The 69,342-nt window shown below is 39.2% G+C and overlaps 1 protein-coding gene across 1 annotated transcript; it reads right to left on the bottom strand.

The window, feature by feature from the left end:
• Nucleotides 1–8,661: 8,661 nt before the first annotated feature.
• Nucleotides 8,662–28,960, bottom strand: MIER3 (MIER family member 3). Its single transcript, XM_068990636.1, has 11 exons — nt 28,847–28,960; nt 20,076–20,210; nt 18,760–18,880; nt 17,797–17,882; nt 17,535–17,607; nt 15,358–15,509; nt 12,995–13,076; nt 11,515–11,609; nt 9,459–9,586; nt 9,233–9,375; nt 8,662–9,119 (listed from the first exon to the last, which is right to left on the bottom strand). The coding sequence occupies exons 1-11, from the start codon at nt 28,943–28,945 to the stop codon at nt 8,662–8,664; spliced, it is 1,572 nt and encodes a 523-aa protein (XP_068846737.1). The 5' UTR covers nt 28,946–28,960.
• Between the last annotated feature and the right edge of the window lie 40,382 nt (nt 28,961–69,342).

Below are 69,342 nucleotides of genomic sequence, written 5' to 3'. Positions count from 1 at the left end.
TCAAGATTGTTTTAGCTGGTTAAGGGGGCAATGGGGAGCCATTATACTATTTTCTCTATTTGAACATTTACACACACATGCACACCTACAAAGCTTAAGAGACTGTAAGAGATTGTTTTGGCATGGAAATATAGTTAAAAGATGGTGGTGGGAGGAATGCCTATTCCCCATTTCTCATGTTTAGTGGGCTTCCATTAGTAATTCTGCCTCTCTTTCTCCACCTTTTGGAGGAAGAATGGTTCTCTGAGATTGTTTTTAGAGAACTAGACACCATGGCCCCAACCCCACTGGTTCCTTCTCTGTGGAGTCTCCCAGTAGTCTGTTCTGGGTGGTTCTCAGCCCTGGGTGGGGAGTAGCCTGTAGTCAGCCCAGCCAGGAAAGCAGTGAGTCTAGTTCAGAGGTGGAGTATCAAGTGAGCTGGCCTGGCATCAGCTCTGAAGCCACATTCTCCAGTTCTACTAGTAGGAGTTACTTTGATCTCCATCGACCCGACTCCTGCATCCAACCCTCAGCTCCATACTTGGGTAGGGTGGGTGTTATTTATGGGCCTCTCCATGGCACCTGTACAACCAGATTCTGACCCTCTTTACTGCTACACCAACAGCTTTTCTCACTTGTTTATTGTAATTTCAGTAGCCTCCTGATTGCTTTCCATGTTTCCATTCCTGCCCCATTTTCAGAATAGATAGCCAAGAGTGATTCTTTTAAGCACAAATCAGATCCTGCTGGCATCTGCTCAGAACTCTGATTACTCCTACTTTAGAATAAATGCCAAGTCCTTCACTACCTCTGATCTCACATCCTGCTCTCTCCACACAGCCTCAGCTGTCTCCTTGCCACTCCTGAGACTGCGCAATGCACTCCCACCTCAGGGTTTTTGTACTAGTTCTGCCTCCAGAAACCTCCCCACAAATAGCCATATAGCTCATTCCATCACCTTGCCTAACTAAGCTACTGAAATTTACAATCCTCAACCGCCAATCCCTAATACTCCCCATTCATTTCTTTTATGTAGCATTTATGATGTATATGCACCTAAGTCCATGGGAGCATCTTTTTCTCAGCCTCATTTGTCTTTTATTTGTGCCACCAGGGGAACTCACTTTGTTAAAAAGCCAAGGGCTTCCCTGGTGGCTCAGTAAAGAATCCACCTGCCAGTACAACAGACACGGGTTCAATCCCTGATCCCACATGCCTCGGAGCAGCTAAGCCTGTGCAACACACAGGCTATCGGACCTGTGCTCCAGAGCCCAGGAGCCTCAACTACTGAAGCCTGAGCACCCTAGAGCCTGTGCTCCACACAAGAAGCCACTGCAATGAAAAGCCCAAGAACAGCAACCAGAGTAGCCCCCACTTGCCGCAACCAGAGAAAAGCCCCCGTGCAGCAACAAAGACCCAGTACAGCCAAAAATAAAAGTATACATTCTATATATATATATAAGCCAAGCTAGTTGATCAAGAAGATCCTATTCTCCAGAACTTTATGTTAAATACAGAAATGAAACTCCCGTGGTAGTGTTCGGTAGACTGATGTATTTAGGAGTGAAGTGTCAGACTTTTTAAAAACAATTCATTAAAAAATGCATATAACATAGAGTACAAATATAGTACAATATTAATTGTTCAATCAGGATTGTTCTTTATACTCTTATTTTAACTTTTGTCTTAAAAGTTTTACTATCTTAAGTTGGGGGTACAGTTACCATCAGCTTAAGTGTAATATAGTAGGAACAAACATCAAATTCATCAAACATTTACTGAATGCCTACTATGTGAAGGGTCCTAGAGGATTCAAATAAAACAGTTCCCGCTGATAAAATGCTCACAATGGGAGAATAAAGCTTGCCCAGTATGGTGACTTGGTCTGGACTAGAGGGATGAAGTTATTTTTTTAAAAAGAAAACACTGCTTTTTTTTTAAAAATCATTTTTTCCTTACTGGAATAACTTTTCAAGATTTATAAATGACTTATTTCATTTCTGACATGTTTATGAAATGCTTTTATTAATTCTACACCAGGAAACAACTTCATGGCAGTATTAGCTTTACTTGTGTAAAAACAATCTCATCAAAATCTAGGTATACTATGAAGCATGTCTCTCACTGAAGTGAATGCCAGCTATAGTATATTAAGCCTGGAAAAATGTGAGCATTTCTGATCTAGGACTAGGATTTCAGTGACCCTGTTCAGTTTTGTTCAGAGAACCCAGCCAGCCACAGAAAAGAGAATATGGACTAGAGACTTACCTGGGTGGGAAATCTTAAACAGTGCTATACACCAAGACTATTTTAAATTAAAAATGGAAGCGTGTATAACAAACTACCCAATTTACAGATACCATGCAACCTTTGAAAAAGGAAGAGAAGCAGCATGCTGGAAAAGCAAACAATGGATAGATGGAATGGGTTAAGGTCTACAAGTGTCTAGATTACTCTGCCCTCACTAGGCTCTCTTCCCTCCCCTAAAAGCCTAAAGGGCTGTGCTCCCGTATGGCACTCAGCTGCACACTTCACTGTATTTAGCCAAGAATCACTGGCGTTTCTCCCCACTTTGAAGGCACTTCTGTGTATGTGTCCACCAGGGAGGCGTGCTCATCAAGGCTGTTTGGTGTCTGTGAATGAAGAAATGTGATTTTAGATGAGCAACTGAAGCAAAGATGTCCTCTTGTCCTTGTACAAAATCTGGACATTACGTGCCATCTGATCACTAGACAGGAGGCGAAGAACTAGACAGGAAAAGCTCTGGTCAGAACAAGTGAAATATGGGACCAAACTTGTGAAATTAGGCCAAAGTGAGATATTTACCTTGGGAAGATGAAGAGTTGGGGAAGTTATTTCTGGAGTCTACCAAACAGGAGACAGGGATCAAGACCATCCCCAAGAAAAAGAAATGCAAAAAAGCAAAATGGCTGGCTAAGAAGGCCTTACAAAACTGTGAAAAGAAAAGCAAAACGCAAAGGAGAAAAGGAAAGATATACCCATTTGGATGCAGAGTTCCAAAAAGCAAGGAGAGATAAGAAAGCCTTCCTCAATGATCAATGCAAAGACATAGAGGAAAACAATAGAATGGGAAGGACTGGAGATCTCTTCAAGAAAATTAGAGATACCAATGGAACATTTCATGCAAAGATGTGCTTGATAAAGGACAGAAATGATATGGACCTAACAGAAGCAGGAGATATTAAGAAGAGGTGGCAAGAATACACAGAAATTGTAAAAAAAAGATCTTCACAACCCGGATAATCACAATGGTGTGATCACTCACCTAGAGCCAGACATCCTGGAATGTGAAGTCAAGTCGGCCTTAGAAAGCATCACTACGAACAAAGCTAGTGGAGGTGATGGAATTCCAGTGAAGCTATTTCAAATCCTGAAAGATGATGCTGTGAAAGTGCTGCACTCAATATGCCAGCAAATTTGGAAAACGCAGCAGTGGCCACAGGACTGGAAAAGGTCAGTTTTCATTCCAGTCCCAAAGAAAGGCAATGCCAAAGAATGCTCAATCTACTGCACAATTGCACTCATCTCACACCCTAGTAAAGTAATGCTCAAAATTCTCCAAGCCAGGCTTCAACTATATGTGAACTGTGAACTTCCTGATGTCAAGCTGGTTTTAGAAAAGGCAGAGGAACCAGAGATCAAATTTCCAACATCCGCTGGATCATGGAAAAAGCAAGAGAGTTCCAGAAAAACATCTACTTCTGCTTTATTGACTATGCCAAACCCTTTGACTGTGTGGATCACATAAACTGTGGAAAATTCTTGAAGAGATGGGAATACCAGACCACCTGACCTGCCTCTTGAGAAATCCATATGCAGGTCAGGAAGCAACAGTTAGAACTGGACATGGAACAACAGACTGGTTCCAAATAAAAAAAGGAGTACGTCAAAGCTGTATATTGTCACCCTGCTTATTTAATTTATATGCAGAGTACATCATGAGAAATGCTGGACTGGATGAAGCACAAGCTGTAATCAAGATTGCCAGGAAAAATACCAAGAACCTGAGATATGCAGATGACACCACCCTTATGGCAGAAAGTGAACAGGAACTAAAAAGCCTTGATGAAAGTGAAAAAGAAGAGAGTGAAAAAGTTGGCTTAAAGCTCAACATTCAGAAAACGAAGATCATGGCATCCAGTCCCATCACTTCATGGGAAATAGATGGGGAAGCAGTGCAAAGAGTCACAGACTTTATTTTCTTGGGGTCCAAAATCACTGCAGATGGTGACTGCTGCCATGAAATTAAAAGATGCTGGCTCCTTGGAAGAAAAGTTATGACCAACCCAGACAGCATATTAAAAAGCAGAAACATTACTTTGCCTACAAAGGTCCGTCTAGTCAAGGCTATGGTTTTTCCAGTAGTCATGTATGGATGTGAGAGTTGGGACTATAAAGAAAGCTGAGTGCAGAACTGATGCTTCTGAACTGTGGTGTTGGAGAAGACTCAAGAGTGTCTTGGACTGCAAGGAGATCTAACCAGTCCATCCTAAAGGAAATCAGTCCTGAATAGTCATTGGAAGGACTGATGTTGAAGCTGAAACTCCAATATTTTGGCCACCTGATGCAAAAAGCTGACTCATTTGAAAAGACCCTGATGCTGGGAAAGATTGAAGACAGGGAGAAGGGGATGACAGAGGATGAGATGACTGGATGGCATCACCGAGCTCCAGTCCATGGGGACGCAAAGAGTCAGAGTGAGTGACTGAACTGAACTGAACCAAACTGTAAACATTATAATAAGGAAGACTAGTTTACTATAAATATACTATGAAATAATAACATCTAATCAAATTTCAGATTTCAGGTTTCCCTAAATGACAACAGTTACTGAGAACAGTGTATGAAACGTAACAGACATTCAATAAGTATTTCCTGAATGAAACTGAAAGTACATATAATCCTCACTTTGGAATAGCTAGAATTTTATTGTACTGATAGATGGACATTTATTTTAGAGGATTTAAGGAAAACTATTTTACCTATCAATTGTATTTACCTATCAAATATCTTATTTACTACATCTAAAACCTACTTAACAGTGGTTAAATATCTGCCCATGTGTTACAGCTTAAGAGTCATTGGATAAAAATCTATTTGTGGCAAATACTCACACGAACCAAGAAAAAAAAAGATTTCCAGATTTTTATTTCTGGAACTGTACACCAGGTATTAAAGTACAACAAATACAAAATAATGCTCAAAAAAATCAGTGTTTATGTACAAATATTAAAATCAATGCAACAATAGCAACTTCCTCTTGAACATCTGATACTAAAACTTGTTCTGATTGTCACTAATCAATCTCATACTCACGGCGTACTTATTTCAAACCGGGACAACTGGAATCACTGGTCATCTAAGAGGAGTTTTAATATCTACCATATTTAACAATAAAACTAACAGTTTCCTCCTTTCAGTGAAAAAATTAAGAACTTTTTAAAAAACATAGTACTGTCAATATTTTTATAAATTATTTCAATTTCCATTTGTAGACAATGTGCTTTGAAACTCTGGGCAAACAATCTCCTTGGTGGTCAGGTTTATTCATTAGTTTACATTCAAAGTTGAAATATTTACTAGAGACTTTGGTTAAATTAAACAGTTTCACTATGCTCTATTAGATTTGATGTTCTCAAATATTATGACCCTCAATTGTAAAAATTAAAAAGGAAACAATTGCACAGTTCTTTGACCTAATTGTACAGACTTTAGTATTGTTTAAACAGTATTCTACATCCTTCAAGTAAATTCAGCAGTTGACCATAACAAGAGGAAAACTAAACACTGAAAAAGCTAGCATGAAAAAGTGGAGTACAACTAACAAAAGTAAAGTATTGCTATAATCACAGCACCAGTTTCACTTCTAAATGAATCCGCTGTCCTCTTCAAACCCCCTGTACATAAAAAGACACATCAGCCAACACTGCAACTGCTCACCGTGGATTTTTGGTTTGTTCATATGAAAATAATATGGCAAAGAAAAAAAGAATTTATCACAGTTTGTTATAAGAATTGTGCTTAACACTTAATAATAAAGGCATTATTGTTTCTTCATAAGACTGCAGATCAGTTATTTTCACGCTCTCAAACGCAATTCTTCTAAGAAACAGTAACAAATTCTCTGTTAAGATGCTTAAACGGAGAGGAAAAAAAACCCAGTAAATCCAGATTTAAAAGGAAATTCAATAAATAGTTATTTTACATGAATAAAGTCATAGTGGTACAATTTATGAATGTCACATCAAGCATGCACAAAAATGGTATTATACATGGAGGAAGCAGTCAGAAAATATTGAATTAGATCTAAAAAGATATGAAGAATTTACATATATATACAAAACTCTTGCAAATTATTGCCTCATTTTAACAAGGAATTAAAAGTAAACGTTACCAGCTAGTTAGCACTCTCTAAGAGGCTAAAATCAGATTGGTGTTTAAAAATCTATTAAACTAGCTGGAATTTATTTTTCTCTCATATCATTTCTGGATTTTGGTCAAAAATCTTTATTTAAATAACTAAAGTGTCCATTCAACTTGCTGATAATCAAAACTTTAGATAAGAAACACTGTTTCCATCTTATATCAAGATCCCAGCAATGCATAGATAAACTGAATATATTACTGCATCAGCTACTGAGAATGGGCATGTTCATTTAAGTGCAACTGGTATTAGCATTCAGTCATCTTTGTGTAAATTATTTTATACAGACCAGCCACTGTAAACCCAGAGTAAAAATTAAAGTTATAACAATGGAAGATTACGGCCAGTATCTTACTAAATTATAGATGTATTCATTTTTAACAAAAGAAATTAGGTTCAAAGTTTAGCACACCACCACAGCAATATGAAGCTGACAACTTGGATAAAAATATCTGAAAGCAACAAAAGGCCCAGGCTACCCATTATTTACTGTGTGCATACAGGAATGCTGACTTTAGATGTATAAATTAGAGACTGACTTTAAGTTATTAATTTAACTACTTTCGTCCACTGTGCTAAACTAACTTTTTTAGTAAATGTGCTAATGTGTAAACACTTCAAAGCAATCTTCATTAAAATGCTGCAAAGAAAAACAAGAATACAAATCATCCAAAACTAAGGATGTCATTGCAGTTCACAGTTTGTATAATAAATACCCTCCCTTTCCATCACTAAGGTCACTACATTCTATCTATTCATCAGTACAACCTTGAAGCGACTTATACTTAAAAATATCAGCAATTATGCCAAATATTTAAGTTTTGGCAAAGCAAAACAACTAGTAGAAATTGAAAATTTTAATTAAGACGGTGCAAAAAAAAGGAAAATTCTGTGTTTTAACTGAACTATAAAAGCAAAGCTTATCACATCCTAACACTGCATTACATATTGCGTGAATTCACCTTATAACTTAAAGATGCATGTCTACAGAGCAAAAATGGCCAGAGTTTATGACAATGGTTTCTCATTCACAATGTTTAGAATAAAAATAAAAGTGAGTTTTGAGACGCATCTGAACGTCAATCACTTTTTAGAACTTAAAAGTGGTAACGTACCATTGTATTTCAGATAGAAACTCACATTTTTTCTTCCCAACTGGTCCAAGCTAAACAGAAAAGTTTAAATATACTTCAAGGTTCTACTGCATGATGTGCAGGATCTGGAAATCTCACCTAAATATTAATATCTGAACTGCAGCACTACTAAACAATTGAAAAAGTGTCCCAAAATGTAAACCAGTCTAAGAGGCAACATCCTCGGCTTTGTAGACTGTGCCCTGCAAGTCAACTGCCTCAGGAAAAACTAAGTTATCAATGACCAGTATGATTTTTATGATTACAATCTTGATAATGGTGGACAAAACCCCATCTAAATACCATATCTTCAAATGCCAATTTTTCAGCCAATAAATGAAGTTACACAGAAGTCTTCCGGCAGTAAAATGACCAATTCTGTGTAAGGTAGCCCTGGTCTAGAATTTTGAAACAGGATCCAAGCAAGCGTCTTCATAATTTGCACGCAGTTCCTCGTGCTGGCTTCTATAAAGATGGACTTGCTGTTTTGTAAACTGAAGTGCTCTAGTTGAATAACATGAGAGAAGTTTCCATTTTTAAAAAAATCCTTGCATGTTTGTGCAGTTTAAAGAAACCTACCCCTGCTTTTATTTAATTAAGAAAATAAAACCAAAAAATGCTACATTGAGCAGGGATCAGGATCGGTACCTGTAAACATTGTTATTCCACTGCATCCATTACGGCAAAAGGAATTTACACGAATAGAAGCCACTCCATTCAGTTCAGAACATCTGTGCTGGTTTTGAGCTGGTGGCCTCTGTCTACAGGTTTTAAAATTGGGAGTGAGGGCAGTGGGGAACAGAAAAGAATAGAAAAAGAAGGGAGTGGGGAAGAGGTATTGGGGATGAGGAAGAGATAAGCAGAGCTTAAAGCTGCACCACAGAGTTCAATCTTAGTTCCCAACTCTGCTGATCATAGTTCATTTCCACATTTATGGATTGAAAATGAAAATACTCTTGATAAATCAAGATATAGTTCTATACATACTGACATCACTGATGTCATAGTGAAAAAAGTTCAAACTTCCAGTGAAAGACTAAGCAAACCTGATACTTTCCTGGTACTGGTACTGCACACCCACTGTTTCTGGGCCCTTCACTCATTTCACTCAGAATGCAGGGCGGCATGCTGATGCAGAGCGTGGGCACTGATGAAACCATTGGTCTCGTTGGCAGACAGACTGCCAAAGTCAGCCACAGACACAGCCATTTTGGCACTGGTGATATGATGTGTGTGATTTTCAAAGTCTACACCCAAATTATTTACAGAAACCTCATTCATAAAGGTTTCAGGAACAGCAATGCCCATTTTCAATCTCTTTGCTGGTCTTTCTGACTCTTCACTGCACATGTTCATGGGGTTCAGCTCTGAGTGATAAAATCCAGTCTCAAATAAATTAAAACAATCACTTTCCCCATTGCTGGGCAGGGTGAGTAACTCCTCTGTTACAACAGGCACATGATTGACTTGTCCACGGGGTGTGTTGCCCAGTGGAGGAAAGCTATCATCCAAACAATTCACATCCGTTGGATTGCAGACGGTCGCTACACTGCTGGTCAAAGCTAAAAAGAAATGAGAAATAGTTTCAGTAAGTGGTCCTACATCATGCAACAAAGAGGAAATAATTCTGTCCCACATTACACTAAAAAATGCAAAAAGATGCTCATGTTCTTACCTGTCAAATCACTGGCAGTGAAAGAGTTGAGAATGTTTAGCTGTTGATCAGGTACAGGCTCAGGTCTGTTAGAAGTTAAGGCTGAAGAATTTACTGTCCCACCCAGAGCTTCTGTTTCATCCACCAAACGATCCATGTAGTCCCTAAAACACACACCCAAATAATGCTGTGATTGCATATCACAGTTAAAAACAAAAATCCCTGAAGTCAAGCCCATGGTACTTACGTAACTCCAGGGTGATGGTTGTATCGTTTCTTTCCAAATTTTGTCTGTTGAGCAAAGTAATCATAACGCTCAGATTTCTTCCACATATAGTAGAATGCTACACATTCAGCAACTGTTCTAGTTCTCACCTAATAAAAAAAAGTTGAATTTTTTTTAAAAACCAAAACATTCATTTTTAGTAACTTTTTAACACCCATGGGTCTTATTTTCTATCTTCCTAATTATGAAATTCTGAATATGTTACTAGTAAACTGTTTTTATTTTCACACTATTTAATAATGAGGCTACCTTCCAAAGCCCAAGGCTTTTTATTTAAATTAGAATGTAATAATAATAATAAATGTGCATTCGGAAATTATCTTACACCTTTACTGAAAATCTTAAAACACTGACATACTTTACTTTTCTTCACTGAACTTTCACCATGATTCTGGCTGTACCAAGGGTACTTGTTAACCCTAAGTGATCCATGAATGAGCCTCAGTGGGATATAGTAATTCACAAAATGTCATTCAAGTACACTTTTCTGGGGAGAAGGGTGCAGCTTCATGAGATTATCGAAGGGCTCCATGACCCAAAAGAGATGCTGTTTGTAAAGGGATCAGTACTCAACCGCATCTGGAATTTAAGATGATCGCCAGCTAAAGGCAAGATTTTTCCTCTATCATGCATTTGGCTCTTAGCTGCAACAAAGCCTGGTAGAAAATCAAAAATGATAATAAAATTTGAGCCTTACTCAACTTGGCTCCACATCCAGACTAGGGTTTCTCTAACTATATACAACTAAAGGTATGAATTCAGATGTACAGAAAAAAATTCCGTATCTTTACCCAATAAACAGTTTCTCCCCTGCTTAATTACCCAATAAGGAAGTTTCAGAACCTCTATTGTGATTAGTGGCTTTGTTATAAGATCATAATATAGGAACAAGCATTTTAAACCAAGAAATAAAGTACACCTTTCAATAAACACATTAACTGTAAGTCTCCAAAACTTGAAAGCAATCAAGATGTCCTTCAAATGGTAAATGGATAAACAAACTGGTACATCCATACAATGGATATTATTCAGTGATAAAAAGAAATGAGCCACAAAAAAACATGGGGGAACCTTAAATGCATATTACTTAAGTCCAGAAGCCAATCTGCAAAGGCTACATACTGTATGATTCCAATTATATGACACAATTTTTAGATCACTGAAACTATTCTGTAGGATACTACAGTGGTGGGTAGGTATCGACATATATTTTTCAAAATCCATAGAATATATAACACAAAGAGTGAATCCCAATGTAAACGATAAACTTTGGGGGATAAAAATATGGCAGTGTAGACTTATCAGCTGTAACAAATATACCACTCCGGTGTGGGATGCTGATGGAGGAAGAAGCCATGTGTGTGCAGGAGCAGGAAATACATGGGACTTCACTCTACCTTCTCAATTTGGCTATGAACTTAAAACTCCTCCAAAAAATAAAGTCAATTTTTTTAAAAGTGTGTATATATTCTAAAAAGCTTGAGATAATTATATCTCATTAAAATATGATTTGTTTCTTCTTTCTTTTTGTCCTAAGGAAGCTAGAATTCTGAAATATTTAACTGGATATTCAATGTCTATTGCTATTCAATATTCTAGGCCTACTGCTTTTTAAACTAGATTTTGTATTTCAGAGCAGTTATTGGGTTTGTGGCTCAGATGATAAAGAATCTGCCTGCAATGTAGGAGACATCGGTTCAATTCCTGTCTCGAGAAGATCCCCTGGAGAGGGAAGTGGCAACCCACTCCAGTATTCTTGCCTGGAGAATCCCATAGACAGAGGAGCCTGACAGACCATGGGGTCACAAACAGTCGGACACAACTGAGCAACTAGATGACATGACATTGAGTTTACAGAAACACTGATCAGAAAGTAACCAATATGTTAATAGCATGGGAGCATTAACAAGTTATAGCTTTTTTCCCCCACCCAAGTGACTTACTTATAAATTATTTGCTTATATTCATTGTAATCACTAAGCAATTTTTCTGTTTATGTCTAATTTGCCTAACTTACCTTATTCTTCTGTATAAGATGAAAATCTTTTCCAAAAAGCATGAGTGCATGTTCAAAGCTCCGGCATTCTTCTTCTGTCCATGCAGTCATTCCTTCTAAAGAAATTTTAAAACAAAATAAATCGGCCTCAAAACTCATATATACAAATCACTGATTTACTTACAGTATGGTTTCCTAATAAAAGACTATAAACTTCTACACACACACACACACAAGTCCTTACTAAAAGTATGCTTTTAGTAATCCTAACCAAAAAAATTTAGAATACCAAAATATAAACATTGGGTTTTTTTTCTCTGTACAATGAGACAAGAATTTATTTTTTTTCCTACAATTTATGTTCATTGTTTTTCTAATTTTTTTAAAAGAATGAGCATTTTTAATTAGAAAAAAATAAAATGTTATTTCCTTTACAGAAAAAAAAACGCCTTACTTTGGTCTTATATCAAAATCATTTATGGTCTCTTTAATTACAGACTATAAATAATCAACACATATTTATTTAAAGTCAGTTTGCAGAGTGTTATACTGCAGAAATATAAAAGGAATAAAAAACAGCTTATGCTCTCAAAAGACTAAATCCCATTCAACTTCCCAGCAGATATTAATACTGATGAATTAAATCTATTTGAAGCAGAGGAGACCTGAAGTGCCTCACTCACAATGGAGAACTGGTCCCCAAAGCCATTCACAGTAGTCCACCACAAAGGTGAAAAACAGTTTGACTGAAAAAGAAAATCTTAGAAACCTTGAACTAAAGAAAAAGTAAATGCACTTAGCTTTTCAGAGTTTTGAGAGCTTAAAATAATTTTTTTCAAAAAAGCAGCTACTACAAGGAAACCTTTCAATAGACTATTTCATCCACAAGTTTCGATGCACTGTTTTGAGCGTTTACATTTTTCCAAGTTTATTTACATTATTAAGCATTATTTCACTCTACATATACTTAATGACAGCTGTGGTGCATGCAATCCATTTGTCTGACAAAAATATTGAAATTACAGTTAACCATTTTCCTTGACACACACAAATCAAAACCTAAGCACTATAAAAGTATTGTTACATGATTACTAAAAATATACTTCTTGCATGTTTATTATACATGTTTGGAATATATTTTATGTTTCTTTTTTAATTTTTAATCTCCTTTTCATTTCCTGTCTGGTTTGAGAAAGAAAAGACAACTTTTTTCCCCCAATGAAATCATAAAATCATTCTTGTTAATTACTCTGGATATACTGTCATCTCTGGGGTCTGCTTTGTTCTGGAGGTGACAGGGGGGTAACTAATTTGTATTTGAACAATCTCTGGTATGTCTAAAAGTAGAAGGCAAGAAAAGGAAAAAATTATTTGCTATGAAGATGAACACAGATCTTACACAAAAGTGTGACAGGACTACTCCGTCCTTTATACTCTGCTTATTCTGATCCCAAAGACCAGCCCCTGTCCTTCCCCTCTCTCGACTCCAAGTGCTTCTTACCTTGAGAGGCCTTTCCGTTGCAACAGTATCTTTCGATTGCTTCCTTTATGTTATGGTTACACTTGAGAAGTTCATATAATGCCTAGGGGAAAGAGGAAAAAACTATTCAATAAAACTAACCAAAAGTTCATACTTAGCAGCATTAAAAACAAACACACACACAAACAAAAACATGTGCCTTGTAAGAATCCTGACAAATGCCAGCTGAAATGCTAATTTCAGGACATCTGAAGCGTATGTTCGCCTAGACATTTAATTTATCCTATCCACTGACTCTGGCATCCCAGGAGTGTTTTCATTCTCACTCTACTGCTCAGAAGTCATCTACCAAAATCATTCCTCGCTTTTTTATTTTTTTAATTGCTAGATCTTCTGAGCTGGGAGACTTCTTCTATTTTAGCTGTTTATTTCCAGTTGGGAAAAGTAAGAATCATGGTCTTGTCTCTTGTTACCACCTACTCCCTAACTTTTAGAGTTGTAATAAAAGACAACAGCAGCAGGCCTAGAGTAGAAGGATAGATATTTTAATGACTGGAGTTTATAATGGTCTTAGTTATTTCCATCTACTATGGAAGATAGCATTTTTTAAAAATTAGAATTTCCTCCCATTAAATCTGTTTAGAATTATGAATATGCTAAATAGCAGCAGACAGAACTCAATTGAAAGTTAATTAATAATCTATTTTGTCAAGTAAATTTCAAGAAAGGCAATTATATGAGTAAACCTATTAACACATTAATAGGTTGATAATCAATACATCAATAATCAACCATTAAAAACAATCTCAACAGTTGCTAAAAAAGCTTCAGATAAATCAGTACCCATTTTTATTTTTAAAAAGACAAAAAAGTGTAACAGTTGTAAGTAGCTGGATATTATCTTATTCTAAGAAAACAGCCGGCATCAAACCATGGCTGGTATTAGGCTTAATGTAAAAACCTGAGGTGTACTCTGTGGTCACTCAGCTGTGTCCAGCTCTTTGAGACCCCTGGGACTATAGCCCACCAGGCTCATCTGTCCAAAGGATTTTCCAGCCAATACTAGAGTGGGTTGTCATTCTCTTCTCCAGGGGATCTTCCCAACCCAGGGATTGAACCTGAGTCTCTTGTGTCTCCTGCATTGGCAGGAGGATTCTTTACCATTGGGCCACCTGGGAAGCTCTTTCAACCAAAGCAGGCCTCAAACCACTATTACTACCAAAAGTCTCTGAGAGTTATGGCTAATGTAGTAGGACATATAATAAGAATAAGAGATATAAAAATGGTGAGGAAGGAATAAAAGTCTAATTTAATAATAATTTTAAGACTAGAAAACCTAAGAGAAACAACTGAAAAATCATTATACTAAATTAGTTTCAATAGCTTGAGAAAAAAATTTTAATCTATATATTTCTCTAAATCAATAATATACAAATACAAATATACTAGAGATCCCATTTAAAAAGCTAAATACACACATACATTTCAAGACAATGAGGAATCAATTAGATACATGCGATATTTAAACAAAAACATTCAAGTGATTAAAAAAATCAGAGAATCAGATCATGCTCTTCAAGTAGAAGGTTTAATGTTTTAAAGGTACTAATTCTTCCAAAATTAATTTACAGTTTTAACAAAATATCAGTAGAAAAATCCAACAGGATTTCCTGTTGACAGCTGACGAAACTGCTCGGAAGTTCAGCTAGTATGGCTTCTCTGTTATTTGGAAATTCAAGTTTGAGTCCACCTATCTCTGGGCACCCATCAGTCAGGATTAACTAGACCAGCAATAACAAGTGAAAAGGTATATGAGAGGGGCAAAACAATGCCAGGGAGAAAAAACCCTGAGAGGCCCTGCTCCTGCGCTTACCCCATGCACCATCAGGAGACTGCTCTGCATCTACAAGTACACAATACTTAACAGATCCCCTAAAGCAAATTTATACACACTTAATAGACATTAACTTCAACCACTTCCTTAATAAAGTTCAAGAATAATCCAAGAAGTAACTTCAGTAAAATCTCAAAGTCCAATCATAGAGAATGTCTAAATATACGATGGAATATACAGTCACCAAGTCACCAAGAATGAACTATTAAAGAAATCTCAATAGCAAAGAAAATGAGATTAAGGGATTAAAAGGATACAAAATGGTATCTAAAGTGGAACATATGTGTGTATAAAGGAAAAAAAGCTAGAAGATATGAAATAATACAGAACGGTGATCATTAGGTCCTCAGGTTTTTTTAAACCAGTATCTTCCAAGTTTTAGAATCAGAAAGACACAGCCAGTTCATACATTAAAAATGTTTTAATCAAAGACAAGAATATCAAGATACTACATTAGTTAGCTGCTACTTCAACAAAAATTGATGTATACCTGTTCATTGTCCCTTGTATGTGTTCCTGCAGAAATTCGATCCATTATTTTTTCATTTCCAGTTCTTAATGAGGTCTCAACAAGGTACTCCTTAACTTTGCTCTCCAAAACCACACCAGGACGCCAAAGTAACTGGTCTTCATTTTCATACACTGATAAAGAAAATCCCATTAACACATTAAATGCATCAACACACTACAAGATGTACACAAACTGTTCTCCCTCTTCCTATACAAGTAACTAACTTTGAAGACCCTGGTCATCTGATTGTCTGGTAAGCTGAGTCTGGTAAGCTGAGTCTTTCATCAATAAAGGTTTAAAACAATTTTTTTTTAAATTTTATTAAGGACCAAGTATTTCAGTGACTAAAGCAAGCAAGTTTTTTTGGTGGCTGGATTTACCAAATTAGAGGCTTTCTATGTAGTCTAATAGAGACTTTTCTAAGTAGTCTAATATAAAACCCAGCAGTGGTATCTTACATTCTTCTAATGAGGGGGTAAAAGTAACTTGTGTAAATTCAGTAATAACTTTACTGAAAATTTCTTTAACTCCCTAAATGACTCTATGAAATGTCTAGAGGTTAAAAATTGCCAACAAATTAAAACAAACCAACAGAAATAAAAATATCAGCCAGTAATGAAATAACTAGGAAAGATCTATTTTTACTTTAATATACTGGTGAAAAATGGAAAAGAATGGTAAACAGTAAGAGAAGCAAAGTTTCCACCTTTTAGAGAAGCTCATACTTTATAAGCAAACGTCACTAAAACAAACTGTATATTTTATTAATGCAAACACTGCTGCCATTCTCAGAGCTTCCACTCCACACTATAAAGTCACACAGATGGCCCAAGTATTTATCCCATTGCTCCAACTTCAATCCATTCTTAAGTGTATAATAATTACTAAATATAGCTAATGAAAGTAATTTACTGAGAGCTCACTATATAGCAGAGACCATAATAAGTGCTTTACACTCACCAGTGTATAAGGCAGGTACTACTACTCCCAATGAGCAGGAAATTAAAAAAATAAAGTGTGCCTATGAAGCAATCGGACTGAACTTTTGAGGTAAGCTTCTGGAACCAGTTTTTTTATTCTTTGGTCAAAACTTACATAGGCAAAATAGTTTGAGTTTATCTCTTCTTAAGAGAGAGAAGGTATACGCTCCTTTCTGAAGGTGCAGAACTGAGCGAATACCACCTCCATCATGTCTCATCTAAGGACTGGCTGCTGCTGAACATGTACTCTGCCCAGGGCCAAATCTATGTGGTTCCCAAGTGGAGCTAGGAAAGTGTACCTGGATTTTTACTTCCCACCACCTCATCCATCCACATTCTCAGAACTAGCTATAGTTACAATCTACCAAAAATGTGAGGAAAACTGATTATACTTAAGTAGGAGTTTGTAACAAAAGCAGCAGAATCCTTGAAGTGAAGTCAAAGTCGCTCAGTCATGTCTGACTCTTTGTGACCCCATGGACCATACAGTCCATGGAATTCTCTAGGCCAGAATACTGGAGTGGGTAGCCTTTCCCTTCTCCAGGGGTCTTACCAACCCAGGGGTCAAACCCAGGTCTCTCGCATTGCAGCCGGATCCTCTACCAGCTGAGCCACAAGGGAAGCCTGAGAACACTGGAGTGGGTAGCTTATCCGTTCTCCAGCGGATCTTCCTGACCCAGGAATCAAACGGGGTCTCCTGCATTGCAGGCGGATTCTTTACCAGTTGAGCTATCAGGGAAGCCCTGAATCCTTACATTCTATCTTTTCAGGGCTGAGGCAAGGGAACTTCTTCCAGCTTCACTTTTCTTAAGCATTTCTTCCGCAAAAGATTTTATCCCTACTGTTTTCATTATCTCAGGTGATACAGTGCTACCAGCTCCCACTGGAGTGGGGTGTAGGCCAAAGAGCTGTACATTAAGGGCAGCTCCACTATTTTAACAGGTGCTTAGCATACTAAGAAGCACCACAAGAGCTGGGGGGATGGAGGGGGTGGGCAGTGGTTCTCTGAGTCTCAAGGTTAATTTTGATACATTATTCCTAAGTCAGGCTAACTCTTCCCCTACTCCAAATCTATCTTTACATTCACAGGATGAGTATACAATCAGATACTGAAATAAACATATTTAGAGATAACTTGGCTTACCAAATATTATCAAAATTAAAGGCCTTTCTTACCTTTCTCATTACCAGCATACTCTCCGAGATAAGGTGGAATCTCTGCTTGATATTGTAAACCAATCATTATTTCCTTCAGAAAAATTTAGAAGTAGAAACAACTTATTATAAAAATAAATACTGAGAAAAAAGTTCCAATTCATTCATCAATTACTACAAGTCTAAAGTCATCTTGCAAAATTACCTTTAAATTATTTCAGAAATGTTTTTAAAAGCTACTTTAAGCCAAATGATCTAAAGTTGCAATGGTAACTTAACATACCTTCCTCAGATCTTCAGGTGAATTACCGCTGTCTGTTTCAACATCTTCAACCTCTGATTCTTTATCTCCATCACACGTAGTATTTGCTTAAAAGAAGAAAATTAAATTTTAAAAAAGGGTTTTGTTGCCTTTCTTTGCAGCACCTGAAAGAGCGGCTGATATTTTGTGATAAAAATTTGCAGAATAAATGAGATCAGCACAAATACACTAAACTGCTTGTACTATTCTCACTTTTACACAAGTCAAGATGTTGAAAACATGAAGAAAACGCATGTTATCATTATAATTATTTGGTGTACGACCATACAGTTTGGAAAGGCGAGAGGAGAAAGCAGAGCACTGGACTACATTAATCCAGAGAGAGTGAGTCTGCCCAGGCACAATGAGTTCATAAAAATAGTCTTTTTGCACACGTATGTGTATTGTATTGGAACTTGTTAACTGAACAGTTCTTCAACCATAAAAATACCTGAGAAATAAGCAAAACTGCATGTAAGAAATTATTTCAGCCCAAAGACCTTTTAAATATTGCTGATATACATTAAAAGATAACACCAAGGAATTAAAAAGAAAGCATTAAATCAATCACTAAAACTACAAAAATACTGTTGGCAACTGATGGCAGTTTTCAAAACCAGGAAAATAGGAGCTTTTTAACAGAAACCTAAAAAATGTCTATAAAATTTCATGGCTGAACCAAGACTGGTTGCCTTAGCAACAGATGAGTCTTGAGAAAGAAAACAGCTTTGCAAAACCAAACAAATGCTTTCATTTTTAAACAGCGTATTAGTTTACATCTCTCCCAATAAAAAAATGTTATAATCTTATTCAGATTATAGTAGTATTTTATTTCAATTAAGTAAAACACTTAAAATATTCTGATAAAAACTACATTACGTAACAAAATGTACTCAGGCCAGAGTATCAGTGCTACTACTACTCAGTAATGATTGGATTTCTTACATCGTAAAGGTCTAGGGAAGAAGTCAGAAGTTTCATGGGAAGTCACAGATGGAGTCAGATCATCTGCGGAAGACTGAGTTTCCTCATCATCACCTGACAATAGGTCTTTTGCTATTTCCTCCTATAAGAAGAGGAATGCAATGCTAGGGTTAGAAATAAATATATCCCATCAATATTGAAAAAAAACTTTATAACATTATTCATAAACCTGATGGTATTACAATACAGTTAAGAACTATTAATAGTTGAAGCCTCAGTTTTGAGAAAAGTAAATATGAAATTCTATAATTTTCTTCATGTACAAAATTACTTAATAACATTTACTACTTAAGTATATGTAATATCTAATGATCCATACTATTACACATTTATGATATAACAATCTGCCCGATTTGTGGGTATTCAGAGAACTTATCTGAAGTGACAGACTGATTTTTAGTGAATTTACAACATAATCTTACTTCTAAGCAGTTAAAAGTTAAAATTCACTTTCTGCCAACTTAAATAACTAAAACAAAACAGTCTCCAAACTCCACTCTTTCAGTAACTTTAAAAAGTTCAACTAATGTACCACTCAGACTAGTGATATAATTTTGAAAGAAATAGTTCTGAATTAATTTTATGTAAGTATACAGTCATCCTTGTGCCTAGCACACAGTAGGCACTCAATATCTGCTGAATGCCTATGGCCATTAAGGTCTTTGGTACATTAACATCACTTTTGAAAAGTGGAGACAACACAACTCCCAGGAAGAGGTTCCAAGATGTGGACTCCTCTCCCTGCTTGAGACCTGAAAGTCGAGGAAAGCTTCCCAGGGGTCCAGCAGCAGAGACCATGCCTCTGAACTCTCCTCGCCAGGGACTGGCCACCCTACAACCAGCCTGTGCTAAAGACGCACCCCTGAGGTCTTGGCTGCTATGGCCGCTGTCACTCCCAGAGCCCAAGAAAACAGAACTTCTCTCCAACCACTCCATGCTTAAGCCAGCTTGTTTGAAAACGTCTGGGGATCTATTAATCAATGCATTCATGTGTCCACAGGATCAAAAGAAGTTAGGGCAAAATCTAAGTGTAGATATAATATAGCTACACAGGAAAGATAAAAAGTTATGGAAGAAAACTCTAATATTCAAATTATCATGAAGTTATTACTACTTTTAAAGTAGTGAGATCAAAGCCAAACAATATTCAAATCAGTCACCAAAATGACAACAGTCCACAAGAAGTTTACAATTCAGAATTACGAAGTACTTTAAAGAAACTAATAAAAGCAGTCAACGGTAATAGATCTGGAATTCTTCCCCATGCTCGTACTTACTTTGTCTAGTGTCATATCTGGTAGTTCATCTGCAAGTTCACTTGGGGAGCTATTTGCACTGGAATTTGCAACAGCTGGAATTGTAGGTTCATAGCCATAGAATGCCAATAAATCTTCTAGAGGCATGTTTCCTTCCTATTCAAGCCAGAGCACAGACATGAACTCAGTAGATGCCACAATGCTGAACGGTAGATAAACCGTGATGCCATTCATGTTCATAAAGCATACATATCAGAAGAGCAGTACCAAATCAAAAACCAAGTTTTAGTTTTGCTTTCTGTACAATACCCAGAAAACAGGATCAAATACTAAGAGCTGTAATTAATATATGAACAAAAATCTAGCAAGTTAACACCTTAGTTTTCATTTTCCAGCATCATTTTACTTTTTCAAAACTTTGTCAAATATTTGCTTTAGGGCATACTTTTTCTTCCACTTTTCATTACTATATTCACCTTGAAGAATGACTTCATATAATTTTTAGCTTGTTTTCCTGCAATTAACAGTTGACCATTTGATTTATTCTTTGTGTTAATAGGAAGATACCTAATAAGACACCTTGGCTGAACATTTATGAACACTATTATGTTTATATATTAATGTTCAAAACACAGATATCCTTTGATATTCCTACTACTGTATCTACATTCTCTACCAGCTATTTTTTCCCCTGCAACTTTCTGATGAAGTTTGCATTACCACCAGCTTACAGATGAGAAAACTGGGGCTTAATTCTGCATCTGCATTCCAGGCGCTCTAGCTCTCTTACTGGCAATGCTGCTTTGATAAAATTACAAACTCGCTGCAGTGCTGCCTGTGTTATGAATGCTTATGCGATGCCACACAGTGGCACTCAGTTGCTGTTTTTCCCCTTCACTAATCTGAAAATAAGTGCTATATTTCCTTTTTAAAAATATTTTAATTCAACCACAAAGTGCATAGAACCATTCATAACTATCATTTAAATAACTTCAAAATGATACACCCCTACTGTATAGCACAGAGAACTCTACTCGGTGCTCCGTGGTGACCTAAATGGGAAGGAAATCCAAAAGAGAGGGGAGACATGTATATGTTTGGCTGATTCACTTTGCTGTACAGTGGAAACTAATATAACATGGTAAAGAAACTATACTCAAAAAAAAAATATTTATAAACCCATACATCAATGAACTAGCTAATTTCTTAAATATTTTGAAGATGTTTATGTCCATCTATTAAGAGGTTTGCTTTTAGAACTTGCTCATGGTTCAGTTTTCCCCTTAAGAAAACACATCTAACTTATGAAGCACACAGCATGAAACTGTTAAGCAGAGTATGCAAAATATGCCCAGTTGACCAAAACAGTGAGCTAAGGAGGACCAGTGATGCTCCCCACAGCCCACAGGGGACACAGGTTCTGGAGATCCCTAAGAATTGGCCTTCACTTTTATAGCTGGGCTTCCCTGGTGGCTCAGACAGTAAAAAAAATCTGCTCACAAAGCAGACTTGGATTTGATTCCTGGTCAGGAAGATTCCCTGGAGAAGGAAACGGCAACCCACTCCAGTATTCTTGCTTAGAGAATCCCAGGCACAGAGGAACTGGGTGGGCTACAGTCCATGGGGTCGCAAAGAGTCAGACATGACTGAGTGACTAACACACTTTTGCAGTCTAGAACTTACATTCTGCACTATGCCTGAATGAAACAGGATCATGTTATGAGCTTAGAATAAGGCATATGACAAAAGGCCAATTTGTAAATTTGCAATAGGAGACACGCACCTTTCCAATGACCATGCCATTCATGAAACCTTTTCAGCTTGGAACTGAAATGAGTCAAAACTGCTTAGGAAGCATGGACAAATTCAGCTCAAATTAAGCTGTATGGTCAAGATGAACAGAAGTTAACCCACGCCATGGGAAAACTTCATGAATTATTTCTCCAAAGAATGCCTTGAAGGTGCCAGAACCACAATGAGAATTTCTCCAGTCCTGCTCCTTATAAAGTCCACACAGCCCATTCCCTTTCATTCACACTACTTATGAGACTGTGTTACAGCCTTTGCCAACCACCTGTTAGCAATATTTCTCTAAAACTTTAAAATTTCAGATTCCCTCCATGTACTAGGGAGATGGCAATTTTCACTCACCATGCACTGATAGTCCACCTTACCATCAATACAGCATTTACTGGGTTCTAGGAACTGTGTGGAAGACTACCGGCTACAGAAAAAGAAAATTTCCCAAAAACTTCCTGCTCTCAAGGAATTCAGTCTTGGTGGAAGGAACTGATAAGTTAACAATTATAAAACACCATGATAGCTGCAATAATCAATTCTGGAACTGGTGCTGTGAAATGGTGGGAAGGAAGACCTACACTCCAGGATCTAATAGCATACGATAGCGAAGCGTCACACAGAGGATAATGAGTGAGCGAAGTCTTGAAAGACGAAGACGCTTGTAACGATGAGGGTTGTATTCTAGGGACCTGTGGCTTGTCGTCAGAAACACTGACTGAGTAGTGACTGCCAGGAGGCAGGTGCTGCTGTGAAACACAGGTCTTACCCTTCTACAACTTCCAGACGAGGGGGGCTACTGACAATCCTCAAATACAGAACTGCCAATTATCATGCGTGCAAAGGAAAACGGTCCTGAGATACAGAATTACGTGGAGAGCCTATTGTCGTGGGGTTGCAGAGGAAGACCTTCAGCTGAGGGCCGAAATCTGAGAAGTGACCAAATCAATCCTGTGAAGAGCATTCCAGGCCAAGGAAACAACACACTTGAGGCCTGACCGTGGTTCCCACTAAGCCAACGGCCAGAACGCAGAGAGTAGAGTGAAGCAGGGTTCGAGAGGAGATTAGAAAGAGAAACAGAGGGAGATCGAGAAAGGGTTCTCGGCAAAGAAACTTGGAATTTACTCCCAACGCAATGGGAAGCCACTGGAGAATTATAAAACTAGAGTGACATGACTTTATTTCTTCTTAAATCCTGAGCAGCTGTATGAAGAAAAATTGCGGGAGGTGGAGAGAGAAGAGAAAAGCAGGGAGACCACTTGGGAGACTCATGCTGGGTTAGTGATACAGACTTGGAAAGAAGCAAATAGGTGAGATACAGTCTGAGGTGGGAATCAAACGGACTATGGAGTAAAAGGGAGAAAGGACAACTCCCCAGATTTCTATCTGAGCAATTAGGTGGTGGTGACTTTTACTGAGACAGAAAAGACTAAAGGACAGGAAGGCTGATGAAGGAATTAAGGAGTCCTGCAGAGGACACAAGTTAAGTCTGAGAGGACTATGAAACATCCAAGTGGAAAAGTCAAGCTGGATGAGAGCCTGGAGCTCGGAGGATCAGGCTGGGCTAAAGATACAAATCTGGCATTCTTAGCATCTCCATGATATTTAAAGCCACAGGAGTAGATGAGCTCACTCAGGGAGAGTAGAGAGAAGGGGATCTATATTTTATTAGAAAAATTTTTCAGATATACTACCCTATAGGCAATGGGACAAGTCTGGAAAATTTTGGACATGATTTTCATTCTGAAAATAATGTCCTGGGGGAGTAGAAGAGTAAGAGCCCGAATTAAAGAAGGGAATTATCCAAGCAAAATTAAGAAAAAAGAATCTGTTTCTTGACTTACTTGATAGAGGGAATGTAGATTACCCAGTAGTCTAAGTAAATTGCCCATTTCTGGCCTGAGAAGGTTAAATAGCTACAGCGCAATTATAAGACCAAAACAAAAGACAAACAAATGGGATGGTAGATGATGATTTAAGGTGCAAGTTGAAGCAATGGGCTTGAACGAGTCATCCAGGAAAGGCAGAGAGAGTAAGAAAGACAAAAATTAGAACCCTGGGGTACAGGGTTTAATTGATGGTATTCATCAATTAAAATAGGGGTAAATAAAGTAAAGCCCATAAATACAATGGAGAGAGATGTCAGAGGGTAGAAGTAGAACCAAGAGAAAATGCAGGATTATTAAGTTAAGGAAGAAGCAAAAATGGAGAAACCACGGATGGTCACTCAGGTCAAATATCAAAGAGAGATAAAGCAAGATACAGATAGATGTGAATTCTTTGTATTTGTCAATCAGGAATTACTGGTGACCTTACAATCTGTTGGGAGAAGCAAAGCTGAAGACTGAATGAGCGGAGAGACAATACATACACTATAAAAGGTGAATGAAGAAAGCAACACAGGGTCAAAGGAGAATTTCCAAATGTGAGAAATGTATCAGTAGGATTCCACATTGAAATTTTAAAAGGGGGGGGGGGGCAGAAGAATAAACTGAAGATTAAACGAATGAAAATTCAGGACTAACCTGGAGTGTGAATGATACTTTTGGAACCAGAGGGGACAAAGAAAGAATAAGTATAAAAGCTAAGTTTGCATGTGTGGGGCAAACAGGAGATCTGAGCAGTTATTCATGAAAATTCTACTTTCTCTATAAAGATACAAGTATGATCATCTGTTGAAGGAGGAAGTGACCATCTTAGTGGAAAGCTCATTATACCAGTCAAGGGATGACAATACAATGACCCTGAGAAGGGGCTGGTGCTGAAACACAGAAATTATCTGTACTAAGACTTTGTACTAAAGCAAAACTGGAAAAGATTAATCCAGTCTCTGAAGTACTTTACAAATGAGCTTTCTATTAGAGCCTATTAATAAATCACTTAGTCCTTTGAAGCATAGAAGCAATGTTTTCAAAATTGAATTAGCAAATCTCTAAGTCTCTAAGGATCCATGGTGTTGAGATCAACTCAGAAGTTTGATCTAGCACCATATCCCAGGGATGAGGACTTTATTTCTAAGGCATTTGGTTTAATCTATTTAAATTTCAAGGGTCACATTTGAGTCCAGTCATACTTATATAAATGAACTGTTTTATAAGTTGAAGGATTTCTAACAGGAAGAGCACATGATTTAGAGACAGAGGACTCCCTAATTGTTAACTACTACTGTGGGCAAATCACCTAACCCCTCTCATCTCTATTTCCTCATCTGTAAACAGAAAAACACATTATTTCCTTAATCCTGTGATACACAGCCTCACATACCAGAAATCAGGATGCATCCTATTACCGATGTACAGATTTCTCAAAGCAAGGCTCCTCTCTGCTCCCATCTATGCTACTTTTGAATCTACAGTACATCTTACAATCAACAAGGCCTCTGAGCCAAGGAAATAATGCTAATATTTCTCTGACACACTTGACGGTGTTGCTAGATAGGGTCAATGACATTGTCTAAGTGAGGTACAAACTAATTTTAATATGACACCAGTCTGATACCTTAAAATACAGGCTGCAAAGCAGAATACATGTAACTTTCTAAAATGCTTTAAAAATAAATAAATAAGGACTTAAACCCAAGTCTAAGTGGTAGAAAAGACGTTTTTCTACTTTTCTCATTTTACAATGAATATCAGAGGAGAAATCTCTATATTAATAAAAGCAGGAATGTAAATTACTTTTTAAAAAGTTTTAGGTCTAATTCTAGGATTATTAATTAAAACCTATCAGGAAACAATAACATGAATAAATTAAAATATAGTACAATATAACACAAACCTTATTTTAGTATTTTTGGTAACTAAAATCTTGTCACACAATCTATTCTCTATACTTACCGAAGTGCCACTATAAGAAAACTAACTTTCTACCTCTTTTATTTTCCATAACATACAATGTACTAAAAATTTTTAAGAACCAAAATAAAGGGCATATATAGACTATAAACTATCAAATTTATTTACTATAAGCATTAAAAACTTCTAATCTTTAAAAACATGAACATCAAATCCCTAGGACTGTTACCATGTACCATCATCTGAATCACTGTTCCATAATATAAGATTAATACATTATTTTAAATTGTACAGAAATAATTTTAAATTTCTTTATAAGTAAAATGATCCTTACTCTTTACATATGTGTCTCTATCTACTATTTCTTTTATTTTCATGTTTCACTAAATATCAATAAAGAATAGAGACCACATTTACAATTATGAGCTTCCCAGGTGACTCAGTAGTAAAGAATCCACCTGCCACTGCAGGAGACTCAAGAGACATAGGTTTGAGGCCTAGGGTGGGAAGATCCCCTGGAGTCAGAAATTGCAATCCACTCCTTTCTTACCTGGAGAGTCCCATGGACAGAGGCGTCTGGAGGGCTGCAGTCCATGGGGTCACAAAGAGTCAGACATGACTGAGCAACTGAGCACGCAAGCACTACAGTTATACTCTACTATAGATAAGAATCACAGTTCAGAGGAAGCGAGCATCCAGTCACTCTTAGAAATAGTTCTTCTTGTGCCTTGCTCAGTGAGAGAAGGATGAGCCTTCTGAGCAGGGACATAGCACTTGGGTCTTCACTAGAATTTACTTAAAAATCACTTGTATTTTTCTGTCCCAATTTCCAAGAATGTGACAAAATGCCAAGAAGAAAAACTGCCTAAAGAGAAGCTGAAATATTTAAAGACCTATAATTTTTCTGAATCTACAAAATTCAGTGACAGACATCACTATAAAGCAAAGATTTAATTACTGGATTTTATACTAAACAAAATGAAAATCACAGGAATAGAAACTAGGTATTTCTGGGAATAGCTAAGTAAATAACTCTTTGCTGTTGATTATTTCTCTATATCTTCCCTAATTTTCTTTTAAAACTCATTAAACACAGATTAAAGTAGATATTACTATAATCTCTGGAAGAATAAAACCTACAAATCTGAAAAACAAAACTTTACTGGTCCATAGATCTCTACCAATTACCCATACTCAAGTAGTAACTATGTTAACACATTAAAAGAAATTTTAAATTTATACTAGTTTAATGACAATACATCTATTTGCATAGCTAAAGCACAGTCTAGCACATTAGTATTATTTTCTTATATCATGCTGTAACTAGATTGCTGTCTCCCTATCTTTAACAGCAAACACACAATTAAAGAAGGTGTATCTTGAGACCACCTAGGACTTTTGCTCATGCCCACAGCAGTATCCTGACTTAACAAACTAGAGGAGAGAAGTAAGACGCAGCCTTCCACGAACTTCCACATGAGGCTAAACATCTTTTACTACACATAAATCCTTTCTCCCATAGCTCTCACAGTTCTTAGCAGAGGACATCCAAAATAATCTTTGTTCCCATTTGTCACCCCACACTAGACCGTAAGCTGCTTGAGTCCAAAAACACTGTCAAACTGCTAATTTTTGCAATCCCATGACCCACCACAATCCCTGGCTCAGTGATAATGCTAGTTGTATTGTAATTCTCAGTTATTCCAGGCTACCCACTCATGACAAGTAGAAAGGAAGTGCCTGGAAAAAATTAAGGCAGACCTTGAGAATATTGGGCATCTTTTCTTATCAACAGGCAACACACTGTCATCACCCCTGAAAGAAGTAATAGGCAAGACTTTTCTTGAGTATTTCCTAGCAATTTTATCTCTATATTCCCAAATCTGTTCAGCTCTTGTAGAAGATACACCTATTTTAAAATAATTAAATCAACTGCAACCATGTTGCATTAATTTGTCAAAGGAATGAACATGTTTAGAAAATTTCAACTCTTCAGGAGCAAGCCTGGGGTCTAGGCCCTGAAGACTCCTGTGTGTTAAGAGGAAGGAAGAAACATAATAACAGCCCAGCTTTGCCTCACAAAAGCAGAAAAGATCATATAAGAATGTTCTTTGTCTTCTTCAAGAAAAAGAAATATGAAAAATTCAGTAGTATTCCTGAAAAATGTGTTATTCTGGGTTGATTAGAAATTTGCAAGTAAGGTTAATTTATAGATAAATATAATCTTTTCAAGGAATCCTCTTTCATGGAGGCCTCTCTCTGTAGTTTCTGGTTATGTGTTTAAAAATTGGGGGTTTTAAAAGTTATAAACTACATTTACCCTACCAACTTTTTAAAAGATAACTGGAGGGTAGGATACAGGGTATTACTATTTCAGTAAAACAGTGTGGTATAGTGCCAAGAGGCTGGGCTAGGATTTAGAACTTAGTCTCCTTCTAGAGAACTAAGTTCTCTAGATCTCAATAATCTCATCTGTAAATGTACCTATTTCATTGTGCTGGTATAAACTTAAAAATGGTTGGAAGCAAAGCGGAAGCGTTAGTCACTCAGTCATGTCTGACTCTTTGTTACCCCATGGACTATAGCCCGCCAGGCTCCTCTGTCCATGGAATTCTCCAGGCAAGAATTCTGGAGTGGGCTGCCATTTCCTTCTCCAAGGGACCTTCACAACCCAGGGATTGAACACCAGTCTCCTACACGGCAGGCAGATTCTTTACAGTCTGAGCCACCAAGGGACAACCCCACCTCCCACCAAAAAAAACAGATTAAGAGATAAAAAATAATTTTTAATTAAATGAAAGTGTACTTATTAGGCTATTCTTCAAAATAAGAAAATCAGTAACATTCTGTACAAAAGTAAACATGCTGATACTATTTTTTTAATTGAAGTATAGTTAATTTACAATGTTGTGTTAGCTTCAGGTGTACGTTCAAGTGATTCACTTATTTATATATGTGTGTGTGTGTGTGTGTGTGTGTCCATACTCATATACATATATATTCTTGTTCAGATTCTTTTCCATTATATGTTATTACAAGATACTGAATATAGTTCCCTGTCCTATACAGTAGGTCATTCTGATACCATTTTTATTTCAGATAGGTTGTAAAATAATTTATAATGGAATTCAAAATTTTTACTATGTTTGTATAAATCTTCACTATAAGTTTGTATTAAAACCCTGAAGTAAAAACCTTTACCTTTTCTAAGTCTTCAATTTCAGAACTGAAGTGTTTACCCTCATCCATCATTTCTTCTTCTTCAAGAGTTCTTTCATCGTCATAGTCATGGACCAACATCTCAGCAGTGGGGTCAAAATCATGATCCTCAGAAGACAAAGACCCAACTAGAAAGAAACACACTCAATCACTTTACAAGTTCATAAGGCTATTTACAAAAGAAAATAATCTGTGTTCTACTGCCAGCTCCTTTTAACGTTTATATGTAAGCTTTATTAAATGCATTTATTATGTACTTCACAAGTTATAAAGTTAAGACCATACAGTTTCTGAAAAGATATTTAAATCAGCAAAAGAAAAAAGCCAGTTTATAACCACTTTTATAAGCTGTCCAATCCATGAGAACATGACTTCTAATAGCAACGAAGTGATTTAAATAGTGGTCTTTTAAAAAATGTTCTAATAGAAAAGTCACTTATCAGTTAGTTTTATACGTTTGTCTAAAACCAGTAGAAAAAGGTCAAAAGGGTTATGAATAGAAGACTTCACAAGAATCTGCTATACACTGAGGCTAAAAACTTCAGGAGGAGGGAATACTAATTTTACTCAATTCTCACCCTCAAATAAAAGTTCAAATCACAACAGAAACCTGGTTTTCTAGAAAAAACACAAGTTTCTATGAGGCAGCTACACAGCAATTCAGTCTTGAAAAGCACCACCTCACTTTTCCTGTCTATAACAGTATTTCAAGCTCTCCGAAACTAAACCGTATGAGAATGCCTTTCTGTGGACTACTTACAAGTACTTAAGACTATGTGAAGGGAATACAGAAAATCATATCTATGGGCTTTGGAAGATATATCCCATTGCAAGCTGTTTTGGTCAACTCAAACTTGTTTATAAGATGGTAGTGCCTGGAAATCCCCTAGTGGTCCAGCAGTTAGGACTTCCACAGCCAGGGGCATAGGTTTGATCCCTGATCAGGAACTAAGATCCTGAAAGCCTTGAGATGTGGCCAAAAAGAGATGGCAATGAATGATTTTTAATGGCAAATCTGAAGTCAACAGGATACCCTGAAAACCAAGTGGAGAAATGAATACTATCTATAATTGCAAGAGAATAAGGTTACATTTATGAAAAACAGAGTTTTCTCCATTTGTTTTACTCTAATATGTAATTCAGCTAGACCAATGACTCTCAGAGGGGAAAGAAGTAGCAGAATCTTAAGAGCAGAGAAAGGGAGAACTGGAAGGAAGCATATTCAACACAAAAAAGTCTGATGTGTTTTTACTCAAGCTTTACTATTTTAAAACTTCAAACACTAAAGGACATTGAGCTCATTACCAAAGCACTGAACTAGACCAAAGGGTTTTCAGAATCACAGACAATTCAATGTTTTTGGCTGAGTTCAGAGGACTCGTCATTAGTCCTGAAAATAATAAAATTTCTATAAAATGTTTTTAGGAGGTGTGCATTATGATGTTATTTTTCACATGCAGAAAGATTTTAACCTGCTGATTTTAAAAATCTATTGACATACAGGTGGTTTAAGTTAATTTTAGAGAAAGATGATTACTTGTTAAACAGCAGAAAAGCAGAACATTAACCATTACAAATTTTCTTTTTTGGAGAAATTCCTGGATACCTTTGGGGTATGCCAAAGTGTAAGGTAGGAAATGCGAAGTGAAGTCACTCAGTCGTGTCTGACTCTTTGAGTGAGACCCCATGGACTGTAGCCTACCAGGCTCCTCCATCCATGGGATTTGCCAGGCAAGGGTACTGGAGTGGGTTGCCATTTCCTTCTTTTCTACCTCTTTGATGGCTGAGCTCTACCCTCTTCCTAATCCACATCGCTTGGCTCACTTCAAAGTTTCCCCTTGAGGAAAGCATTCATTCAATAAGGGCCAGAAATGGAACGGCCTCAGAGTCTACTCTTGGCTCTGTCCCTGGCTTTCTGGGACCTAAGGTAAGTTATTTAAACTTTCTGGGCCTGGGTCCAGTTTTTCATTTGTAAAATATATAGGGTTGGCTTAGATGATCTCTAGTCTCTTCTGGTTCTAAAATTCTCTTAAAAATTGGCTAATTGATTAAAAATAAGTTATGTTTGTTTAAACTCCAAAAATCACACTGTCTCTTGCTTTTTATTTAGATTGCAACTTCTTAAACGCAGACAGTGATGCAAAATGGAAAACTTCCATTATCATCCAGATGTTTGGCATCTTGTACATAAATATTCTTTCCCTGAAATCAGTTCTAACAAAGAAACGTCTGTCTCAAAATTAAACAAACTTAAAAACAATTTAAAGACTATTTTCAAAAGTTATTTTCAAAATAGCCACAAATTTCTTCTATTCAGTGTTAATTATAATACCTTAAATGATAATCAAATGAGACCTTGAAGATTGACTAAATACACAAAGTAATATACAAGGAAAATGGTCTGTTCACTCTAAGGCAACATGTGGTAACTGAAGACTTGGGAGCCCATCCAGACTCTGCTATTAACTAGGTAACTCTCCGCAGAATTATTTAAGTCTCCTCCAGTGTAAAATAAGGGAGTTGAACTAGTTTAGAGGCACTTTTCTTGGAGACTATGAGGGAAAAGAGGCAGCCAAAAAGGGGCTGGAAAGGGAATGAAAAACTGAAACAAAGCTGTCCTTACATTTTAGCACGAGGAAAGGTTTTTACCATGGGATAGGTTTCAGGGGTTCCACAAACCCCAAATTACATGCAATTACCCATTATGTGCAGAGTTCTGTAAACAGAGTCCCTTGCTTTCATCAGATCCTGACAGGGGCTTCTGACACCAAAACAGTTGAGAAACACAGTCCTAGATGGTCTAATGTTGTCTCACCTCAAAAATTCTGTATGACCAACCTCAGAAAGTATGTGTTTCTTTTAATTAGGCCAGCTTTACCTAACTCTCAGTTTTCAATTTAACACAATCTGCAGGCATTTCTCAATTCTGAAAAATGTATGAGACAAAGTAAGGAGAGATGGGGAGAAGTGATTAATATCAATATAAGCAACCCCAAAGTCCTGACAAATTAGAAAGACGAATTGTCAAAGAAATTAAAATCTAAACTGCTGAAGTTAGAGGAAAGTTTGGGATAGATGTGGCATTGTTTCAGGGTTGGAGAAAAATAAAAACAGGGTATGTGAGAATTAGATATATTACTTTAAAAGAACATATCAGTTAGCAGCTTTGTAACAAAGTATTTTTTTCAACATGAAAGGGAAAAGAGAGAGAAAATATGAGATAGAATAGTTGTTCCTTCCTCAAACAACTTAATTACCAAAAAGAACACCGAAACCTCTTAAAAACAAATGATGAAAAACTCGCAAAACAAATTTTTGTTGGAAGAACTGAGCAATAGATCTTTGGGCCCCCATCACCACCCCCTGGGGCCCACCGAAAAGGTAAGCGAACAGAACAAACCTGGGCTCGAACTTCCAAAAGAAGCCTAGGAGAGAAAAGAAGACGTGCGGTTAGATCGCGAAGCCAGGGGAAAAGGCAGCGCCGGCAACAGGGCGCAGAGGAGGCGGAGCCCAGCGCTCCTCCGCAGCTGCCAAAAGTGCAAGACGTAGCTTCGCTCCACTCGCTCCTGGCCCCCTTCGGGCCCCTCTTGGCTGCCTCGCCTTCCTCCCCGAGTCCCCAGTGTACAAACTCGCAGACCCGGGACGAAGCCCGGTGTCTAACAGGCAACTCCAAGCCGCCCCTTGGAGCTCAGCAAGTTACAAAGCAGAGAAGCAGAACCCAGAACAGTCGGCTCGCAGCATCAGTACCCCATACCCTAGCATTTCAGTAGTCCCCCGAATCCCACCGGCTCTCCACGGCCCCCAAACAACACCTCGCAAGGCAACACCCTTTCCTGGAAGGGACTCGCCCTCTGCATCGAGTCCACCCCCTTGGGGCCCGGTAGCCCCAACTCCGGGGCTGTCCTCTGTCCCCGAGCGTAGGCCAGCTCGAAACCGGACACTCGCCCCCAAACCAAAAGCGCAAGCCCCCCATCCTCTCTCCCGCGTCTAGAGATGCGGATCCGCAGTCCCAGAGACAGTGGTATTCTCCCGGAGTATTTAGTCGCTCCCCGAGCCCAACAGCGAGCTCCTCGACCTAGTGGGCTCCTGCCAGGGGGCTTCTGCTGCGCCACCCGCCCCCCATCCTCCCGCCCCAGCTCACTAGTCCCGGGGGACATGTCCAGGGCAGCTCCGCTCGCCCCGCCGACCCCCTTAAACGGAAGGAAAGTGGGGCTACCGAGAGCCCATGGAGAGAGCGTCGAGGGTCTTGGTCTTCCCCGTTTACCCCCAGGGGCTCCCGCACCCCCAGGGCTGCGAGGCGGGGAATCTTGCCTCTCCCGAAGCCCAGCGGCCGCGCATCCCGCTCGCCTCAGCGCCGGAGCAAAGTGGAGCGTGAGACTCCTTCGGCCCTCAGCCCGGACCCAAAGGGCCGGGGGCACAAAACACTCCTCCCGCAGGGCAGTGGCGCAGCCCGCTCCCCGCTTTGCGATCCGGCCGCGGAGGGGGGGGGCTCGGCCGGTTTCCACCCACCCCGGCCCCGGCAGGCGGCGCGGAGGCTCCAGCGGCCCGCGCAAGCTGCTCGGCGGCACGGCACGGCGGCGTCCCCCGACCGGGGCTCGCTGCCGCCGGCCGCCGCCTCTCGGCCGGCCCCGTCGCCCGGCCGGGTCGGGGCCGGAGCCGCCGCGGCCTAGTCCCGGAGGGAGACCGCTCCCGCGCCCGCTCCCGCCCCCCGGCCGGCCCCGCCGCCGCCCGTCGCCGCCTTGCGGCCCCACACCGCCACGCCGCCCCCGCAGGGCCCCGGGAAAGGCCTCGGCTCCCCCAAGCCGGCTTGGGGACCGCGGGAGACCGCCGGGCGCCCGCTCCAGCCCGGCCGCTCCTGCCCGGTTTCCCTGCTCACCTCCGCCATATTGGTACCTTTAGGGCGAACGAGCAGCGCCGAGCCCAGTCCCCGGATGGGGCGCCTGAGCCAATCGCAGCAGCCGCCGCCGCCGCCGCCGCCGCCGCGGTCCGCCCGGCACCCGCCCGGCGGCGGAGGCGGCTCGGCCCCTTATAGGGCAGGGCGGCCCGCGACACCCCCAGCCCGCTCGCAAGCCCACCCCGCCCGGCGCCCCTTGCCGCGCCCCGCGCCCGCTGCGGGCGCCTCGACCCGCACCAGCGCTCACCCGCCCTTCCCCTCTCGGCTGGAGTAAAGTTCCTGCCGAATTGGAGGCAGATGGGGGACGGATGGAAACGCCGGCGCGGGACAGACTCACGTCCAGTCAGTCGAGGCCCAAGAGCCGGTCGGGGCGGCTGCGGACCGACTTACAGACCCTCCGGTCTGGGTGGGTGTAGGGGAGATGGGCAAGAGACTTGGAGGGACAACTCGACAGACTTCCCTAAGTAAGGAGAGAGGAGGTGATCGACGGCCGAGAGGAAGCCCTGTGGGAGGTGGACTGAATGGATTGACGGATGGACGTGAATAAGCCCAGAATGAGAGGACAGCGACCAGGCATTTTGCGGTTTCCCCTAAGAGACCTGCAGAAATGGGAAGTGCTGATCAGCGTACACTGGCCCATGGAATAAACGGTGGAAGAGGTCATTAGCCAAACAGACTCTGGAAGATAGTGACAGTACAGAAAAAAGGGCGATAGGGCAAAGAAGTGATGCCCGATTCAGAGAAGATGCTTATAAAGTACAAACTGTGCACGCGCGAAAAAAAATAGAACAGTACTAGAGGTTGTTAATCACCAAATAGGGTGATTTGGGGATACGGTTAATCCCTCCTCCCCCTCCCCCCCCCGCCCCCGCAACAGGAATAATGACCCAGAGGTACACATTCCCTAGACCTGGGGAAGGGCAGAAATAGTATATCAAGAGTCCTGAGCCCAGACTTAAGAACTCGACCTCCCACTTCCATCCCCAAAGTTCAAACACTAGCTTAGGGTCAAATGGGAAGCTACACCTGTGGGCACGTGGGTGGGTTAAGGATGGAAGACAAGGTTTAAGAGGTGTGCCTTCTAAGCATGCGTTTAGCAGTTTGGTCTTCATTGGGAGGCCTAAGTAACTCCTGGCAGGTCAGTTTTCACGCAGAACAACTTTGAGCAAAGTTCACAAAAATACTCACCAGCTACTGGATGGTAGCCCACAAAGGTAAACCTTGCAAGAAGTTTGAGCCCACATTCCTAGTCGGCTTGGCACACAGTTGACGTGGCACACAGTTGTCTTGACGCAGGAGACAGAAATAATGATATGTATGGAAACCAAAGTAAAAAAAAAAAAAAGATAATGTGGAAAAGAGAAGTCGACTGTAAAAGGTCCTGGATAAGTGATGCAAACACAGAGAAGTATGGCAGGACTCTATGAAGGCTTGGACAAGAGTGTAATCTCTGACATCAGGGCCCTTCTAATCAACTTTTGCTGAAACACTAATATGAAAATACAGAGTTGAGGTTATCTGCCGTAATCTCACAAATTGAGAAACTTTTTAGAAGCTTCAACTTTCCATTCTTTTTGTCCAAACATGAAAGATCTAGGTTGTAATCTGGGGTTGCCTTTGATTCTCCCTTCCAATGCTGGAAAATAGACTATAGATAGGAGTGGAGAGGGTTACTTCCAACATTTTTAAGCAAGGCATCTCAAAATTAGAGTTATTCCACTGGTAAAAGTTATTTATTTATAGAAGTTTTAGGAGAAAAGTCACTTCAACCATTTCAAAACATCATAAAGACATGGAAAATTACACTTTCCCTGCTGTGAAAGATATCGTTCGACCTTTTGTCCAGTCAAATAACTCAAAAACAGCTGAACTTTGAAACCAGAGGGCTTGGCACACATTGTATGTTCTGTCCTCAATGAAGCGTTTAGAGTTTTCAAAGTAAAAAATGGCTTGAAATTAAGTGCAAGTGATTAACTTTAGAAATGTGGCAGTGAGCACATCCCATGGACAGAACCATTAAACAGTGCCCTGAGCTTTTGACCACAGGCCAAGCCACCACAGAATGGGGCTAAGATAGAGTCATGAAGTATCTCCAACAGCCTGCCTTGTCATACTTAACAATAGGAGAAACGTTTTCTTCATAGCAAAATGTGGCCCATCCAAACTATAAATCTGGCCTTAGGTTCCATTTTGCTATGTCTGTGAAATATACAGACTTGCATAAAATATACTTAAAATATACACTTGCATAAACTTAGTAGAGTGTCTGCAGATTCTCTTTTTATTAAATTATGAAGATTTTGTGTAGACATTTGTAATTTTGACTGCTTATATTCTTTTTATCCTAGTACATAATTTATGTAGTCTATGTCCAAGGTATTAAATAAGGAGTCAAAGAAAGATAAGTGAAGCTAAATTAATTTGAAGTTTAAAGAAACAGAGCCACTTTCCACTCCTAATCCCCAGAGAAAAAGTTTACCACCAGTCTTACATAAGATATTCCTTTTATGATAAAGTATGTAAAGTCTACTGTTCGTACATGGATCTTTCATTCTTTTTGATGACATGACTTTCAGGAGTCATTATAGATAAAAAGTCCCCTTGTTCTAGAGAGTTGAAATGAAAAATTACTTTTTATTGTTGTTATACTGTCACTACACAACAGATGGCATATAGAAAGTAAGTCCTATACTGGATGCTGGGAACTATGGGATCACCGCAAAAGTCCTTGCAAAGCTTACAGTGTAACTGAGTAATTTTTATATGTGGTAGATGGGAACCAGAGCAAGGAAAACTCAAAACTGAAACCAGGTTCTCCTTATTCCCTAAGGAGAACCAAAATGTAATAGAGCCTCCAGCCATCTTTAGAAATGAAATAAATCAAGAAAAGATTACAAATGTGTCTTCTGAGATGTCTTACAACAAATACATACAATAAAATAAGAAAATGTAAATACTGTATAAAAAATGAGGACTAGTGAAAATAATTAGCCTAGATTAGATGAACATTCAGAGAAGTTAGAACAAGAATATATGCAAGAAATGAGGGGTGACTTGCAACATGAGAGTTAACCCATGACTTTGGCTTAGAACTTTCTGGAGTCAAAGCAAAAACATAAATACAATCAGTTGCTTGTCCTTGAGATTCTTATTGTCCTTGACAAGAAATGTACAAATTCTTCCATGGAAACAAAGCTTTTCAGAACCTTTAAAGAAATGCCTTGCCAGAGCTACATAGCAATGTAGAGGGAAATACCCTGTACCAGATCCCCAAAGGGTACTAGTGGGGTTTACAACACTGTTTCTTTTAGTGACCATCCATGAAAGTTTGAGGGGACCCTATAAATGTATGACCTACTGAAAGCAGTTTTAATAGGGCCACGGTAATGCAATACAAATATTTAGCTTTCTACAGACTCCATCCATTAATAACCCAAGAGAAAATAATAGACTATCCAAACTTAAATTCTCGATCTCAAGTGCCTGTGCTAGTCAGGCAGGCGCAATGAATAAGTGAAGCTGAACATATATTGTGAAGACTAAAGTAGCAGCAACAGTAAACCAGGAGAAGCTAACCCTGTCCGAATGGAGCAGCAGCTAACTCAGTCTCAGCAGACTGGCTTCCACCTTGTGAGAATGTGGGCCCAGTGTTCACAGGCATTCTCAATTTCCAAAAACAGCTGGAAAACTGATTATGTGAACCTTCTGATTTTTAAATTTTATCAACTAATTTAAAAACCGTCCAACACAATATAGGACAAATAAATCATGTTAAATAAATCACGTGAACTGTGAGCTTCCAATTTGCAGACTTTTAGAATATCTCTTAACTTTACCTCTTAAGATGGCTTTGGATAAGATTAATACCAACAATTCAGGTCTCTATTACATCAGACTTCTTGCATTTTTCTAAATATATCCATTTATCATGTGTGAAACTCAAATATTTTTTGATGGATAAACAGAATGAATGACTACTCTCTGAGAAAGCTAATTCACTGTAGTAAGCTTTGCCCAAACAAAGATTGTGAACAGAAGGGAGATGGTCTATGTAGTAATTTAAAAAAAGAAAAGAGCTTTCACAGAGATGAAAAAGAGAGAATGAATCCTCAATTCACTACAAAGCAAAAGGAACCTGGTACACTGACAGGAGAATCTACCAGACCCATGAGTCAAGGCTGTGCTTATAACAAGAAGATGTTTTCAGGCTAACATACTTTTGAAAGGCAACCCAATTGTAAGATCTTATAACTCAGTATCGTCCCCTAAGGGACATTCTCAAAAGAATTTTGAAGAACTGTATCGCTTTTCACATATCCAAAAGTGTTAGTCTCTCAGTCATGCCCAACTCTTTGCCACCCCATGGACTGTAGCCCACCAGGTTCCTCTGTCCATGGGGATTTGCTAGGCAAGAACACTGGAGTGGGTTGCCATTCCCTTCTCGAGGGGCACTTTTCTGACCCAGGGACCGAACCAGATATCCAAGTTAACATCTAATTTTTTCATTATAAATTTAAATATTTGCGGGCTTCCTTGGTCATCCAGTGGTAAAGAATCTGCCTGCCATTGCAGGAGACGTGAGTTCTGTCCCTGGTGTGGGAAAACCCCACGTGCCCTGGAGCAGCTAAACCTGTGCACCACTGCTGAGCATACACTCCAGGGCCCGCGCGCCACAACCCCTGAGTCCACATGCTGAGCTTACTGAAGCCCACATGCCCTGGAGTCCGTGCTTCACAACAAGAGAGGAGCCCATACTGCAACTAGCGAGTAGCCCACTCGCCGCTGCTGCTGCTAAGTCACTTCAGTCATGTGCGACTCTGTGCGACCCCGTAGACGGCAGCCCACCAGGCTCTGCTGTCCCTGGGATTCTCCAGGCAAGAACACCGGAGTGGGTTGCCATTTCCTTCTCCAATGCAGGAAAGTGAAAAGTGAAAGTGAAGTCGCTCAGCCGTGACCCCTTGGACTGCAGCCCACCAGGCTCCTCCGTCCATGGATTTTCCAGGCAAGAGTACTGGAGTGGGGTGCCATTGCCTTCTCCGAGCTCACTCGCTGCAACAAGAGAAAAGCCTGCACAGAAACAAAGACACAGCACAGCCAGAAATAAATAAATTATTCAAAAATTTCAGTAGTTGTGAAGGATATTCTTTCCAATGTATTGTAACGGTGGTCGTTTAAAAACAAAGCTATTACATAACACTATAAAATGTATGCAGTGGAATTTAAATACCATAGTAATTTTATATCTCCATCATTCTGTAAAAAAAGACCCTAATTCTTCTTTAACAATAGGAGATTTTACATGATTTCTCTTTCTCCTTCAACTCATATTCTCATTCTATTTCCTCCAAAAATTCTATTCCAGTGTTACATGCTTTATGTCTAAAAGTCTTTTGTGATCTGTAGTATCCTTCTCTGCCACAAAAATATCTCTATAAATCAACACTCAAAATTAAGTAACTTTCCTCTAGACTATCAATACAACTATTATTAATTCACAATTGATCAAAACAATATGAATGTATTATAAATTTTGATTAACTTTTATTGAACAAAAATATAAATTATCTTGGAAATCAATATCTTAATGAGTTGAACCTTAAAAAAAATTTAGTTCATGCACCTATGGATGAGTATTTCTTAATGCTAGAATGAGAATAAGTTTAAGAACAATTGCATTCTTTTTATTTGTGTAGAAGTAAGCTCTGAGAAACCATATTCATACAATTAGAAGATAGAATGGAAGAGTTATATTATTAAGCCATCACTCAATTCTTTGAACTTTTTAGTAACAGAGCATGCAGTGATCTAGCAAACATTTTTAATGATCTTACACTGATATTTTGATTGTCCCCAGTTTTAATGAAAATAAAGAATTAAAAGCTACCTGACTTACAAATGGATTTGTTTCCTAGCCCTTACAGTCCTGCACTATATTCACTTTAATTTTGATGAACACAAGAAAAGTCTTTGCCAAGATTTATCAAATGACATGTACTTATTGTACATGGTTTATAATTTATTTCTCTGTGTAACAGTTTTATTTATTTTTTTCCACTTAGGACATCTGTTTAACCTAACACACTCAGAAAAGGGAGGTAAAATGGAAACATTCTTAATTCTAATACTTTCTTCTGAATACAGTATTTTAAATAAAACATTTATTTTTATTATGTCATGTGTTTTAAATATATTTTTGTTAAAAACCTTAGAGCTGTGAACTTAGCCCTTTCAGTTTGTGGAATATATCTTCCACAAACTAGCAAAGACTGTCTTCTTTGTCAAAACTAAGCACCAGGTCAGACTTGCTTTCTTTCAGAAAAATCCTGCCTTCCTTTTTCAATCCTAATGAGCATGTTAAATCTTATCTTGAAGCATGTTACAAAACCACAGAGAAATAAATTATAAACCATGTATGATAAGATACATTATCATACCACCAAAAGGAGGCAATTCAAAATTAAAACTATGTAAGATCTAATAGAGTTAATTTATTCAGTTTATAAGTTTAAAAAAAGACTAATCAATAAGCAGTTCCTCATTACTAAGGTTGTTGTCATTCAATGTGGTGGTTTAGTTGCTAAGTCGTGTCCAACTCTTGCCTCCCCATGGACAGAGGAGCCTGACAGGCTACAGTCCATGGGATTCTCCAGGCAAGAATACTGGAGTGGGCTGCCATCAATGTAATGTATATCTAAAATGGATAAGTTATTTCTATTACAAGGAATATGATAAAAGGCACAATATTCCTTTGGCAAATATGTGTACATGTATGTACTGAACCTTGGAATTTGCTTTGGGAATAAAAAAGAATTAACCGTAAAAAATCAGAAACACTCCATTAATTTCATTTGTGTTCAAAATTTCTTATGTATTTGATAACAGAGAAAGGTAGATGTTGCTAAAAATAATCAGTCCAGAAGTTAGCCTTTCATTTTGTTTTTAATAGGAAATGGAAAAACATTATAAGATGAAGTCATACAAGGATTTTTACCTGTAGCTTTTATCTAGTGTTCATAGAAATGTGGAGGTCTCTAAAAACATTTGGTTCCTCTCAAAACATGGCCTACAGACAGGCATTGAGATTAATTTAAAATACTTGCTTAAATAGCTTTTAATATTTCCTGCCAATTCTTTATTTTGCTCTTTCCAGAACTCTCCTTCAAGAGCAATGCATTCCTTGACAACAGTCAAGAGAGAAAAGAAAGTCATTACATAAAAATTATTCTTCCCCTCACTACCTACACTCCACAACATAAGTCTGATGTCAGAAAATTCCAACAAGGGCCAAAGCACTCCATTCCTCATGCCACACTTTATCTTTTACTGAAATTATATAAGACAGGGAGATTTAATATGTATTAAAAATGGTCTAAAAGCTTATTATGTTTCCTTTATTCAATGAAGATTTCTTCTTAAACCTTATTTACTCTGCTATTGTTGTTCAGTCACTACGTGTGTCCAGCTCTTTGCAACCCCATGGGTTATAGCATGCCAGATTTGCCTGTCCATTGCTGTCTCCCAGAGTTGCTCAAATTCATGTCCATTGTGTCGATGATGTCATCCAACCAGCTCTTCCTCTGTTGCCCCTTTTCCTCTTGACTTCAATCCTTCCCAGCATCAGGGTCTTTTCAAGTGAGTTGGCTCTTAGCATCAGGTGGCCAAAGTACTGGAGCTTCAGCTTCAGCATCAGTCCTTCTAATGAATATTCAGGGTTAATTTTCTTTAGGATTGACTGGTTTGATCTCCTTGCAGTCCAAGAGACTCTCAAGAGTCTTCTCCAGCATCACAATTGGAAAGCATCAGTTCTTCAGTGCTCAGCCTTCTTTATGGTCCAACTTTTCCATCTGTACATGACTACTGGGAAACCGTAGCTTTGACTACAGGGACCTTTGTCAGCAAAGTGAAGTCTCTGCTTTTTCATATGCTATCTAGGTTTATTATAGCTTTCCTTCCAAAGAGCGTCTTTTAATTTCATGACTACAATAGGTGGCGCTAGTGGTAAAGAACCTGTCTGCCAATGCAGGAGATGCAAAAGACACGGGTTCGATCTCTGGGTCAGGAAGATCCCCTGGAGTAGGAAATGGCAACCCACTCCAGTACAGTACTCTTGCCTGGAGAATCCCATAGACAGAGAAGCCTGATGGGCTACAGTCCATAGGGTCACAAAGAGTCGGACAGGACTGAAGCGACCAAGCACAGCACAATGTTTAATGAAGGTATATACATTCTAAAGACATAATGCTATTGCACACTTAATGGAAAATGAGACTGAAAACAAACGGCAATAACAAAACCTAACCCTGTTAATTAAAGACAAACATTGACAAGGAATCTTGGGGCTGATTCTGAGCTAAATATCATTTAATCAATAACATGCTCCTTCATTATATACATCATGTTCAGAGGACTCATCATCACTCTTTATGAAATATGAAATTAGAAAGTATACCAAGTGGCTCCAACTGTGAATTATTCTAAGATTTAAAACAAAAGAAATTAATCCATGATTGCTTACATAGGTCATGATTTGACTGAGATGCCAGAGGACTGTGAAGCAATCCATAAATTTTCAAAAGCAGAAAGTGCTACCACTTCTGAGCTAGAGAGACAAAAGGAAGAGTCAATGTTCCCACAGCCCAGAGGCCAGTCACTGGGGGAAACTGGCGTTATCGTATGCTTCACCAGCTACAGTGGAAGACACAGCTATGCTGAGGATGCCAACAGGGACACAGCGAGAAGGACAAATACTCTGGCTTTTCTCTTCCCCTTCCAATTTCCCACCAGTGCCTCCCATTACCTGAACTTGGGAAAAAGCCAGCTGACCCAGGAGCCTGGGAATTGTAGCCTACAGAAGTTGAAGGTTATCATATGGAGCAGTTCGAGGGAAGGATATAGAGTGAAATTAATATACTTTGGTTACCTGATGCGAAGAACTGACTCATTGGAAAAGAACCTGATGCTGGGGAAGACTGAAGATAGGAACAGGAGATGACAGAGGATGAGATGGTTGCATGGCATCACCAACTTGACGGACATGAGTTTGAGCAAGCTCTGGCGTGCTGCAGTCCATGGGGTCACAAAGAGTGGGATGCAACTGAACTGAACTGACGCGTACAGGGTAAAGATTGGCCGGGGCTTCCCAGGTGGCTCATTAGTAAAGAATCTGCTTGCCAATGCAGGAGACATAAGTTTGATCACTGGGTCAGGAAGATCCACTGGAGAAGGAAATGGCAACCCACTCCAGTATTCTTGCCTGACAAACGCCATGGACAGAGGAGCCTGAAGGGCCGAAGTCATGAGGTCTCAAAAGAGTTGGACACAACTTAGCAACTAAATCAACAGCAAAGACTGGCCCAGAAAACAAGATAGGTTAACTTCGAGACATTGTTAGAAAGTCAATAATTTTACAGGACAAGGAACTGTACCTTGAAGGAAATATATTAAAAAACACAGCTATAGAATAGTTGACAGTAGAAAAAAACAGCCCTGAATTCAAATGTCATTAGCACATGTGACTTTAGAGATGTCATTTCATTTATCTGAACCTCACTTTCCTCTTTTTAATCTGTGCTCTAACCCTATTAGGAACAATGTGCATTACATCAGAATTGTCCCACTGAGGGGTGAGGAAGCTGGAATTTTATTTGCCAGTTTTATCCCATCTCCCTTAAAGGTCACTCCTGGGCACTTTTGGCCTGCCCTTCCTTCAAGAGGGCCAAGTCCACCCTGTAGCAGGCCAGCCTCCATGTCCATCACCAACTCCCGGAGCTTGCTCAAACCTTAGGCAGAGAGATGCAGAAAGCAGGTGTGTACAGGTACTGTCTGAAGATGCCTCCAGGGTAGACTGAGGAATATGGATCAAACACTGGCAGTACCTGTTGCTGATGCATAACTGAAAAAGATCTGGGAATCATAATGAAGATACAGCTATGCTGGAGATGCCACCAGGGACAAAGAGAGAAGGACAAATACCCTGGCTTTTCTCTTCCCCACTCCAATTTCCTGCCAGTGCTTCCCCTTACCTGAACTCGGGGAAAAAGCCAGCTGGCTCAGGAGCCTAGGAAATGCAGCCTATAGAAGCTATCACATAGAGCTATCACATAGGACCCTATCACATAGAGCAGTTCAAGAGAGGATATAATCCTTCCCTTAAACCAACACAGTTGTGCTTTCATGTTCCCCTAGATCAGTGCTCTGCAATCTTTCCTGGCCTGTATCCACAGTTAGAAATATGTTTTTACATAATTCCACAGTGACAAGAAAACAAACTCTGTGATTTCAATACCTTTAGACCGTGAAATTTTTGCCCCTTGTTTTATCTCTTTGGATATTTTCCAGTGTCTCCTAGTTTATACTCTTTGGGAACTTGAATAGACTTTGTATCCTACTGTTGTGTGAAAACTGTATAAATCTTAATTATGTTGAATTGGTTCACGGTGCTTTTCAGGTCTACTATATCCTTCTACTTGTTTGTATATTCATTCTATTAATTTTTGAGAGTTTGATACTGAAACTTCAACTAAAAATCTTAATTCATCTACTTAAAATTGTATTATATAGTGGAATTATATGTAACTTTGTTCTGGATTTTGCAAGTCTCCTGTGTGTTATCATACTTTCATAATTTAAAAAATAAAAAAGAAATATGTTTTTACATTGTAATACAGTACACCTGTGTGTTTGTATACTTACACATGTTTAACTAAAACAAAATTTCATTAAACAAAACTTATTCCAAGTAGCATGGACTCTGATATCTTCATAAGTCTTTAGTTTTTTTAAAAAAAAAAACAAAGGTTGCAAGTCCCAAAATTGATTTCATGATCCTCTGAAGACCTTAGTTCATTTTCCTTGCTGCTCTAAGTGTAGGCTGCTGCTGTGACAAGGAACTGGAGCCAGAAGGTAAACAAACTTTGTCACTATGCCCTAAAGTCATTAAGCACTAAATGCAGCTGACATTTCTTTCATAGCAAGAGATTCTCAATGAAGGAAGCAGTGTGTTGATTCATACTTTGGCTCAAACTCCTTGTCTAGTCAAAAACCAGTAACAAACAGTTTATGGATTCACGCTTTGAGTAGTATTGCCCTAGACCACACTTGAATGGGGTTTTAAAAATGGCTTCTTTTAAGTGTAAAGGAAGAATTTTTCTAACATTTACCCTTCTCTGTTAACAGATCCCTACCCCTCCAAAATTTTACTCAGTTATTTCTTGGAATTTCTAAGGGACATCTCTGATGATGTCATCAAACCACATTTAAAGATGGTCCCCACCCTCTCCTTTGTGCCAAAGACTAGAAGCAACAGTAAAGACCACTGTCAACCCTGTCTGCTTATCCCTGCAAGAAGGACCACTTGGTTGGTCCTGGCTCCCTTTCTGCTGCACCTAGCCTATTTGGAAATAAGATTCAAGTTCCACTTTTTTAGGCCAAAAGGGGAGGAAAATTGGGTCCCACACCACAACCATGGACCCTTCTCCAGGCTACAGGTTAGTTCTCTGAAGCCACTACCTCCCAGGACAGCAGTCCTCAAACTGATGAATGCTAGGGCAGTGAGTGTCAGCCAGGACCCATTTTGCCCCCATCCCTGGACACTTAGTAATATCTGGAGACATTTTTGCTGTCACAATGGGGGCAAAGGGGTTGCTACTGGCAGGTTAGTAAGCAGAGGTCAAGGATGTTGTTGAATACAATGCATAGGACAAATTGCACAACAAATAATTAAATGATGAAAAAGATCAGTGCTGAGACTGAAAATACCCCACCCTAAGGGTACACACAGGCTTCCTGGGGTCAGCAGGCAGATGGCTCTTAGCTGATTCGTTGCCATGACATGCTGTACTAAGTCACTTCAGTCATGTCCAACTCTTTGCGACTCTATGGACTGTCAACTGCCAGGCTGCTCTGGCCATGGGATTATCCAGGTAAAAATACTGGAATGGGTTGTCATGCCCCCCTCCAGGGGATCTTCCCGACCCAGGGATCGAACCCACGTCTCCTGAGGCTCTGCACTGTAGGCGGATTCTTTATGGCTAAGTTGTTACTTATCTTCAATTATATTTGTAATGTTTCCTAAATTTGGCCTTCCACAGTCTGCTAATTCTCCTTTTCAAAATCCCTTTTACAATGGCCTTTCCCCCAAGTCCCAAATATACATTCCCTGATATAAAAACTTCTGAGCCACCCAATAAGGGAAAATTTGAGTCTACGGCTCTCTCCTGGGAGGAAGAACTGTGAGACAATTTCCTGGGTGCAAAGCAAAAGAACTTCATAAAAACACAAGAGCTACAGTACCTTGTCTCATGCACTGCTCAGAGTTCTCAGGGTGAGAAACTCCTCACAAATCTCTGAAGCTTATGCATACAACTATATGTTTTGGAGTTAGCATCTCAAAGTAAGATAAGTTACTCACAGGGAGACATATGAATACGTTTGTATTAACTGAAACGAAGTCAGATTTTTTCTAACTGAAAATTCAATCTGATTAATGGGTCTGACAATGAGGACTGGCTTCATTTCAACTATATAGCAGACATTTCCATAAACTAAATCGGCTAAATCTGCAGGTCAAGGTACAATATATGGCATGCCAGAGATGACATCCTTTTCAATTATTTAGATTTATAATAGAAAAATTTATATGCTAACTTAAAAATGTGAGAGAAGAATGATACTGTTGGTGTAAATGTAAGGTGGTACAGCTACAGTGGAGAACAGTATGGAGGTTTCTCAAAAAAATAAAAATAGAATTACCATATGATCCAGCAATCCTACTCCTGGGCATATATCCAGACAAAACTCTAATTCAAAAAGATACATGCATCCAAATGTTCATAGCAGCACTATTCACAATAGCTAAAACATGGTCAACAAAAGAGTCAACAAGAGTCCAAAATGCAGTACTTGGGTGCAATCTCAAAAACAACAGAATGATCTCTGTTTGTTTCCAAGGCAAACCATACAATATTCACAGTAATTCCAGTCTATGCCCAACCACTAATGCCAAAGAAGCTGAAGTTGAACGGCTTATGAAGACCTACAAGACCTTCTAGAACTAACACCAAAAACACATGTCCTTTTTATCCTAGGAGACTGGAATGCAAAAACAGGAAGTCAAGAGATACCTGGAGTAACAGGCAAGTTTGACGTTGGAATACAAAATGAAGCAGGAAAAAGGCTAACAGAGTTTGCTGAGAGAATGCACTGGTCATAGCAAACACCCTCTTCCAATATCAAAAGCAAATCAACTCATGAACACCAGATGGTCAATACTGAAATCAGATTGCTTTATTGCAAAATTCAGACTTAAATTTAAGAAAGTAGGGAAAATCACTAGGCCCCCTCAGGTATGACCTAAATCAAATCCCTTATGATTACACAATGGACGTGACAAATAGATTCAAAGGATTAGATCTGATAGGGTGTCTGAATAACTACAGATGGAGGTTCATAACATTGTACAGGAGGTGGTGATCAAACCCATCCCCAAGAAAAGGAAATGCAAAAGGACAAAATGGCTCTCTGGGGAGGCCTTACAAATAAATGAGAAAAGAAGAGAAGAGGAAGGCAAAGGAGAAAAGGTAAGGTATACCCATCTAAATGCAGAGTTCCACAGAACAGCAAGGAGAGATAAGAAAGCCTTCCTAAGAAATCAATGCAAAGTAGAGGAAAACAATAGAATGGGAAAGACTAGAGATCTCTTCAAGAAAATTAGAGATACCAAGGGGACATTTCATGCAAAGATGGGCTCAATAAAGGACAGAAATGGTATGGACCTAACAGAAGCAGAAGATATTAAGAAGAGGTGGCAAGAATACACAGAAGAACTATACAAAAAAGATGTTAATGTCTCAGATAACCACAATGGTATGATCACTAACCTAGAGTTAGACGTCCTCGAGTGCGAAGTCAAGTGGGCCTTAGTAAGTAACACTACGAACAAAGCTAGTGGAGGTAATGGGATTCCAGCCGAGCTATTTCAAATCCTAAAAGATGATGCTGTGAAAGTGCTGCATTCAGTATGCCAGCAAATTTGAAAAACTCAGCAGTGGCTATAGAACTGGAAAAGGTCAGTTTTCATTCCAATCTCAAAGAATGGCAATGCCAAAGAATGTTCAAACTACCACATAATTGCATTCATCTCACATGCTAGCAACATAATGCTCGAATTTCTCCAAGCTAGGCTTCAACAGTACATGAACCAATAACTTCCAGATGTTTGAGCTGGATTGAGAAAAGGCAGAGGAACCAGAAATCAAGCCGCCAACACTGGATCATAGAAAAACCAAGAGAATTCCAGAAAAAAACATTTACTTCTGCTTCGTTGACTATGCTACAGCCTTTGACTGTGTGGATCACAATAAACTGGAAAATTCTTAAAGAGAGGAATACCAGACCACCTTACTTATCTCCTGAGAAACCTGTATGCAGGTCAAGAAGCAATAGTTAGAACTAGATGTGGAACAACAGACTGGTTCCAAATTGGGAAAGGAGTACATCAAGGCTGTATACTGTCACACTGCTTCTTTACTTATATGCAGAGTTCATCATGGGAAATGTCAGACTGGATGAAGCACAAGCTAGAATCAAGATTGCAGAGAGAAATATCAATAACCTCAGATATGCAGACAATACCACCCTTATGGCAGGAAGTGAAGAGGAACTAAAGAGTCTCTAGATGGAGGTGAAAGAAGAGAGTAAAAAAGCTGGCTTAAAACTCAACTTTCAAAACACTAAGATCACAGCATCTGGTCCCATCACTTCATGGCAAATAGATGGGGAAACAGTGGAAACGGTCACAGACTTTATTTTCTTGGGTTCCAAAATCACTGCAGATGGTGACTGCAGCCATGAAATTAAAAGATGCTTGCTCCTTGGAAGAAAAGTTATGACCAACCTAGACAACATATTAAAAAGCAGAGACATTACTTTGCCAACAAAGGTCCATCCAGTAGTCATGTATGGATATGAGAGTTGGACTGTGAAGAAAGCTGAGCACTGAAGAACTGTTGCTTTTGAATAGTGGTGTTAAAGAAGACTCTTGAGAGTCCTTTGGACAGCAAAGAGATAAAGCCAGTCAATCCTAAATGAAATCAGCCCTGAATATTCTTTGGAAGGACTAATGCTGAAGCTGAAACTCCAATACTCTGGCAACGTGATGCGAAGACTTGACCCATTGGAAAAGACCCTGACACTGGGAAAGATTGAAGGCAGGATGAGAAGGGGACGACAGAGGATGAGATGTCTGGATGTCATCACCAACTCAATGGACATAGTTTGAGCAAGCTCTGGGAGATGGTGAAGGACAGGGAAGCCTGACGTGCTGCAGTCCATGGAGTCGCAAAGAGCCAGACATGACTGAGTGACTGGACAACAACAACAAAACGTGGAAAACAACCGAAATGTCCATTGACAGAAGAATGGATAACGAAGATGTGGCACGTGCATGCAGTGGAATACAACTCAGCCTTAGGAGAGAATGGAATAATGCCATTTGCGGTAACACGGATAGAAGTAGAGACTACCTCACTGGGTAAATCAGAAAGAGAAAAACCAACACTAGATGATGTCATTTATGTGGAATCCAAAATACGACACAAATGACACAGAAACAGACTCTCCGACACAGGGAACAGAATTGTGGTTGCCAAGGGGGAAGGCGGTGGCGGAGGGATAAACTTGGAGTTTGGGGTTAATAGATGCCGACTATTGTAGACAGAATGGATAGACAACAAGGTCCTACTGTACAGCACAGGGAAATATATTCAATATCCTGAGATAAACCATAATGGAAAAGAATATAAAAAGAATGTACATATATGTATGACTGAATCACTTTGCTGTACAGCAGAAATTAACACAACATTGTAAACCAACTATACCTCAATCTTAAAAAATGTGAGAGGAAAGTGATAGAAGCCAGAATAGAGGTTATCTATAAGTCAGAGAGGGCAGGTATCAATAAAAAGCGAGCAAGAGGAACCTGCTAAGGTGCTGAAAATGTTCTACATCTTGATCTCAGTGGTGGTAACATCAGTGTATAATTATGGAAAAATTCACTGAACCAGACACTTAAAATCTGTGTACTGTAGAAAAGCTATATTTTAATAAAGGCAAAAAAATAAAGTTTTTTTCAAAAATATTTTATGAGAGTATTCAAGCAAAAAATGACTACTGCTTTGGGAGAATGAGGGGACTAGATTTTCCTGGACTTTTTCCTTCTTTTCTTATAATCATAGTCTAAAACACATCTCTTCCATCCTTTCTTCTCAAGACTCCTTCTTTCTAACCTATCTCATTTTCTCTTCAAATCCTTCCACTAAGGCTCCAGAAGCTGTATCAACATATCCCTACACCCTGAGTCACTTGCCATGCATGTCCCTCTATCACCTGCCTTACCTGAAATCTACTCCTTCTCCTTGATCACCCCTCCCCTCCCCCCACAAGACTTCCTCATCTTTTCAGACTGCACATACCTCAGAGTCACGAGGGGCAGTCTGCATCCTTGCTCTTCTAACATAGGCAAGGTGCCCCACCCTCTGAGAATCTTAGCACTCAGTCATACAGCCTTCACTCCCATCAGTGTCATTTACTGACTTCCTGCCCACTGCCCTTCATCCACTGAGGATTTGATGGGCACACAGCCTTCTCAGAGAAGGCAATGGCAACCCACTCCAGTACTCTTGCCTGGAAAATCCCATGGACGGAGGAGCCTGGTGGGCTGCAGTTCATGGGGTCGCAAAGAGTCGGACACGACTGAGCGACTTCACGTTCACTTTTCACTTTCCTGCATTGGAGAAGGAAATGGCAACCCACTCCAGTGTTCTTGCCTGGAGAATCCGAGGGATGGCGGAGCCTGGTGGGCTGCCGTCTATGGGGTCGCATAGAGTCGGACACGACTGAAGCGACTTAGCAGCAGCGGTAGCAGCAGCAGCCTTCTCTACCTTGATCTCTGCTATTCCCTTGGTTATATTTATACTTGAAAGTGAAAGTGAAGTTGCTCAGTCATGTCCGACTCTTTGCAATCCCATGGACTGTAGCCCACCAGGCTTGTCCATGGGATTTTCCAGGCAAGAGTACTGGAGTGGGTTGCCATTGCCTTCTCCAGGGGATCTTCCCAACCCAGGGATTGAACCCAGGTCTCCCGCATCGCAGGCAGATGCTTTAACCTCTGAGGATGGCAACCCACTATAAAAGAACAGATAACTTTAGTTTTGGTAAAGTTCAATATATCCATTTTTAAATGGTTCTTCTATGACTGCATGTGTGCTAAGTTGATTCAGTCATGTCTGACTCTTTACAACCCCTTGGACTGTAGCCCACCAGGCTCCTTTGTCCATGGGATTCTCTAGGCAAGAATACTGGAGTGGGTTGCCATGCTGTCCTCCAGAGGATCTTCCCAACCCAGGGATCAAACCCACGTCTCTTATGTCTCCTGCATTGGCAGGCAGGTTCTTTACCACTAGCACCACTATAATTTTTGCCCTCTCCAAGTTCTCAGAGATTTTCTTCCATATCTTTTTTTCCCAAATATGTTACAATTTTAACTTTAACATTTAGGTCTATGATCTAATTTGATTTTTATATTTGATGTGAATAAAAGGTTAATTTTTCCTATATAGATATACAGTCATCTCAGCACCATTTGTAGAAAAGCTTTCCCCATGGAAATAACTTGACAACTTTGTCAAAAATCAACTGAGTACAGTGGTCCCTTGGTATCTATTGGGGGTTGGTTCCAAGACTCCCTCCTTAGACACCAAAACCCACAGATGCTCAAATCCCTTATAGAAAATGGTATGGCATTTGCGTATAAACTAAACCTCCTTATATACTTTAAATCATCTCTAGGTTACTTATAATACCTAATACAATGTAAATGTTATGTAAATAGTTGTAAATACAATGTAAATGATATGTAAATTGTTACCAAAGTACAGCAAATTTAAGTTTTGCTTTTTGGAAATTTTTGGAATTTTAAAGAAGTATTTTTGATCTGAGGTTGGTTGACTCTATGAATGTGGAACACATCAATACAGAGAGCAGACTGTACTATACAATTTTACATGACAGACTTGAGCATCTGTGGATTTTGGTATCCGTAGGCAGTCCTGGAACCATTCTCTCAGATACCTGGGAATAACTATATACATAATACATATAATATATACATATTCAACTGAATCAACTGAGATGTTTATATTATATTATATAGATATTATGTAGAGCTTCCCTGGTGTTTCAGATGGTAAAGAAACTGCCTGCAATGCAAGGGACCTGGGTGCGGTCCCTGGGTTGGGAAGACCGTTTAGAAGGTTTTGATTATCCACTCCAGTATTCTTGCCTGGAGAATTCCATGGACAGAGGAGCCTGATGGGCTACAGTTCCTGGGATCCCAGAGTTGGACACAACTGAGCTACTAATACTACTACATATAACATAACGCCTATTTCTGGGCTTCCTATTTTGTTTCATTGTTTTGTATGTCTATCCTTAAGACAATCCCACAGTCTCAATGACTTATAGTAATAAGATATATAATAAATCTTGAAATCAGGTAGTGTAAACTCTTCAACTTTGCTTTTTCAATATCATTTTAATTATTCAACATCCTTTGTTATTTTCATATGAATTTTAGAATCAGTTCATCAGTTTCTACAAAATGCCTACCAATGTTTTCAGTGAGATTATACTAAATCTGTAGATCAATTTGGAAAGAAATGACGTCTCAGCAACAGTGAGTTTTCAAATCCATGAACATGACACACCTCTCCATACACTGAGGTCTGTCTTTCTTTCAGCAATATTTTATAGGTCTCAGTTTACAGGTCTTGTACATCTTTTATTAAGCTTATCCCTAAGTATCAATATTTTATGTATTTTCAAAACTATTTTAAATGACATTTTTAAAATTTCATTTTACAATTGTTGAGAGTATATCAAAATTTAAATTTTCTATATTGACCTTGTATCCTACAACTTTGCTAAACTTGTTTTAGTGGCTTTTTCATAGAATCTGTAGAATATTCTGTTCACAAACATGTCATCTATAATTAAGGCAGTTTTACTTCTGCCTTTTTAATCGAAATTATCTTTTTCTTTTTCTCGCTGTAGTGCAATCGCTAGGACCTCCAGGACAATGGTGAAAAAAAACATATGTTTATATAACTTACCCTTCCTTGTTCTTGATATTCCTGGGGTAAGGCATCTTGTTCTTTTACTCTTGTGGTAATTATGAAATATATTCATGATTTCTCTGACACTTCTCCCTTCAAAAAGTGGAGCTTAATACCTCTCCCCCTTGAGTGGGCTGTAGTTAGTGACTTGTTTGTAATGAATAGACTCTGGTGGAAATGATGGTGTATGACTTCCAAAAGACCAGGTCATAAAGGGCATCGTGGCTTCCTCCTTCTTTTCTCTTTCTCCTGGATCAGTCACTCCAGGGGAAACCACTTGCCAAGACATGAGAACATTCAAGAAGCCTTGTGAAGAGGTCCATATGGTAAAGACCCGAGGCTTTCTATAAACAGCAAGAACCTGAGGTTAGTAAATCCTCTAGCCCTAGTCAGGTCTTCAGATGGCTACAGCCTTCACTGATGTCTTGAATGCAACCTCATGAGAGAACCTCAAGCAGACCCACCCTACTAAGCTGCTCCCAAATCCCTAACCCTCAAAAATTGTGAGATGATAAGTATTTACTCTTCAAGATGCTCAGTTTGGGGATTTTTTTTTTATACAACAGTAGATAAATAATATAGCCATTAAGTCTCATCATATTTCCAATCTATGCTCTTTATCAACATTCCCTTCTATTACTAGTTGGCTGAGAATATTTATCATAAATGAGTGTTGAATTCTGTCAAGTACCTTTTCTTCATACATTGAGATGATCATATGGTTTTCCACCTTTATTCTGGTAACATGGTGATTTTCAATGTTTGATCAAACTTTCATTCCCGGGATAAATGTTACTTTATACATTCATCTCGTTGAGCAGTAAAAATAAATGAACAACTGATACATACAACAACATGGATGAATCTCAAGAGCACTCTGGTTCCATTTATATGATGGCATGGGGAGGGAGGTGGGACGGGGGTTCAGGATGGGGAACACTTGTACACCCGTGGCGGATTTATGTTGATGTATGGCAAAACCAATACAATATTGTAAAGTAAATAAATAAATAAATGAAAAAAAAATAAATTTTACAAAATGGCAAACTAATCTAGAGACAGAAAGTAAATTAGTGTTTACCTGGCACCAGAAAGTGGATAGAGATTGACAGCAAAGGGCAGGAGGAAAGGGTGATGGAAATATTCTGTATCTTGATTACGGTAGTGGTTCCACAAATGTACAGCACATTAATCAAGGCCCTTAAAATGGCACACTTAGATGTAAGTGAATTTCACCTAAAAAGAACTGATGTTTAAAAGTTATACCTGAATTCTATGAAATTAAAATAGGTTGAGAATGTATTTCCACATCATGCCCATTACAATAAAAATGCTAAAACAGTAGGTCTTTAAGCATGGTTATCTGTGTTACAACTAAAGCTAGCAATTTGGTTAATGACTACAGTAAGGAAGAAAACACTGCCCTAGTTAATGGCTTTAATCTATTTTGCAAGTCTAAATGGTTGTTAAGTAAGGCTTCTGCTGTATATAGAATCATTACTGTTTCAAAGTGTACTCACTGGGCCTATTTTCCTACAGAGAAATTCAAGTATATTTGGGAGATCCAAACCCAAGTCAGTTTTCCAAGGAAGAAACCTCTACTTCAGTGATCCTAGCCTCAGAATAAAGGGTTATAAACAGAAACACAATCCACGACTTTTCTAATGGTTTTTCTCATTGTGCTGACAGCATTCTCGTTTAGCTGAGGTAATCCTGAAATCTATATCACCCTGAACTAGGATTCTTCAGCCTAGAACACAGCCTGGTACAAACATCAACTGATCGAATGCCAGTGGTACAAGCGATGGATCCCAGGTCTCCTGCATTGTAGTAGGATTCTTTACCAGCTACTGGGGAAGCCCAAGAATACTGGAGTGGGCAGCCCATCCCTTCTTCAGTAGATCTTCCTGACCCAGGAATCAAACCAGGGTCTCCTGCATTGCAGGTGGATTCTTTACCAGCTGAGCTACCAGGGAATCCACAAATGTCAACACTTGTTCCTAAATAAACCAGCCATAAAAGAGAAGCTGTTGATAAGAGGAACAATTAACATTATCAATTGTAAGCATTTGTCAGTAAAAACTGATTATAACCAAGCCTAATGCTGACCCTCCTCTTTCTTATCTTTGCATTTGCAGAAAATGAAAAAGACTGGAGGCAATGAGAGTCTACCTGTAAACTGGTAACTGCACTGACCATGCTCTCATCCTTGTCACTCTCAGGTTGGAATTCTAGAATAGCTGCTGCCCCCAAGTCAGCCCCTCCTGCAACCCTCAGCTTGTCATTCCAGCAACATGAACAGAAGAGAAAGAAAAGAGCTAAGGAATCTGTCAGTCACATTCAACTTTCCTCTTTCTTTAGTCTTTTATTTTGAGGGTAGAATCTAAGAACCTCATTATCTGCAATCCCTTTTCCTTAGTTGGGGAAGCCAAGAGCTGGTTACACCTCTGTGATGGTAGATGCCTTTTGTAAGAAAACGTGAAGAGCCCTGAAATCAAGGATGTGTGTATATTCAGTCGCTTCAGTTATGTCCAACTCTTTGCAACCCCACGGGCGGTTGCCCTCCAGGCTCCTCTGTCCATGAGATTATCCTGGCAAGAATACTGGAGTGGGTTCCCATTTCCTCCTCCAGGGGATCTTTCCGACTCAGGGATCAAATCCGCGTCTCCTGAGGCTCCTGTATTGACAGGTGAATTTTTTACCACTGAGCAGCAAAACAATTGAGGTCAGGGAGCCAAGAGCCAATAGGAAGAACTAGGGGACCATAATCAAAAAGACAGATAACTGTGGGTGAATATATGAAAAAAATTAATACCTCCATACACTGTTGGTGGGAATGTATTAATAAAATGGTGTAGCTGCTTTGAAAGCCATTCTGACAGTTCTCAGTAGCTTAAACATAGTTACCATGTAACCCAGCAATTCCACTCCTAAGTGTACACCCAAGAGAAAGTAAAACATGTGTCCATGCAATAACTTATACACAAATGTCAGAGCAGCATTATTCGTAACCGCCATAGAGTGGAAAAAACCCAATGGTCATCAGCTGAAGAGAGGATAAACAAAGTGTCGTATATTCACACGATGGAATATTACCTGGCAACAAAAAAGAATGAAGCACTGACACCCATACTATATGGCTAGATCTTGAAAACATTATGCTGAGTGAAAGAAGCCAGTCACAGAAAACCACGTATTGTTTGATTCCATTTATATGAAATGTCCAGAATAAGCAAATCTATCAAGACAGAAAGTAGATTAGTGATTGCCTAGAGTGAGAAGGGGAAAGTGGTGCCTGGAAGAGGGTTGTGGGCTGTTGACTAAGTGGTACAATGTTTCTTTTGGGGGTGTGGAAAAGATTCTAAAATTAACTGTGTGATGGTTGCACAACTCTGAATTTACCAAAAGTCGTTTAACTGTACACTTTAAATCAGTGAACTGTATGGGATGTGAATTACATTTTAGTAAAGCTCTTACAAGAAAAATGAAACAAAACAGGGGGCCAGGGCAGGAATGGAAAACCCAAAAATTAGCCACAGAGATATAGGAAGCAGGCAGGTAGCCTGAGGCAGTTTGTAGGCCACGCTTGTGCTGCTGCTGTTGGTCTCTATTTGCTACAACAGGAGGCACAGATGAGCTGAGCTGAATTTAAACTGTGCATTGAGCTGCCGTTTTTATAGCAGAAGACTGCCTTTATAGTCGCTATTGAAAGGTTCTAAAAGCCTGCTTCTGTATTCTAGTCTTTTTAGAGGGTAGGTGGTGAGTACCTTGTTTATTTGTTTATTTAGGTCCTCAGAGTTAGGAAGTTGAATTACTCATACTCGGTTCAAGACATTTTATCCTCATCGAACCCATCTGAGGCCTTTTTGCAGGGATATATTCCTTTTAACTCCTAAATTTCACTCAAACCACCATTCTAGTGGACATAATGAGCATTTATTTGCGTGTGTGTACTTGCAGATTGTTATTGCTTTGTATGCAAGTATTCTTAATTTTAATATTATTGCATTGGACATCTCTTTCTGGTTCTTCTTCCTCCTTTTTTCACTAAGCATGTTGTTTTTAAGACCAATCCACATAGCCACACTGTTAGGTATATATCTTTGCTCACTGGTGTGGGTCTACTACATATTACCTAACTACTTTCCCCATGATTGACATACAGGCTGCCTTCTTCTCTCTGCTACCCTCAGTAATGTGTGGCATCCATGAGAATGCTCCTCACAGACCTCAGACCTCAGGAAGGGTAACTGAGCAGAGGCCCCAGCTGCTGTACTCTGAAATCCAGCTCTGTGCTTCACCCGAGGTCACACTGCTCCTAGCCAGTGACTGAGTACATCAGGGACACTAAGACGAGCCCATTCCTGGGAGACGTGGGATTCTTCTCACAGCTGATTTTGGCTTGAGGACTTCCTGGTGGACTCGAAGAACCTTCTTTAGATTGTATGGCAATCATCTAGGACACTTCCACCAGCCTACCTTCCCTCTTTCCTTCACTTGGGATCAGACTTGCATTATGCTATGACAGTCCTCCCAGCCCTCCCCATTTTCTCTCAAGGCATATCCCCCAATAACATCTTTGTAAACTTAAATGATTTAACCCACATCTTGGCACCTCTTTTTTGAAGAACCAGGAAATGGCAACCCACTCCAGTGTTCTTGCCTGGAGAATCCCAGGGACGGGGGAGCCTGGTGGGCTGCCATCTATGGGGTCGCACAGAGTCAGACACGACTGAAGTGACTTAGTAGTAGTAGTAGTAGGCGGCTAATCCAAAATGCTGTACCAAACATCCTCATACATGTCCCCTAATAAAGTGTAAAGATTTCTTAGGGATGTACATCTAGGATGGAAATTTTTGGGCCCTAAGCTGGGGCCAAATATCTGCCTGGAGGGGTTGCTCCCATCTGCATTCTCAACAGCAACACATGAGATTCCTGTATCTTCTCATCTCTCTCTCAATGGCGTTATCGGCTCATTTCTGCCCATCTAACATGCATAGAACAGTACCTCTTCATTGTTTTAAATTTCTTTTCTCTGATTACTATAGTTACCAGTCATTTCTTCATGTTTTTTAGTCTTTAGGGATTCCTCTTCTATAAATTGCCCGTTTCATTCTTGGCTCATTTTTATGGGGTTGTCTTTTTGAGGGGGGTTAAGGAATTCCTTGCATATCCTAGATACTGAGCCCCTGCTGATTTTAGACTTTGCAAACATCTCCCATTTACCATCTAGTAACTTTTTCCATGATATCCTTAATGGAACAAAATCATTCATTTTAATATCAAGAGCATCTCTAGGAAAGGGGAGAGTTATTAACATACCATATCATGGTCAAAAGCTTGAACCATGGCCAAAAACACTCAGACTTCATTCCAGGCTTAACATCTCCAGGATGTGGACATCTAGGCAAGTTATATTTCTTTCAACTTTTTATCGCTAAAATGGGAGTAATATAAGAGAACACAACTCCATCGGAAGCAATTTGGATAAGTAGATCAACAAGGTGAAGAATCATAAAATTCCATACATATATTATTTTCTTTTAACTTAAAATATACAAATATTTGTGTACATATCTTCATACAGAACATAGGCCTTTTCTTTGACTAGTCTTCACATCTTTTTTCTTACCTAATCCAATCTATAATGCATTGACAATAATTTCCAGTTTGGGATTCCTTAAGGTATATTAAGAATTTATATCTCTCTTATTTTTAGTGTTTTTCTTCCTTTAGCAATTGTTCTTACTCATATTTAATTGACAGAATTTTTTGTGATATCTTTCCAGAGCATTCCACTTAATTTTCGTAGAAACAACTCTTCATACTCATATTTAATATTTATGTCCTAACTAATCAAATTGCAAGATTGTAACAAGCACAATAGGCACAAACAGGTTTGAGAACAAAGATAATTTCTTTTCAAGCATATAACTCAACATATGGGAGCAGCTGGAGAAGGGAATTGCAATCCACTCCAGTATTTTTGCCTGGAGAATTCCATGGACAGAGAAGCCTGGAGGGCTACAGTTCATGGGATCACAAAGAGTTGAACACGACTGAGTGACTAACACACACACACACAGGCGCAGCAGTGCACAGGCCATCCAGAGTCCTTCTACGTGTCCTTAGAATCCATCCTTGTAGGTCATGGAGGAAACGGAGTGCCTTGGAGAATCTGATGGGTTGTTCTAGTAGACTCTGCTTGGAAGTTTCCATTGTTATCTGCTTTTACCACTGAGCCACCCGGAAAGCCCTTCAACTGGGTACCAGGCTACTAAGCAGGTCCTCTGAAGACTCATGGAAATGACTTTGATAGCGTAATAAGAATCACATTATCACATTTTAAGAGGGTTTGGCATGAAAGGAAGCTGCATAATGTAGACCCTAAGGATACTTTTATAGTCACATCCCAGAAGGTAAAATTGGGAAATAGTGAAACTATGACACAGCTAGTTGTCTTTTTTTTTTTTTTTTTTTTACTTTGAAACATTTTACTCAGAGAAGATTTGCATGTGACCCTGAAATTTCTCTGCCCATTCAAGTTTTAGCCACTCTTTTTGTGCCATGGATCTACGGAACAGCAAGTGCCATAACCTTTAATTCATGCATGATTGTCCTCCGTGTAACGCTATGGGATTCAGCCAGGCCTGGCAATACTCACGTGTGGATGGAAGGAAAGGAGAAAGCGAGACTCGGACTGTCTCTGTCCTTCAGGGTCAAACTCTAGGGAGAGAGAGGGAACCAGCAGCTGCCGGGAATTTCAGCTCTGTGCACATTGCAGGGTGGGTGTGGCTGGAGAAAGCTGAGCAGGCAGCTGAGAAGGAAGAGGAGCCCAGCAAGCACAGCAGTGGGGCATTTGAGGTGGAGCACCCTTAGAAGTCAGGGACACCCAGCCAGGAATCTGTCAGCACGGGAGATATTTGTGATTCTGATCCTGGGATCTGGACTGGCAAGGCCAAGGGCGGCTCCTGTTCTGAGACGGGGACACGACCAGGTTACTGAGAACAGGCTCCAATACAGAAGCCCAGACTCAAGAGATGGGGGCCTGTGAAAGAAGATGGAGAAGTTAGGAACAAATTAGGCTCTGCTTATGGACCTCTGTGTGGGTTGGCCATAGCTGAGTTGTAGTAGAGAGACCGCTTTTGGGGAAGAGAAAAAGGAAGAAACCAGGCTCCAGACTGGACGAAAGAGGTGAGGGACTGCCAACTGTCAGTCGCAGTGGTACCCTTGATAGCCTCTGTTGCCCCACTGTGAGCTCAGTAGCCTGCTCGCTAGAGTCTCTGGGCTGCAGAACACTCCCTTCCCATGCGCTGCCCCCAGAGTAGCCCCACAGGCCACACTGCAGAGCTATTAGCAAAGTGATAAAGGAAACCCTGCGAAACCCTCTAGGCTGAGATTTTAAATATTTAATCTTCTCTGCAATTGGTTCTCAGTCGACTTCTTTGCTCCCTGCACCTTGCACCTGCCACTAGAGCTCTTTCTAGGCAGCCAGCCCCAACTTCCTAAACCTGGGAGCATTCTCTTTAAACAAAGTCCATCAGAGGTGTCTAAATGGGAGACAGAATTGGACAAAAAGAACAGAGGAGGGAAAAGGGCCAGTTCTAACTGAAGTCAAAGTTGGAAAGACACTGAAAAGTAAGTGGTATTGAGAGAGGCTGCAGGATGCTCTCCAAAGCGTTCTGTGCTAGGACTGCATCATCCTTGTGTGTAAAGTTTTTTGATGCTGATCCACAAATGAATGAATAAGTCAGTGAATGAATCAATCAGTGAACTGACAAATGAAAGACTGATGAGGCTAGGAAAATGGCAGTGTGCAATCATCATACAGATATGTGTTATGTGTGTATGAGTGTGTGTACACGTGTGTATACGTGTGTGTATACATGTGTGTGTACGTGTGTGTGTGTATACATGTGTGTGTGTATGAAGAAGGACAATTTCAAAGCATTGATGGGTATAATAGGTACACAGGGGCCTACTCTGGCTCTTAGAGGTGGACTGGTAAAGAAGTAAAGGAGAGTAACAAGCCCCAAATTGCCCAGAAGCCCCCCACTCCTCGAATGGCAAGAGATACATGAGGCAGCTGCATACTGTAGCCAACAGTTGTCATTTTCGACTCTTCCTTCCCCCATGGGATGTGGAGTAAAGAGGGGCCCGAGTCAAAAGATGCTCCATTCATAATTTCTAATTTTTCCTGGTTCAGTCTTAGAAGATTGAACTTTTTAAAGAATCTGTCCATTTCTTCCATGTTATCTTATCTATTTTATTGCCATGTAGTTGTTCATAATAGTCTCTTATAATCCTTTGTATTTTTGCATCATCTGTTGTAATCTCTCCTTTTTCATTTCTAATTTTATTGATTTGATTCTTCTCTTTTTTTCTTATGAGTGTGGCTAAAGGTTTGTCAATTTTATCTTCTCAAAGAACCAGCTTTCAGTTTTATTAATCTTTACTACTGTTTCTTTCATTTCTTTTTCATTTATTTCTGCTCAGATCTTTATGATTCCTTTCCTTCTACTAATTTTTTTTTGTTTTTCTAATTCTTTTAGGTGTAAAGTTAGGTTGTCTTATTCGATGTTTTTCTTGTTTCTTGAGGTAGGATTGTATTGCTATAAACTTCCCTCTTAGAACTGCTTTTGCTGCATCCCATAGGTTTTGAGTTACTGTGTTTTCATTGTCATTTGTTTCTAGAAATTTTTTTATTTCCCTTTTGATTTCTTCAGTAACCTGTTGGTTATTTAGAAATATGTTGTTTAATCTCCATGTGTGTGTGTTTCTTACAGTTTTTTTTTTCTTGTAATTCATGTCTAGTCTCATAGCATTCTGGTCGGAGAAGATGCTTGATACAATTTCAATTTTCTTAAATTTACTGAGGTTTGACTTGTGACCCAAAATGTAGTCTATCCTGAAGAAGGTTCCATGTGCACTTGAAAAGACGGTGTATTCTTCTGCATTTGGATGGAATGTCCTGAAGATATCAATGAGATCCATTTCATCTAATGTATCATTTAAGACTTGTGTTTCCTTTTAATTTTTTGTTTTGATGATCTGTCCACTGGTGTGATTGGGGTGTCAGAGTCTCCTAATATTATTGTGTTACAGTCAATTTCTCCTTTTATGTCTGTTAGTGTTTGTCTTATGTATTGAGGTGCTTCTATGTTGGGTGCATAGATATTTACAATTGTTATGTCTTCCTCTTGGATTGATCCCTTGATCATTATGTAATGTCCTTCCTTATCTTTTGTAATATTATTTATTTTAAGGTCTATTTTGTTTGATATGAAGATTGCTACTCCAGCTTTCTTTTGCTTCTCATTTGCATAGAATATATTTTTCCATCCTCTCACTTTCAGTGTATATATGTCTTTAGGTCTGAAGTAGATTTCTTGTAGGCAGCATATATATGGGTCTTGTTTTTGTATCTACTATTATTCAACACAGTTCTGGAATTCCTAGCTACAGCAATCAGAGAAGAAAAAGAAATAAAAGGAATCCAGATTGGGAAAGAAGTAAAGCTCTCACTGTTTGCAGATGACATGATATTGTACGTAGAAAACCTTACAGATAGTATCAGAAAACTACTAGAGCTAATCGGTGAATTTAGCAAAATTGCAGGATACAAAACCAATATACAGAATCACTTGCATTTCTATATGCTAACAATGAAAAATCAGAAAGAGAAATTAAGGAATCAATCCCATTTACCACTGAAACAAAAAAAAATTAAATATCTAAGAATAAACTTACCTAAGCAGACAAAAGAACTATACACAGAAAATTATAAGACACTAATGAAAGAAATCAAAGATGACATAAACAGATGGAGAGATATTCCATGTTCCAGGGTAGGAAGAATCAATATTGTAAAAATGATTATACTACCAAACACAATCTACAGATTCAACGCAATCCCTATCAAATTACCAATGGCATTTTTCACAGAAATAGGACAAAAAATTTCACAATTCATATGGAAACACAAAAGACCCTTCTAGCCAAAGCAGTCTTGAGAAAGAAGAATGGAGCTGGTGGAATCAACCTTCCTGACTTATACTACAAAGTTACAGTCATCGAGACAGTATGGTACTGACACAAAAACAGAAATACAGACCAATGGAACAAGATACAAAGCCCAGAAATAAACCCATGCACCTATCGGTACCTTATTTTTGAAAAAGGAGGCAAGAATGTACAATGGGGAAAAGACAACCCCTTCAATAAATGGTGTTGGGAAAACTGGACAGCTACATGTAAAAGAATGAAATTAGAACACTTCCTAACACCATACACAAAGATAAATTCAAAATGGATTAAAGACCTAAATATAAGACCAGAAACATAAAACTCTTAGAGGAAAACATAGGCAGAACACTTGATGACATAAATCAAAGCAAGATCCTCTATGACCCACCTCCGAGAGTAATGGAAATAAAAACAAAACTAAACAAGTGGGACCTGATTAAACTTAAAAGCTTTTGCACAGCAAAGGAAACTATAAGATGAAAAGACAACCCTCAGAACGGGAGAAAATGAAAACAAATCAAACAACTGACAAAGGATTAATTTCCAAAATATACAAGCAACTCAGACAACTCAATTCCAGAAAAACAAACAACCCAATGAAATAGTGGGTAAAAGACCTAAGCAGACATTTCTCCAAAGAGGACATACACATGGCTAACAAACACATGAAAAGACATTCAACATCGCTAATTACTAGAGAAATGCAAATCAAAACTACAATGAGATATCACCTCACACCGGTCAGAATGGCCATCATCAAAAAGTCTACAAACAATAAATGCTGGAGAGGGTGTGGAGAAAAGGGAATGCTCTTCCACTGTTGGTGGGCATATAAACGGATACAGCCACTATGGAAGATGGTATGGAGGTTCCTTTAAAAACTAAGAATAAAACTACCATATGACCCAGCAATCCCACACCTAGGCATATACCCTGAGGAAACCAAAACTGAAAAAGATACATGTACCCATTGTTCATCGCAGCACTATTTACAATAGCTAGAACATGGAAGCAACCTACATGTCCATCAAAAGATGAATGGATAAAGAAGTTGTGGTACATATACAAAATGGAATATTACTCAGCCATAAAAGGAACACATTTGAGTCAGTTCTAATGAGATGGATGAACCTAGAACCTATGATACAGAGTGAAGTCAGAAAAAGAAAGATAAATATAATTTTCTAATGCATATATATGGAATCTAGAAAAATGGAACTGAAGAATTTATTTATAGGGCACCAATGGAGAAACAAATATAAGAATAGACTTATGGACATGGGGAGAGGAGAAGAGAGGGTGAGGTGTATGGAAAGAGTAACATGGAAACGTACATTGCCATATGTAAAATAGATAGCCAACGGCAATTTGCTGTATGGCTCAGGAAACCCAAACAGGGGCTCTGTATCAACCTAGAGGGGTGGGATGGGAAGGGAGATGGGAGGGAAGTTCAAAAAGGAAGGGATGTATGTATACCCATGGCTGATTCATGTTGAGGTTTGACAGAAAACAAAATTCTATGAGGTAATTATCCTTCAATAAAAAATAAATTAATTTTTTAAAAAAGATGCTCCATTCAGCCAGCCCTTTCTCTGACAAATCCCTTGTGCTTACTCCCCAACACTACAAAAGAAATGGAATCACTCACAGAGTTTATAACTAATGCTTGGATGCAAATGAAATCCTGTGCTCCTGAAAGACCAGTGACCCCAGCACTGGCTAATACAGTACCTACACGTGTACTACACAGTGGAGTGGTGCAACTGAGGCTATGCAGAGCAGGGTGACTTCCCATGAGATTTTATCCAGCCAGTATAGGAGAATAATGTGTCCTAGTGGCCTGTCATGGATGACCTTGCAGAATGAACATCAAGTTCTCAACTGATAGAGGGAGTGAGTCCCAAGATCACCTGGGAAGATCTGTCAAGCCTCACATGTCCCAGGTATCTTAGCCCTGATTCTGGTATTTCCTGCCTGAGACATAAGGTCCTAGAAGACAAAGAATTAAATCTGAAGTTATCTGCATCCAATAGAATACCTACCTTGCAGTGCAGGCTGAATATATGTTTTTATAATCAGATAATTTGATTATAATCATAGAGTTTGGAGGGATTTGGGCCCCCCTTTGCTTGAAAAGACCTTAGAGTTCAGCCAATGATCTTATTTAATGGCAGAAATTAGGTCCCAAGTGGTGATGTGACTTGTCCAAATATCACACATCTAACTAATGGCTCAGCATGGTAACTGAAATTCCAGAATTCAAAATAGTTAATATAAAAATGTAAATTAATCAGTGAACATAATTACTTTCTGCAAAGGGCAAACCACCAGTTTTAGGAAATTGGTCAGATGATCTGACTGCAGGAAAGAAAAGACATGCCAGGCTCACATGTCAAACGCGGGGGGTAAGGGTAATGGGTCTGCCCTGTATTCAGGTTCGTGGCTTCTATATCCTAATGCCAACCAAGGCTTGCTGTACAGTCCTAAGCCTACAAAGTAGATCATGTGGGCATGGTTTATCTCAGGCAGCAGGAGAAAAGGAACCAGTGTCAAATGCCAATTTCAGTGCTTCAAAGAGGATCCTGAGAGAGATATTCATTAATCAGGAACAATTTAGGTGAGCTTCCATTTCAAGACGCGTAATCTCTATTATGAAAACTCTCACCACACTTAAAACAACTTTTCCTGAAGCAACAGCAAAATGAACATGGCTATCAATTTCATGGGAAAGGCTACTTACTTCTACAGTCAAGAGCCAAGAAACCAGAAACAGTTACTTCTTTTTCATTGGGCCAACACCAACACAAAAAGCACAGCTTTTTAGGTTGTGCTTTTAGGTTAATTTCTTTTCAATATTTCACACTCCAAGGATTTAAAACATAAATCTGTTTGGCTTTGAGTTGTTGGAAAGCAGGTTGTTATTTAAACAAACATACCACCAAGAGTGGCACTTTCTACGTGGCCACTAAGATACCACCTAGAGAAGATATCGATGAGGTGCAGTCATCTTATCAACTGTGATTTGGTGCCTGAGTAGCACAGGGAACGCTGATGTGGAGGCTGTGTGACTTTGTCAAGCAAATGGCCCAGTCCCTTTTTGTTACCCTTTGGACAGTAAGGGCACCTTATGAAACTGGGCTCTGTGAAGCACATACATTGTGTCTTAGGATTTTATCCATCCATCCAAACGATTTAAACCAATATCTAGTGTTGCCATATGAAATATGTTTTAAAAAATATATCTAGTCCTAATTAAAAAAAAGAATGTTTAGAGAAGCCTGTTCTTGGCCACTGTATTTCCAAAAATATCTCTTGCCTATGCCAACAATTAAGCACACAATCTGTGTTATCTGTGCCTTCAACCACTTGTGCTGTTCTTCATCTTTGAAGCCAGCTGTTGAAGGGCTTTCACTGCAAGGTCACTCAGCCTCCAAAGAGGATCACTTGACAATGGCACACAGTCATTCACAGATAGAAGATAAGAGCCTTTGCAACTGTGTGTGGCCTGAGCAGTTGCACAACGTCAGCGAGACTAGAGGTGTTACCAGGAGAGCAAGCACTCCTTTCTGAAGTTGAAAAATGAATACTATTGCCTTTCTTGCCCTGAGATAACTGATTTGTGAAATCCATCAGTCAAATGAGATTTTAAAATCTTCCAATGGAATGACTTGCAGTATATACAACATTCTATGAGCTTATCCTAAGATAAATAAAATCATACCCAAGCCCTCATATTTTCATCTAACTCTTGTGTTAGTAGTTAAAATAATCAAATTTTAACAAATTTTTTTCTAACCAAGTAATTTCCCAGACAAATTTGAGAGTAAAAGGCTCCTCTACCAGAATGATTTCTATAGAATGTTAAGTGTTACACTTCCATTAATGGAAGATGCAGTATTTAACTGCATCTTTCCAGGCAGACCTCTGACAGAGGAAAGTGTAGAAGAATGGCAAAGAGTCTACCTACCCTAGGATAGGCTTACATTTAACTTTCCAAGGAATTTCAGTTGCAGTAAATTTGCCCCAAAATTACTGTGTGACAAGAAATTGTAATTTAAGTAATGAGACTCAGCGTTTCCTTCTTATGTTGCCCGTGGTATGACGATTTAAAGTCAGCAAGTTCTTGATCATACTTACAATCTATGAAATTAAAATATGGGTGTGGTTTTGATCAAGGCCAATGAAATTTGGCAATTCTGAACTAGTTATAAGAACAATTCCACTTCAATTAAGAAAATAAAGATGTGAGCAAAGATTAACATACAAAGATATTCAAGACAGTATTTGTGTATAGGAAAAATTGAGAACAATTTTAATTCTCAATTAGAGGGCACTAAATAAATGATGGTACAGTTATTTAAAATGATGATCAAAATGTAATAGTATTTACTTTAAATGTTAAATAATGGGGAAGTTATAAAACATTAAAGACAGATAAGCTAATTTCTTTTTTTTTTTAGATAAGCTAATTTTTATAGGAAATTTTATCTATATACACAACTAGTCCCAAAGAATATGTAATATAACTATGGCTTATTTTAACTTTCTTCCTCCTTTCTAAACTTTCTAGGATAAATATATGAGGACTTGCATAACTTTATTTTTTAAAACATTTCATTTCAAAAAGAATAAAAGTATCAGAAACTAAAAATGCTACTTGCCAAATGTTTGTCATAAATATCTGCAGCCCCTCCTTTCTACCTGAAGTCAGAATAGGCTAACTGATGAAACAGATAAACCCTACATCTTGGCAGCTTTCTTAGGCAGCTCTTCTCTGAGTGGTGACAAGTCACTTTCAATCTACAGCCTTTCTAGATCCTTTGCATTAGGTCAGCAGGTGAAGGAAGAATTTGTAGGGTTGCACAGGTTTTCTTAGACAAGTCCCCATGTAACTCACAATAATGCTATTGGCCAGATCTTGTTTATAATGCCAGGTCTAAAAACTGAGAAAAAGTTAGTTACATGAAAGTGAAAATGAAAGTCACTCAGTCATGTCCGACTCTTTGTGACTCCATGGACTATAGAGTCCATGGAATTCTCCAGGCCAGAATACTGGAGTGGGTAGCTTATTCCTTCTCCAGGGGATTTTCCCAACTCAAGGATCAAACCCAGGTCTCTAGCATTGCAGGCAGATTCTTCACCAGCTGAGCTACCAGGGAAGCCCTTAGTTACATGGCTAGGGGAAGAAAGGAAATAATTTGGTAATCAAATTATTACCTACTTGTTAATATAGAGGTGTGAGTGAAGTATTCTTCTAAGAACTAGAAAATGAGGAAATGAAAACTAACCTAGCTAAAGTCAAGCCCAAGCCTCAGCAGGGCTTTCCAGGTGGCGCTGTGGTAAAAAGAATCCGCTTGCCAATACAGCAGACAAGGGTTCAATCCCTGAGTCAGGAAGATCCCCTGGAGAAGGAGATGGTAACCAACTCCATTAGTCTTGCCTGGAAAAGTCCATGGACAGAGGAGCCTGGCAGGCTACAGTCCATGGGGTTGCAAAGGATTGGACATGACTTAGCGACTGAGCATGCACACAAAGCCAACTGCAGTAAATAAATTATATCCAATTCCTACCCTTTGAGCAATGAAAAGGAGAGAACCAAATGGATATTGCAAAAGAGGGCATTCTCACCTATGCTCTATACTCTAGGACTTAGTTTTTCAACCACCAGCTCATGACCATGTTGCCAGAACAGAATGGCTTAATGCTATCCATGACTTCAACCCAGTACATGGCGGATAGGCAAAGATAGCACCCAGAATGCACTGGGCTCATAGGGTCTTCAGAAACATGACTGTACAATAAGATCTTAAATTTTAGCACAAATATTAATATGCTCAGTCACTCAGTCATATCTGACACTTTGTGATCCCATGGACTGTATTCTTCCAGGCTCTTAGGTCCAGGGGATTTTCCAGGCAAGAATGCTGGAGTGCTTTGCCATTTCCTGGTCCAGGGGATCTTCCCAATCCAGGGATTGAGCCTGCATCTCCTGCACTGGCAGGCAGATTCTTTAAAACTGTGCCACCTGGGAAGTCTCTTAACTATTAATGGAGTCAAATATTTTAACCCAAATTTAACAATATGAAGCACTCAGATAAAGAAAGAATGTAGCCTTTGACAAAATTCAACATCCATTTATGATAAAAACTCTCCAGAAAGCAGGAATAGAAGGAACATACCTCAACATAATAAAAGCTATATATGACAAACCCACAGCAAACATTATCCTCAATGGTGAAAAATTGAAAGCATTTCCCCTAAAGTCAGGAACAAGACAAGGGTGCCCACTTTCACCGCTACTATTCAACATAGTTCTGGAAGTTTTGGCAACAGCAATCAGAGCAGAAAAAGAAATAAAAGGAATCCAAATTGGAAAAGAAGTAAAA

The sequence above is a fragment of the Capricornis sumatraensis genome, chromosome 18 (genome assembly GCF_032405125.1).
Source record: "Capricornis sumatraensis isolate serow.1 chromosome 18, serow.2, whole genome shotgun sequence".
In the NCBI taxonomy this organism is placed as follows: Eukaryota; Metazoa; Chordata; class Mammalia; order Artiodactyla; family Bovidae; genus Capricornis; species Capricornis sumatraensis.
This window is presented reverse-complemented; position numbering and strand designations above follow the sequence as displayed.

What these genes read in the sequence shown, in the direction of transcription:
- MIER3 (XM_068990636.1), bottom strand. Translation starts at nt 28,945, where the DNA reads ATGTTGGTCCATGACTATGACGATGAAAGAACTCTTGAAGAAGAAGAA. An exon ending in CTTCCCTAGACCTTTACGAT is followed by an intron (nt 17,883 to 18,759) that starts GTAAGAAATCCA and finishes TCTTCTTTTAAG; the next exon opens with CAAATACTACGTGTGATGGA. An exon ending in CAACGGAAAGGCCTCTCAAG is followed by an intron (nt 11,610 to 12,994) that starts GTAAGAAGCACT and finishes AAATTTCTTTAG; the next exon opens with AAGGAATGACTGCATGGACA.